The 72,089-nt window shown below is 44.2% G+C and overlaps 1 long non-coding RNA gene across 1 annotated transcript; it reads right to left on the reverse strand.

Annotated features, from left to right (window-relative positions):
- Positions 1-2,196: 2,196 nt before the first annotated feature.
- On the reverse strand, positions 2,197-52,620 carry LOC148184626 (uncharacterized). Its single transcript, XR_015772309.1, has 3 exons — positions 52,541-52,620; positions 52,401-52,446; positions 2,197-2,373 (listed from the first exon to the last, which is right to left on the reverse strand). It is a non-coding gene; the product is annotated as an uncharacterized LOC148184626 (long non-coding RNA).
- Positions 52,621-72,089: the final 19,469 nt, after the last annotated feature.

Genomic DNA, 72,089 nt, shown 5'->3' on the forward strand with positions numbered 1-72,089 from the left:
AGGATCCTTGGACAGAGGGTGCAAACAGAAACCAAAGCTGTAAAGAATGACAGACCTCCCTTAGGGAAAGAACTGTTTTGCAGTACCATGTGCAAGGAAAAGACACCTTTTTTGTCTTTTCAAAAAGTAAAGGGGGTAAGGGAGATGCTGAGCTGAGTCTTTGTTCTACACTTTGGGGTGGGAGGACATAAAACGGGTTTTGGGGCAATTCTCACTGAGCAGGAGATGGCTCTGCAATGAGCTCCATTTCTTCCAGGGTCTGAAGAAATTCATAAAAAGATTACAGGCTTGAAGGGCTGAAGGGCTCTATAACCTGCAGAGGGCAGTGAGTTTGTAGGACCTGTTTTCAGACATCAGTTTCAAGTGGAAAAGAATGTAGTCTCAGATGCTGGTGGATCTCTAAGGGCACTACTTGACACTCAAAAATACCTTTTTTCCTCCTCCCTCCCTCCCTATATTCCCTAATTTCTTCACAGACTCCCAGCCTCTCCTGCTGCTCTCCCTGACAGGCAATGAGCCCAGCTGGGGCCCACGAGTGTGGTGCCAGGGGTCAGAGAGGCTGGTATGAGCTGGCTGTGGCATGGATGAAGCAGCACGTATGCATTGCCGTGCTGAGCCTCATGCCTCGGTTGCACAGCAACCCAGGGACACAGGCCTGGGTCCCAGCCAGCTGCTGGGGCCAGCCCTGCTGACACCTGGTCCTCAACACCCCTCCAAAGGCTGGATGGGAGTGAGCATCTCTGGCTCAAGGAAAGACTCAGCTGATGGTGCCCAACATGAAGCTCAGGGAGTGAACAGCAAATGCTCCAAGTTCTTGGCAGGCCAAAACAGGGTCTGCTAAGTTTATTTATTTATTTTTGGTGGGGAGGAGGGGTATAGGAAGGAGAAGGTTATGATTTAAACATCTATCCTGTTGCCAACCAAAAAAGTCAGTGGGGTGTTAAATTACTATTGACTTTGCAGGCTAGCATTTGCACCCCCCCCCCCCCCCCCCAGCCTTGAAGCTCAGCTCTCCCTGCGGTGTCTCTCACTCAGCCATCAGGGCTGCTATAAAGGGAAGGCAAACCTCACTGGTTGACACTGGAGACATTTTACTCACCCCTGCCCCAGCTGATCCAGCTGGTCTTCAAGAGCTGGGCAGGATGGGGCGCTATGCTACCCCCAGCCCTCCCACCAGACCTGCTGGCTGCCTGAATGTCCTTTTGGTTCAAAGATTTTTGAGAAATTTTTTGCCTGCCTCCCAGCAAGCTCCACAGTGGGTGCTCCAGATCTACTGCTCTACTCTCTTGGTAGAGAGTGCCAAGAGAGAGTGAGGGGAGCACAGATGATCTCTGACCTTCTTTTGAATTTAGCCTGGCTTTGGATAATTTTCCCTGCTATGCCTCCTTAGCTTTTGACCAATGCCAGAGGCCTTCACTATCAGACTACTTTGTGATTTTAAAGGGGTTTGAGGCTTTTAATCTCCTCCACCCTCCTTTCGCAGATGTTTGTGTTTGAGGTATCTGCTCAGCTGGGCTCTTCACAGGGTGAAACAACATGAAAAGTCCTCTGCCATGGCACAGTGTTGCCTTTCATGGAGCTCTCCAGCAGGACTCTTTCCAACAGTTGCAGAGCACACAGGGACCGTGTAAAAAAGAATGTGGTCTCAGATGTCACCCTTGACCGATCTTGAGCTACCCGTGGGGTACAGAGATGAAGTACCCAGCTGAGATCATGTTGCCAAGGGCTCAGTTTCAGGGAGGGGAAAGTGGTGTTGAAGGGGTCTCCTGGCACTAGTATGTGTAGGGGAGCAGAAAAGGTAAAGCAAAGGGACCCTAAAAAAGAGAGAACAAGGGAGTGCAAGAGAGCCATAACAAGCCACACAGAGGCAGCTCACTCCCCTACACTGAGAGGAAGTCATCTGAAACCAAGAGCCCAAGTCTTGTGCTGCAGTCAAGCTAGCTCTGGAAACCATAGTGGGTGGCACTTAATCCTGTGAATAGGCCAACTTGTCCTCAGGGATTTCAAAGCAAAACTCTGTGCACTGTGTGTTAGAAGTCAAGGGAGGCACACAGGTAAAAGGATGGGCACTCTGCAAAATTGGGGCCACACATTAGCAAGGTTTGTGCCAAAGGAAAAATAAGTTAATGAAAAGCAGTGTTACCCTGCAACGACTTGGCTTGCTTAGCCTGTGGGCTCTATTTGATTACGCTTCTCTTTAATAATATCAACCACTTTGCTAATGTCTCTTAAATGAAGTGACCTGCGTGGGTAAGCCATAGCAGGACCATACATGCTGGATCAGGAGGCAACACGGACTGAAGCAAGATCAGGGTGTTCTGGAGTCTGGTTTTTCTTGGGTGTTGAAGCAGTCATGAAGAGACATCCCAAGACCTAAAAATTAGAGTGTGTGGAGTTAGTGAGGAGGCACAATTTGTTCCATGCCTCCTCCAATCAGTGTATCAGTGAGTTCCAGTTGTCCCAGCCCCAAATCACCACTTAGTTGAGTCAAGACACCAGCAACAGCAGATTATCGTCAAGCTTTCATCACCTGGGGCTGAGCATGAGTGTGAGAAATTTCAGCCCAGGGAAAAAAAAATCAACTTGAAATGGTTTCAGAAGGTTGCAGAAGCCAATGAAAATAAGTGATTGAAATAAAAAGGCCACCTCAGCTATTAAAGCAGGCAATGTGTAAGTGCATCCCGGCAAGGAGGAGAGGAATTGCATGGTCTGGTGTGGTCAGTGCAAGATTCCAAAAAGTATCTTATTTTCACAAAAGATCTTACTGAGTAGACCATCAAACAGAGACTTATCCTTGTTCCAGCAGGATATTGAACCAGTGCACTGTGAATCAAAAAGCCATTGAGTTGTCTATTGATTTAATGGGCTCCTTTTTGTCAGCAGCTTTTTTCCTTGCAATTTGTAGCCACAAGAGTGAAGCAGGATGGATTGTAGGCTGTGTCTCCTGTGAGGAGGTAGTGGTGACTTTATGCCCCTCTTGTAGTATCACTGGTGCTTTCCTACCCACCCCTTCCTAAACAGAATGATGACACTAGGATCTGAACAACACTACTGTGAGACAAATCATTTGCAAGTATACAGGACCATAGAGGCCTGTACAGACAGCTCAGCATAGATTTTATAATTTCTGTATTTCCCCAGCTCCTGCTTATCCTTTCATACTACACATCCAGAATATTGCACATCTGCATATTGCAAAAGACCAACTCATGGCAGCCCCTTCTGCTGCATTTATAGGACTATTCATTCCCAGGTTCTAACAGCCTTATTGCACCAGTAAGATATGGTGGCCAGGGCAGGAACTGTGCTTCTTTTAAGCCTGAAGCTGGTATGTTTCCTCAATATTCTCTGGGACTTCTGACAAATTTCTGCTGCCTCTTTGTTTCTCATGAGTAGAAAACCATTTCTACTCCCTCCTTCAAACCATCCCTTTCAATTCCACAACTCATAAATGTCTCACAACTTTTGTCTCTCCTTTCATCACCATCCTCTTCTGTGACATGGTTGACTTCCTCTTTCATGCCTAACCCTGCCTTGCCTCTTGGTATCTGCGTAATCTGCATGGAAAACTCATTGGGGAAAAGGGCTGGTCTTGCTTGCTGCTGGTCTAGCACCAAGTACACCACTTGTGCATTTTAAATAATCAACAGGCATCTGTCAAATACAGATGAGAGTACACCTGCTCCTGAAGGCTGGATCTGCTGCTGCTTCCATGACAGCATGCTCAGCTTCCCATGAAGGATATCCTGGGATATGTGAGGAAATGTGGTAGAGGGATAGCTGGCTGTGCTACAACCATCACTTTGGGGAAACTACCCAGTAAGGGATGGGCTGTAAAGCTGAGTCATGGCTGCAGGGAAAAATTTGAATCCTCTTGCTGCATCTCTCTGTAACTGGTCCAAGATCTTTAGTGGTTATTCTTTTATTACTTTGCTGCATCAGACTAAGGGAAAATGCTAGCTTTGATGAGTTGCCAAGTCCTTGCTGAATTATAACTACTAGAAACACCCGGAAGAGTGATTCTTGAAAGGACAGGAACAGATATAAATATTTGCGTATTATATCCTCAGCAATTTTAGCTGACACTGACAGGGGCCTTCAGCCACAAAGGGTCACATGGCAGTGGAAGGAGACTGTTCTGCTTACAGAGGGTCCGTGTACCCTGTAAACCACAGGGCTGCCCTCTGGGAAGGCAACCTGATTTAAGCAAGAGCTGGGAGCAGGCTGTGGGTCCCTCTTTTCATGGGGCTGTCATGACGATCCTGTGGAGGGACGCTTGCTGGCTGTGATATGGTGATGTGGGGGAGCAGCAAAGGGACTCCCGCAGTGCTCCCAGTCTTTAGGCAGGGGCATGTGCTTCCCTTTTAGGCCCTGCTTATACATCAAACCACAATGTTGCATTCTAAGGGCCAAAGCTGGCCCTTTCCAGTTTCTAATATCTGTCTCAAAGACCAGCCAAGGCAAGACTTGCTCAGCTTTGGGATGCTCTATGTAGCAAGGCTAATACAGGAAGACTGGGTATTCATCTCAATGCAGAGCATTAAAAAACAAAACAAACAAAAAAACCCAATCCAAAACCTCAGCTCCAGATATCTTCCCCTTCCAGAACCATGTTTCCTTACACAACACTGCACAGGGGGGTGACTACTATGAGAATTAACCCAGAAACAGCCGCAGTACCTAATAAGAAGCAGTTTGCTACCACAGTAGGACATCAGTGTGCAGCCTGAGCCTGTGTTTAATGACAGCTGGATGGAAGGTTGGCACAGAAATATGATGGCTGCAGTGGTGTCAGAGGCTGAGCATCCTCACAGGATCAATCTCTTCCTGCCGAGTGAGGTACTTGTGAAGTGCCAGAAATATAATGGACTGGTGTTTTGGTAATGGGCTGTCTCAGCAGAGACACCATTATGTTGATGAAGCTGCAAGAAACCTCTAATTTTGCATCATGCTATGAAAGTCAGGAGAGTTTTTTATGAACCACAAGCTAGACACACATCTCATAACATAATCAGATGTAAGAACACTCCTTAGTGTTTGTGCAGGACTGAAACAAAGCTTCACAGGGCACTTGAATCAGAATGATCAGAATGGTTCTTGCCTTAACCTCGTTGTTACCTCAGGGCTCAGGACTATAAGAGTAATCCAGACACTCAGCATTTCAAATACATGCAAAGAAAGCTTTCCTGAGCTTCAGGCTGCTTTCAGTACTGTCAACCCAACGTGTTCTTTTTGCTAGTGTGTGTCTGCTCAGCAGCCAGAAGAAAAGCAAAATACATTTGAAGGAAGGGAGTGGGGAGAAATGTTATGAAATAAGAGATCAGAGGATCAAGAGCACTTTTAAGGCTCAAACATGCCACACACAAGCTCTGGGCCTGTGGTCAGCCGGAAAACATCAGTTTAAAATTCCACAATGGCCCTGGTATTTAATCCTTCTAATGCAAATTCCCCCCACCCCAGTCCTACATCAGCACTACTACTGTGGTGGCACAACCCGAGCCTTTAAGCCCTTTTGAAGTATGCAAGAGTCCCTGTTTCTCAGCAGGAGGGCTGGGAAGCTATGTCAACAATGTCAAAAATGTTCCTGTGATTACTGTACCTTTCTGAGCAGAAACCAGGAGAGAAAGCAATTAATACCTCCTAATCTGGCTCATAAATAAAACTTGTTCTCAGTGGAAGCGTCATCTCTGTAGCCCCTAATTAGGATGGCTCTTTGTCACCTCACAGCCTTTGACATGGGAGGAAGGAGGCCCATTATCTCCCTCTGCCCAACACCAGGGTTAGATGCACGCTTCTGCAAGTGAAGCCACGTGTCTGAATGCAGTTGTAAGCAATACTGTGTGCCTCTGTGATATCCTCCATGGTTTGATTCTCAAAGCAGTCAGATATCACAGGGCCTGGGCGTTGGGGTCTTGGCCAACCCTTGTGCTGAGCAACTATAATCCAAGATGTACAAAGGGTGAGGCAAGGGGAAGGAGCCAGAAGGCACAGCTGTTGACATATGATGGAGAACTGTAGACCACTCCAAGTCAGACAGAGGGAGAGGCACAGTGTGTATTGGCAGATAGTCCAGCCTTATCAACAGCTAAAGTGCATGCCAAGTATTTCCACCAGCCTCTCCTGTGTAAGCAAAGTGACTTCCTATCAGCATCAGGAGTGAGACCTTGGAAAGCTATGAGCAGTACTTAAAGATCTGTTCTCAGAGGGTGTTCAAGTGTGTCTGCATTGCATGGTCATTCCAGGTCTTTGGCACAAGGGTGCTTTGTCCTTGGGTATCCTGGGGCATCTTCCCAGTGGGTAAGATGAGCCATCAGCTGCAAAGCAGAGGGCAAACCTCCTTCCATGGGTGAGGCATCTCCATTAGAGACCAGACTGAGCTGGAGCAGTGCTCAGATTGTCTCACAACCCTACATGAGAAACGTACATGTAAAGACCACTCGTGTGCCTGGGGAGGGAAATGCATGTGGGTGAATGGGCTGAGAGAACACATCTGACATGAGGAAGAGGTAAGGGAAACATGGAAGTAGTTAATTCTTCTGAAAGTATGGGGAGGCAGGGCATAGCTGGTGAGGTCATAGCAGGTGGTAAATACCTCAAGACAGGACAAAGAGGGAGATAGTGGAATGAACCTGAGACAGCAGGAAGGATGATGGCAGTGGCAGGTGTGCAAGGGAAAGACAGCTAACTGTAGTCCAGGAAAGGCCCATGCATGTAGGAGGTCGTCCTCACCGCCTCTTGCCCATGGTCCAAGTATGTGTGGGATGGAGCTTACACCTCCAAGTTACAGACCGTGGGAGACAACCTTGTTGTCACTTTTTTGTTTGTCAGTAACACCAGAATTAGCCACTGAAGTGTAACCCAGGTCTCAGCTCCCTGTCTGAGATCTGACCCCACCTATTGCTTTCCAGCTCTAGGACCTGCCCTCATACATGGAAGAGAGTCCAGGTGGGAGACGAGCACTTGGAGTTTGCTTTCTCACCATCAAAATACCAAGCCACTTCCATGGACATACATCATCCTTGCTGAACATACTGCACCTTGCAGGGAGAAGCATGTCTTTGCCAGGAACTTGTGCCCACAGGCACACAGCATTTTTGGTGGAACCATGCAGGGGAGCTGTCAGTCCCACCTGCAGCCAAGCACACCTGCTGTCAGGGCAGAACACTTCTGCAGCACTTTTAGATGAGCCTGCAGGAAGCATTGTACCTGTTTAACTTCAGTAACGTGAAAATCCTACCCCTTGAATGATGGAGGGAAAAAACATTTTGGATCCTGTGGAGTGGGGGGTGATATAGGAATTTGTGATTCAGGAATCTGTGATACAGCATTTTTCCCTGCTGTTGACTGTACAAGCCTGCAATGAAGCTAGGCTTACCACTACTGTCCCCATCAGCAATTCTGTTAAGAGGAATTTGAGTTTTTATGGTCACTGATAAGATTAAAGTCTTTGTTGCAGCTGGACGAGGCAGACTCAGCTGCAGGCTGTGTAAAAGCACTCCTGGGAGGGTAGAGTGAAGGTAGTTTTGTTGCCTTCTTTGGGAATTCCCACACTTGCAAATGTTTGGATTTCATCTGAACTGCAGTCTTAACTCTATGCTTGCTGGCGTGTGAAAGACCTAAACCTGTGGTTAAAAAGGACATGAGTCCCTTGGGGTGGGGTTTCCACTACTTTCTTGATGAGCTCTGCTGACATCCAAAGTACCCCTGTACATGTTCTGAAGGACAGGTGCTGAGGGAAAACATCAGGCGCAGTTCCCCTTCCTCCTCCAGGGATGGTTCTCCTCAAACAGGCCTCAGCAAGGGCAAGACGATGAGTACCTTGTGCTCTGCAGTCCTTGCACAGCCTGGGGATGCTCTCAAGGGTCTCCACTCAGGAAGTCTGAGGCTAAATGGGAGGACCCTGGTCTTCCCTCCATTACATGACTGCAGCAGTCATTCTGTTATACTTCCAGAGCTGTAGAAAACATTCCCCAGAAGATCCAAACCAGACCTGCAGCTCCTACCCTTAAACCTCGTTCCCATGTTGAGTCAGCAGCCAGCATGAACTCGGGTTCTTGTTGGTGGTCCTTCCTTTTCCTTGCCAGACCTCTGAGTTACTCTGTGGAGAGAGAATGACTACCTTCAGTCACTGCCGACTCCTCTTCCCACCTGGAGGACCATGCTCCCACATTGGGACCTGGCACCAAGGAGCCCCAGGGCCTCACCGAGGGCGGTGCTGGTGAAGGAGCATTGCTGGCAGCTCTTCTTTGCTGTTTGTTTCCTCTGCTGATAGGTGGAGGTATTGCTGGGTCCAAACTATGGACCTGTTCCCCATGATCCACCCTAATATTTTAAATTTTAAAAAAACCCAAACAACCAACCTCTATTTATCAAATGAGCTATGGCTTTAAGCGTCAGGTGTGCCCTAAAACCTATATTTTCTTCTGTGCTACAAACCTAGTTTGCCTTCTCCTTCTGATTTTCTTTGAAGTGTTATTCAGTGACTGGCCTCTGTCAGGTGCACCCTGAAGGACAGAGCACTAATTCACTTCATCTTTGATGGGAATCATCAGAGCCATAGCCCACCCATGGAGCAGGTATTTTTTTTGCTTGAAAATTCAGGAGAAGGTAATGTCATGACTTAGAGCTGAGAAATACCCAGCTCTGAGGCATGCCTTGGGTGCAGATCATGGACTGTCTGAAAGGGCACAGAGGAAAATGAGAAGTACTCTGTCAAACTGCTGCAGCTTTCTGAAACTCATCAGTTTCATTGTACAAGGGCACCGTGCACACAGGAACCAAATTGGGCAGGCTGAGGTTCCCAGTGCCCTTTCCACTTGTGCCAGGGGTATAAGGTATTCAAGGACACGTGGGAAGCACTGCTTCCATTTTAAGAGAATTATTCATAATGAGCTCAGCCTGCTGCTGCTTTCTCTCTCTGAGGTGCCATCCTGGTCCTGCAAGTTGTCCGTAGGGCACATCCACTTCCACTGTGGTACCTTGTGAAATAGGGCGGCGCTGTCAATCAGGTTTACAGACACCAAGACAGAGGAAATCATGTTTGTCTTTGCAGATCAAGGTCCAAGTGACTTGTCCCAGGTATCACAGGGAGGCAGTAGTATCAAAATGAGAATATCAAGGCTTGTCTGTGCCTGGAGCACTGGCTCCAATCCCCAGTTGTGCCTCCCTGCAGCCGTGGTGGCACCTTCAAGGGGCTGAGGAGTGTACAGAGAGCTGTGGTGCTGCATCCTGCTGAGAGAGGCATGGGGCTGTTCTTGCAGAGTGCTTTGCAGAGTCATCTACATCAGGTGCCAAAAATGAAAGGAACAAATGAAAAGAGATATTGGCAGAATAATGTGTAAGAGCAGGTGCTGTCCTGCGTCAAATAAAGAGGGTTGATGTTGGAAGACTTTGCTCCCGGTCTCCTGGGATCTAGTCCCACTTATGTATGTGACAACAGGGACACAATCCCACAACATTTCAATTTCATGTAATTTTAAATGGATATTCTTGGAAACAACATGCAAAGCAGTGCCATGACTGTGACCTGCACTTTGCCACACAGGTAATTACTCCAGGCTACAAAGCTGGTGCCATCCTGTCAAGGGAGTGCTCTGAGCCCAAGCTGGGTAAGTCACTACACAGAGCACTTCCTATCACTCCAAGAGCTGGCAGTGATGGTGGGAGTGGCAGCTCCTGGGGATGGGGTCACACTACAACACCTGGGGCTTCAGCAATGCCATATTTCAGCAGAGCTGACACCAGCAGAGGTCCCAAAATACCAGTTTTAATTAAAAGCTGTACTTTCTATTATGCTACACAGCTCATATGTGCTGACTACTGCTCTTTCACCTCGCTGGGGCTAAGTCCACACGCTTTAAAACATGTCATGTGTCAGTCAGACAGAGCCCTTGGGGGCTACAGCACTCAGAAGCCAGAGCTGTGTTCAATGAGAGTAATATGTAGGAAACAAATGGAAGAGGACAGAGGGACCATGGGGGTAGTGGGGGAAGATCATGAACGGAAACAAAGAGAATGATGAGATATTGAAGGCAAGAGAGTAAAAAGAAAGAAAAAAAAAAAAGAAAGAGCTCTTCTCCATGGTAGAGAAACACCAGATGCTTTTCTTGGAATCAGTATCATTTTAGGCACAGAACATGCCCAGAGCTCTCCTCCTGTGTCTTGTGAGCATTGGTCCATGTAGAAACACAAGGGGAAGAAAGAAGGATGTCTTATGGTAACGGTGGATGGAAAAAGTAAACGTACAAAAGTTTATAGATTTACATGAAATCTCTCAAGCACTACTGAGTGAAAGTGATCTTCCAGTCTAGACCTTCTCCTGCCTCCTACAGCAATTCACACCAACCTTTCTGAACAGGAGAAGTTCCCATTTTTTTTCTAAATGCTTTGCAATCACTGATCTCCATCTGGAGCCCTCTCTTTACATCCCTCTGACCCTCCTTAGTATCCTGTGCATGACCACTGTGTTTTCTCCAGCAGCTGGCTGGGCTCTGCCTCCTCTTGTGTGTTGGCATGGTGGTCATGCAGGTTGGCACAGGCAAGCACCATGCAGCAGCCAGCACAGCTCTCTGGAACATGGCCGAAGTCTAGCTAGATCCCAAGGCTGGTGATTAAGGGGTGAAGGTCCCTTTCTTGCTCTGTGAATCTAGTCTCTTGGCCTCAGACATGTCTGGCCTCCTGCTGCCTCACTAGAGCTGTGTGAAGGGCTGCTTCGGAGTTGTCTCCATGGGGTTCTCACACCTGCGGTGGCTTGCAAGTGGCACATTCCCTGTGGTCCTCTGGACAGGGCTCACCACTCCAGGGACTGCCAGCCTCCCAGTAGATGGTGGTTCCCTGTCTTGAAGCCAGCAGTTGCGAGCTGGAAGAGGTTGTGGCCACTCACAGAAGGCGTGGCTGCCCTGTGAGAGGGATGGCAGTGAGCCAGGAGATTGGTTGTAACGCAGGATAGCTGGGGTTAGCATCTTGCCCTCCCGCTGGCAAGGGAAGTAGGGCTGTGTCGCCTTATCTCCCATCACCTGTAGATGGCTCCTACATACTCCGGGAGGGCTGGAGCAAAACTGCCTCAGCCCAGCACCCCTAAATAGCTGCCAGTGACACGGCTACAGTGTCCTGCAAGAAGGAGGAAAGGGGAGGAAAATGAGCCCACTATACCCTTCAAAATTATGCTTGGCTCACATGGAAGCAGAAAGGAAAACTTAAGTCCTGCGTCTGCCCTTTCCTCTGACTTCCCACGTCTAGAATGAGTAGATGTTTGGCTTTCCTGTGATGATGTCACAGAAACAGAGTTGTTGGAAATGACCTCACACTTTTGCCCTCCTGCTTGACACGGACATGGGGCTGGGGCACATGACTGTGGGGCTTCAGTTACACAAGATGGGAGCCATTTGCCCTGGTTATATTAAGAACATTTCACAGGCTCCGGCCTCTTGGTTTAGTTCACTCACTGGGATCTGGTGTCAGCAGTTTTGAAAACACTCCTCCCTCCAATAGCAGTGGAAATTCATAGAGTCCCTGTGAGACCATCTCAGCATCCACAGGAGTGCCCAGAGTGCCAGAACAGGCTAAACATAGCACTACTAATTTTGGAGAGGTTAGGTGATCACATAAAAAGAGATGGGGGAGGAGAGTCGGAGAGTCGGTGAAACTAGCAATGTTAGGCAGGGATAAGTGGGAATGGGTGGTTAAAGGGTCTCACTAGTGGAGTCCTGAAAGAAGCAGGGTTATAAAATGTCAGTAGCTGGTTGCAGAAACTCACTTCTCTTGCAGTGCCACCAACAAATCTTTGTAAGGTAGCTCCCATTGCATGCAGAGTATGTCTGCCTCCCATATAGAATAACCAGGAGGGATCCTGTGTTTTAGGTAAATGACCTGGGAAATGCAGTGAATAAAATGATCTCTGCCACAAGAACAAAGATGCAAACTGACTTTTCAAGTGACTAGGAAGTTTCAGGGTGTTTGCACTCAACACCTACTTGCAATGATGCTTCTGCTGGAGTTTGTATGACATCCCACAGCTCTGCTAGGGTGGTGTTCCTCAACTGAGGAAGGACACAGTCATCTGGTTTAGCTTAACCTACTGCTAAAACTGGTTCACACTAAAAATTTTGCACTAAAACAGATGAGGGAGAGCTCCCATCAGCCAGCAGGGAGTGACTGGCAGCCGGGCTGGGTAATAGCTTTGCTCTCTCTCTTTAGGACCACAAAAGGATGTTTTTCTCTGCCCTAGACAAATCAGTCACTCAGCCTAAATAACTTCTGAAGGTCCAGACATATGGTCTGTCATTGGAGATTGCTGTGTGTCAGCTGGACAGAGGAATGGATTCTGTGTGTGAGCACTTCACAGATATGGGGTGGGGGGTGCAGGTTTCACCGCTGCCACAAAATGCGTTTAACTCCTCCTTTGCTGTGGGTGAGGAGCCTGGGCACGGATAGGTACTGTGGCTCAGCTCATGTCTTGGAGCTCATGGAGCTTTTACAATCAGTTGCACTACTGAAAACCACAATTATAGCAAAAGAGCAAATCATCTTTATCAGGTAGACACTGCTCCCTTTTTAAGCCAAAGCTCACTGAATCAGTGGCTAGGGTGTCTATATTTCTGCTGGTGGAAATAGATATGAGGCCATCTGAAACACGAGGGCTCTTCTTACCCATGTCAGCTGGAAATTCACAGCTTTGTGTTTAGTTCCTTAATCCTGCTCCTGGGACAAGTGCAATTTCCCAGCAGTAACTGCAGGGAGATGAGAGGCTCATAAATTGATTGGCCTCTAACTAGCTCAAGTGTTAACTGAGTTCGTGCTCTGGGCAGGTCAGGGACCAGCTTTCCTCAAACAAAAGGGTGAAGGCAGGGGAGAGGGAAGTCCTCCTGAGGAGCTTCCACTCAACAAAATGTTCTTCAATGGCCCCCACTCTCATATGATTTGAGCATTTGGCATGAAGACAAGTAAGGCCTGACAAAGCTCATGCTACAGTATCAGGTGCATGCTTTAGAGACAAAAATAAGTATTGGCTTTATTTCCATGTTCCCTTATCACTAAACCCCTGCCTTCAGCCTGGCATTGGGCACTGAACGGCTCCCTTTGCCAAGACTCTGGATATAAATAAGAAACAATGTTTATGAGACGGACAGTGAGATTATTAAGATGCCACAGGTGGGATAAAATATTGTGAGCTCCTCTGAAATGCTCGTCAAGTGCTAATTTACCCACACCTGCTTGTTCTACACCTCTCGCCACAGACATCTCCCCAGCTCAGCTGGTTGCTACGTGAAGTTTGAAGACTAGGACATGGTGGCTGCTGCCAGCAAGGATGTTATTACTGCAGTGTTAATTGCATTTCTTATGTAACTATAGCAGCCTATAGTCATGTGTCTGGGAGGTCAAGTCACTTTGCAGTAAATTGATGAATTAATGTTAAAGAAGTAATGAGAAGAGCTATCTGAGCTTCTACTCAATTCCCATGCTAACCACATCATCACAGTATCATTATATGCTATGCCTAAGCCATACTCCTCTGTTCCTTCTTGAGAAGAACCCTACTTTCTTGTGAAATTGAGCAGCAAATGCCACTACCTGAAACCACATGTTCAGATCCCCTGAAAATTATGACCTCTGCATCTAAACCCCCTTTATGTGCTTTTTCTAAAACTGCGCTTTAAAAATTGGAGCTATCTTTTGTGTGTCCAAGAAGGCAAAGCTCCAGTAATTTGGTCCTGCAATCAGCTGACGTTTTCCATGTGGTGATTGTCTTACTACTCATTAAAGTTTCTGTCTGAGCGCCCAGAACAGAATGTTACTTTGAATCCTGTTCCTCAAACTGTGACTCACTTATGGGTTCTTATCACTCATCAGGGCTATAGAAGTAAAGGTTAGAAGCAAGAGAAATTTAACAGCTCAGGCCTCAAGTAAGAGTGAGATGGCACAGAACTAACTAAATGTTCCCCAGGTGACACCTTTACATAAGGCTCCACTGACACAAGTCTCATCTCTAGCCAGATTTTTCAAATGTGTCCTGCCAACAGTCTTCCCCTGCTCTTCCAGTGCTGGAGTAAGGACTGGACTTGGGCTAGGAAGTTTACCAAGTGTTTTTGTCGTAGCCTTTACTAGGACATTTATTCCAGCAATATTAATTATCAAACAGTTTTCTCTCGCTCAAAGGAGGGCAGAGTTCTTACTGCTTTCAGGGACAGTTGTAGTCCTGAGGTGAAATAAGCTGAGTCGTTGTATTCCATGGTTGCTTCTCTCAAAGAACCTCCTATCCAAAGCAAGGCTATTACTATCTTTCATTTTCAGAAATGGAGATTTTACAACCTGCAGTTTGGAGTACACTCTCAGAGACTAGGACATCTGCTTCCAATTGGATGTTCTTGAAAGTCTCTTCCCTTAACTTAGACCCCTGGGCTTCCTATAGTTTGTTTTTAAATTTGCCCATTGGTAAATCTTTCCATTCCTCTGTTACATAGAATCATGGGACCATTTTATACCAAGCCTTCCCTAGCAGGAGTAGTGAAGTTCAGGTGAAAACAAGTATCGAACAGATGAGTTTATCTCAACAATTCTGTCTGGCAGAAGTAAGTTGCAGGAACAGCATGAACATTGTTCATCACACAGCTGCATCTCACCTGTACTCAGGTGTCTATGCTCAGGTGTGTGCTAAAATTCATATATCTGCAAGTCTTCCGCTTTTTTTGGTGGCGGCAAGTTTTTGGCACATGAGGAGGCCCATGCCTAGGAGTTTGTACATGTGGCAGCAGAACCTTGCATGTGCTCATCTCAGCTAAATGCCAATGAATCACTTTGATTAAAGCTCTTCTTAACATTTGAGAGCACATTTTCCTGGATATATTAAACTGTGGTCAAACATCATCCACATGCTTTGCAATGGCCTCATTAGAAAGGAGGCAGAAATGATGAAAGCTTTGAGCTAGAGTGAGGGTGTGTCAGGCCTTTGGATCTGGGTGTGTAAACAAGGGTACAACAGATTTTGTGAGTATAAACTCTGCAGACCTATAAGACTAAACTCCTGTGACATATTTATGTTTCCCCATACACAAATCACATTGACTCTCACACTCCCCTATCATGCGGAGTCACCGGACTTCAAACGGAGCGGAGGAGGCAGCTGGATTCACTAAACAACATCTTTGGCACTATGAACGTGTGCCAGATAATAAGGGGAGAATCACAATTAAAATGTCAAACTGTATCACATTTCCATAACAAAGTCAGAGAGGATTTCCCTCTCTGCCTTTCCTTTCTGTTTAACTTGTTTAGGGAGCAGAGGCTGCTCTTTCCATGCTGCGGTTTTCAACCCCTGCAAGATGTACGAGGGACATTGTTCTTGTGATATTTGCTTCCTTCATGAGATAATTTGTTGAACACTTGAGTAAAACTGTGTAACAGAAGGAGCCAAAGTTGTCTCAGAGGAAACTATTAAAAACCTCCTGCTCAGCATGATGCCTGCTTACAAAGAGAGCAAGAGCTCTGCTCTTTGCTCTCTGCTAATAATACCTCCACTTTGGTCTCTGGAACTTGAAGCGCTTTCTGAGCACTCTTACGAGGTATATAAAGCTGATTTGTGTATGAAGCAAATGAAGAAAATTTTCATGTGAAATCCAGTGTTGCATGGGCTCCCTCTCAAGACTATTGCAGATGCTGTCTTTGACCTTTAAACCCTGATTCCAGGCAAAAGATTGAAGCTGTGCTAAAGTTGTCCAAGACTTAGATAAAAATGGAAACTATGGGGAGTTTCAGGTGTTTGGCGGTGATAAGAACCCCTTTAGACCTAAAAATGAATATCTTCCAAGTATCCCTTTTGCCCACATGGAAGTAACACAATGACTTGCCAAATAGGGAGGAACTAGACCCTGAAACAGGAAAGAAAAAAAATCAACATGGACCAAATATCATCTACTTGGAGAAAAAAAGCTTCCCAGGCAGATTTTACTGCAAATACTTAAGTGAGTGACCATTTGTACAATGTCTCAAGGCTATTAGTGTTCTGAGCGTTATCAACTGTTGTTTAATGGTTGCTGTTACATTTGACATGCAACTGAAGACCAAGATGGAAGTTGCTTCCCTTAGCAGCTGGCTCTTGTCCTTTTGAAGAATATCTCAAGTCCTGAGCCAGCCCTTTCTGACCTCCATAAACACATCACTTGCTTTTATATACTGTAATAAAGGAAGCTACACTCTGCTTTGCCTGGCTGTGGCTGCCCTGGCCTTGCACAAGCACATCCAGCAGCTGGGTGTAAGTTTGAACCCTGGGGTTCCTGCAGCAGCACCTTCTGTGAAGGCGAGTGTGGAAACCAATGCTACTGGATAATGTCTGAAGCCACCAAAGCTGCCTCCCAGCTAGGAAGCCCCAAGCAGACAACAGTCCATTTTCGCGGCATCCCAAAGGCTTGCTGAGGAGAGCCACTGATAAGGATTTGGTGCAGTGTTTCTTCCTCATAGAGGAAAACTGGAGGTGGGGTTCAGACCTTTTTGTGGCAGAGGACCATGAAAGCCCTCCATGCATTCCCACCATCGTTACTGGTTTCCTTTCCATCTTCCCTGTGCATATGACCTCTCCATACTTACCCATCTGCTCTGGTTTTCTGCTTATCTCTGAAGAAATTCAGGATCACCCACAACATTTTTATGGGATTTCTCCACAGAGTTCAGTCCTCCGTTACAAGGTATCCCTTTTTTTTTTTTTTCTTTTTCTTTTTCTGTCCGCATTGTTTCTTTATGTAAGGTGTAAAATCATCATATTACAGAATTACATAATTGTCAAAGTTGGAGGGGACCCAGAATGATCATTGAGTCCAGCTCTTACCTGAAATGGTCCATACAGGGATCAAACCCATGACCCTGGCATTATTAGCACCATGCTCTATCTTTCAAAGGGCTCCACAACTACCTGGAAACAGATTGTAACGTGACAGCTTGCATTTTCACCCACCGCCTCCTCCAGCACTTTAACATCAGATTTATCCATGCTGAGGTGATGGAGCCCCTTCCCATCGTCTGTGCATGTTCCTATGCTCAAGTTCAACCAGCTGCCAATGACCACACAGCTGTAGCAGTCCAGGACTCAGCTGGCTTGAAGGAACATGCTTCTTAAGTAGATTCTGATGCCCAAACCAAGCTTTACCTTTCCTCCCCTGCTTGGCTGTGAGGTCCGTGGCCCTTCCAGCTGAAACTACACCTTCCTCCATTCTAAGTCCCTTCAAACTGACATATTTTGCCCAGATTTTCCTGCATCTACCTGCAGCATTCTCAGCTAGGACATCTGTTGCGTTGTGTCCTACAGTATCTCATAAATCATCTCCATTCTGCCAACTAATTGCAGGCTCAAAACCTGGGTTTGCCAGGCTGTGACTTGCCTGGCTTGGGCCTGTGAGCACCACAGAGATATGAGCCACCTCTCTCCCTTGGGAAGCTCCTGCAACATTTAGTAGAAAAACTTAAACCTGCACATGCCCAGAAATTTCTCATGTGGGTGGTGTCTACCGGAGTTGCTGCTCCTTTTGCTAACTTTGACTGTTTCAGAGCTCCTTTCTGTTCTACTCAGCTGTTGCCTGCCTCCAGCTTTTGGCTGTCTCTGGCCAAATACAGTGATTGCTACTGTTTTGAAGCAGACATCTTCTTTCCAAAGTATGTTCAGGTCTGTGCATGGCAAGGGGTAAAGGGAAAGAAGCCAGGGCCAAGCAGCCCCAAATTAAGCACCAGTGGCCCTCTCCCTGCCCAGTCCAGCTGCAGGTTTATTTGCATCTCCAACAGAGTTTTCAGTGTGATGCATTGTGCAAATACGTCTGAAGGAATTGCGCCTGTGCTCCCCACAGGTTTCTCTGCTGAAGATTAGGGCAAAAGGCCAAAACATGCATTTCTGGACCTTATTTTCTATTCCACCTTTCTCCACATTCCAACTTTCATCCTTGCCCTTGCAACAGATAGGCAATTTCTGTTGCATGTCTTCCCACAGCAGTGCCCCACATGCTTGTCCCTCCTTGTTGATACAGAAAGAGCTGCCATTGCATGTCCTCAGGCCTGGTGTCTCCCCAGTTTTCTCATAATATTCCGTCATGGAACCCTGAGCCATATGTACAGTGTGGCCAGTGAAACCATGGCTTTTTTATCATTTTGTTAGTATACCAGACCGGGATAAAGGGCACAGCTGCTGGCTTGACTATCTGGCATATGGGTGATCCCACAAAACCACTGCACCCCAGCCAGGTACAGCAGCTGAAGCTGCCATTTTAACTTTTGCTATATGCAGGTTATTTAGCTTTTGCAAGAATAATTTTTTGTTTGTTTGTGTTTTTTTGTGGTTTTTTGTTGTTGTTTTTTTAAACCAGTTTTGTGTATAGTAGATTTCTTTTCAAAAAAAGTGGAAGAGAAGATGAAGAGAGCAGCTAACGCTGTGAAGTGTTGCTTGCCTCAGCAGTCCCCTTCAGCCGTGGAGGGTGTTTCTGTTCCAAAGGAACCCCTGCTGTTTTTCTCTTCTGCTGCTCTGTGCACCCTCTAGGCAGAGTAGGAGCATAACAATCCCTAGGCTGGCCATCTGAACTGTTAATTTCCAGATGCAGAGCCCAGGTTCCTGTGTGACCCTCCCTCCCAAGTGCCTTCTCAAAAACCTGGACCAAGTGATGTCCTTTCCAAGTCACACACGCAGAGTGGTGACTGTACCCCAATCTCCTGCTGTGGCTCTAAGGAAGGTCCCTCCACATACTAATATGTAATACTTCAGGTCACCGAGCACCCCTCCTGTCCTGAATGCACTTGTCCTTGTGCAGGTGGAGGCTGCTTGCAGTGGAGGAACCAATGCAGGCTCTGTACAAGCCCAATGCTCAGGGTCACAGAAAGAGCCCAGGAAAGGAGGGAACTGCACCCCAGCTGCCCTAGCGCCATGTTAACACTGCTGCCACTGCATGGCTGAAATATTTCCCACCATCTGCACTGCTTTCCTAGAAACAGGGAAGTCACTTCTGGCCCCTCTGTCTGCCAGACATCGATTTTGTTTTTTGCTCACTCTGATTTCTCATGGAGTTTAAACAGAGAAGCACAGCTCTGACTCCCTTCTGGACTGTGCACTGGTATCTCAGGAGACCTCAGTGTGGTTTTGGAAAGAGTCTGTGTGTGCTCATTTGTACCTCTGAGAGAGGGCCAGGGGCTGTCTGCTGCAGGTGAAGTTTCTGAACACAGAAATATATGAGCTTATAATCCCTCTGGGATAAGCCCTGGGAAATGGGGATCAGAGGCAGTGCTGCCAGTCCAACATCCCTAATCTGCAACTTCTTCCAAAGGGTCCTTTTACTTTGCTGGATCATCCTGCAGTGTCAGCTCCAGTTACCAGAGATAGGTGGACTGATGCCAGACAGGGCACTGGTGCTGCCCAGAACTGGCCAAGCCCCACCTTTGTGTCTGGCAAGCAGGAATGGCATCTCCACAGCTGCTGCAGACCTATGGCACCTTGGCTGCACACCTCCTCACAGGAGGTTAGGCAAAGCCTGTCCAAAACACCTCCTGTATCTGGATACACCTAATCTCCAAACCTGAAATCTCCACCCTGGTGTTCAATGTCAGTACTCAAGATGCCTCTTTTTAGGAAAGAAAAAAAAATAAAATGGAAAATAATAAAAGAGAAGCAGAGAGAAAGAATATCCCTCCTGTTTACTTCACTCTTCATCAGGTAACCTTGTGATTCTGTGCTATTTTGGTGCTGACATTCCTAGGAGCTTACTGTAATGAGAAGCAAACACCACAAACTAAAATAACAGCATGAACCTAAGTGTAAGCCTTGGATTCCCACCTAGAGATTGACTCATCTCTGAGGGCTGCTGGATCTGCAGTTCAGTATGACCAGTGGAAAATTAGTGGGGCACCCGGAAGGAAGGGAAGGATGAGTGGGGTCCAAATTGTCCAAAAAGCTGAGATTCCTATGTGCTGGTCCCTCCCAACCTGATGCTCTGTCTGCTGCAAAGCAGATCTCTGTGTTGCCTCTACAGACACAATATCCACTGCAGTTTTTGAATCTTTCCTGTTCTCATGTCTTGTGTGTTGTTTTGTCACACACTGCAGCACTGGCCTCAGTGACATGGTCAGTGCCATGCAGGGGCAGGTTGTGAACATGCTGAGTGTGGGGCAGATCAAATCCACCAAGGAAGGACAGGCAAGTGAGCATGTCATACCAGCCCTGAAGACCTCATGTACCTGAGGAGAGCAGCAGTTCTCACCCAGACACCTGGCCCAGGTCCCTAATAGCATGTGCTAATAGACTGCAGGTCTGTGGGGTGAAGTGCCTCTGTAGGACCAGCTGGCTGGATTGCTAAACCCCCTCCAAAGCCAGATGGAAACCTGTGTGCGGTCTCTTAGACTGAATTGTACCATTTCTGGCTGTTGCTTCGGAAGCTAAAAGCCACAACACAATATTTTCTGTTATAAAACTAAACCATTTTAATTTTCAAAGCCCTGCTGCAGTTTTATGGAAAGGAAGACACATTTCTTTCCTTGTGAAACTTCATGACATTGGACAGGGTACAAAACAGAGGCAGACTTTCTCTTTAATGGCCATCCTGGAGCAGGCTGTGCAGCATCCAGCCTATCACCCAGCAAAGTCTCCTAAAGATCCCGTTATATAATGCAACTCGAGCTGCTGCAGGACTCCGTCTGAATTCACCTGATTAAATTATTAGCCTCATGTCCTGGCAAACATCTCGTGAGGCTGCCTTGCGAGCTTCATAAATCTAATGCTGGGTTTCGGGTGTCAGAGCAGCAGGGAAGTATAGTCCAGCTTAGAGCATTTGCTTTGAAACCGGAAGAGCTCTAAGCCCGTGGGAGTGCAAAACCCCCATGAGGCTGCTGCCTGTCCAACAGCAAAGCTGTATCCAGCCTAAAATCATATCAGCTGCCCCCAGGGGCTGCTGGAACCCCATTCCCTGCACACCAGCTTCTTTCACTTTAAGGACATAGGGAGAAGGGTTGAGATGCAACATGGAAGCTGTCACAGAGGTGTGTGAAGAGCTCCCCTCTGTGCTATTTCCTTCTGACCACCTCCATAGGTGTCCCAAAGGGCTCATGGCATTGAATGCAGGCTGCCTGCTGTGCTCTGGCCAGGCTGCTTCCTCCCTGGCATGGTGATCCCAGCCACCACAATGTCCCTTTTCTCTGCTGGGGACAGAGGTATGGAGCTGCATGGCAGGAGGACTCCACATTCAGCTCGTGCCTTCTGCCAGGCTGCATTCCCCAGAGTACAGTGGGCATTAGAAAATATCTCAAATTAGAAACTGACTTTTGGGTGTGTGCAGTGCCTGGCAAGCTCCCACCTGTGTTCCCTGTCTAACCTTTGGGAAAGGCAGCCTCAGCATGCTACCCCCCTGTCACTCTGTGTCTCTTCAGGCGCCAGCACCAGGTTAACCTGGGCAACTTTATTCTGCTAGGTACAAGTCCACTTTTCCTCTGACCTTGGCCTCCACATCTCTGCAGACACTGTATTGCTGCCTTGGATACCTCATGGATGCTCTGGAGAAGCTCCCAGAGGATCTGCAAGTGCCGAGTGCTCACACTGGCCTTCCCAGTGAGGAAGGGAGCAGACAATGGCAAACAGCACTTCATAGAAGCTTCACAGAAGGAAAATAATTTCTCAGCTCAAAGGCTTCCCTATGAAGCCTGCTCCTGGGGACAACCCTGGGATGTGTTCAAGAGGAACCAAACAGGCTTCATGGGATTACCCAGTTGCCTCCACGGCTCTGCTGGATCACGTGGCACTGCTAGTAGGAGCAGTGATCTAGACGTCTAGAAGAGGCCATAACTTAGCAAAACAGAGTTCTTAGAAGGTGGAGGGAAAATCAGGACAGAGCAGACTTTGCAAAACTCTGTGTATGACTGAGGATGAACTAATATTTACAAAATTCAGCTAAAGTGAAATAACCCATAGAAAGAAGCAGTATTGCCTGATAGAATTGGCATTGCTGTCTCACAAGTGAGAGAAGGCTGCAGTGTGACAGGATATATCCTGGTACATTTTCTCATTTTCCAAGAGATACCTGGAGGTTTGCCTGTGGTTGGCTTTTTATTCATTTCACTTGCTGTAAGTGTGCTCAATGGAGACAAATCTGCTGTTTTGTAAAAGGTTTTCCGGCTCCCAAGCAGCCCAGTGACTGAGTATACAATGCAATCAATGTTACAAGCACTGCTTATGCTACAGTCTGGTGCACTGCCAGGATCCCACACAGATCAACCTGACCCAGCCAGAGAAATCATTGAGAAATAAGAGAGAGGGAGAGGGAGCAAGAAGAAATCCCCAAATCCCCAGAAACACAATGTTAAACCCTCCCACCTGATCTGCAAAGCAAAAGCCAGTCCAGACCAAATATAAACCAAGGCTGTACAGCCAAAACAACCAGACTGCAGAAGGTCAAATAATCTGAAATGTGCATATCGCAGCAGGGCAGACGTGCCTGCAGCCAGCTTGTGGAGGGGAGGAGGAATGATGTCTCCCTGCATGGCCTCATTTGGGATCCTCTGAAACTCTCGTGCTCTTGGAAATCACATGAGTGTCTAGCTGGGAGGGAGACCATAGTCTCCACAGCTGTTGGCTGGCATCTGTGTGCCTGGCAGCTGCCATCCCAGATGCATCACTAGTGCTGTTCCTCCCTGCCCAGACTGGTATGCCGCTGCAATTTGTAGGATGAGTGGTAGGAGTAATGGAAAGGCATCTTTGAAGACTCCAGAAGGCTTATACCTGAGGCAGGAGGGCTAAAGCATTAAAAAACTTTAAAGTTTATTTGTTTTTTCCCCGTCACATAATGTGTCTGATCCCTTTTAATCTTACTAAACTAATAATAAATCCTGCTACAGCAAATGTCTCAGCACTGCCAAAAATGTATTCTCTTACTCTTATTAAAATGCTGTTGTTTACTAGGCTTTACCCATAAGTCCTAGGACAAAGGTGTCCCTTTGCCACACTAGCAGAAGGAAAGGTAAATATATTTCTAATGAAGAAGTGGAACAGTTTTTCTCAGTGTTTAGAGTTGCCACAATTCCTGCTCTGCAAAGATGAGATTGCTCCTCATGATACTGGTTAAAGGGTTAAAGGTGGTGAGATATCCTTTGGTGTCTGTAGGGTCGTATGCTGGAGAGTCCAGCATACTGGTCCCAGCTTCAGCTCAGACTTCAGCAGGACTGTCCCAATAGTGTGGCCACCCATCAGTGCTGTAATTTTGTAATGAAAAGAGACCATCCTCACACCAAGTGTCCCTTGTAGCCCCTTGATGCTCATCCCATGAAGACTGCCATGGGATTATAGTTATTTCAGGCCAGCTGGTGACACTATATTTCAAATACACTTCAGGCTGTAAGGAGTCTACCTTTCTCCAACCCCACTTCTGGCAACCCATCTCTTACAAAAAGCATCTTCATCTGTGTATGGTAATGGTATCTTTGAAGCCATTGACTCCATCACCTCCAGGTACTCCATCAGTTCTGTGCTTCCCACCTGTGTTGTGGATGGGAGTTCACAAGCACTGCAGCAGCCAGACATTGCTCTCTCCTCAGGCAGAGTTTTATCTTATGGTTTTGGATTCCAGTACCATCCTGAAAGGCTTCAGCTGCCCATTGAAAAGGGAGGATTAAGGCTGGAGCTCATAATTTGAATGCCATTCTTTGCCAACCCAGATGAATTTCTCAGCTGTTCTTCACCAGATAATGCACAGCACTTTGATTTCATGAAGAGATGTTTAGCCTATGGTGTTTACAGTCATATGTTATCCTTACCATGACAACACCAAAGGGAGCGTCCCTCATATAATGATAACTCCTGCTTATCTTCCTAGAAACACTGAAGTTTTCCACCTGTTTGTTCCTGGAAACATTCCTACCCAGGGACTGTGTACTTATACAGTACCACAGTAAAAACATGTGTGACTAGAGCACACAGCCTGTGTTCTGCTGTCTTGGCAGGGACCTGATGACTGTCCAGGAGGAAGCAAAGAAATTCATTAAGGATGAATTATATTGCACCTTCTCAGAGGGGACATTGTACAGCTGTCCTACAGGGCTCTGACACAGAAGGCCCTCTCCTCCTACCTTCCCAAATCCCTCTCTCTCCTGCATTCACACAAGACTCAATACATGACAGACCTTCGTTTTCTCATGCCATGAGCATAAATTCCAAGTTAGGAACACTTGTGAGGGACTTAAGGTAGACCTTTAGTGAGTCTATATCCATCAGCTGCTGGAATCCATCACTGTGTAGATGAGCACTTAAAACAACTGAGAAAATTCCTGCTAATTTTGTTGATTTGCCTTAGAGACTGTGTTTACATGGGACGACTGAGTTGTGTTCATGTAGGATGGTGGGCTGAGTTACCAGGGATTCAGATGAGTTCTGGTACAACAATGTGCTGACATGAGTACACTGGCAAACCCTACACCTGGTGTTTGGGTCATGACCTTGCAAAGGCATACTGTCAACATTCCAGAATATTTCCCATTTGTAGGTGTTGAAAATCATGTGCTTGCTCAAGGATCCCTTGTTTTATGTAAAAGTGTGTGTGGGATGGGAATGTGTGCAGGGGAGAAGGCTGCTGTAGCTCAAATTGCAACTGATGAATGCTGAAAGCTGAAGGCAAATACCACTTCTGGTTTGAGGGTAAGTGGGTTATGACTTGTCATTGTAAAGAAAAAAAAAACCAAAAACCCACTCAAAGAGGAAATAAAACATGACCCCAAATATACTCCAGGTGAAAATCCAAAGAGGCGTGAACAGAAGAATAAGAGTTGAAAAAAAAAAAGAGTTTATCTGTACTTGTACAATGGACAGGTAGAGCCCTGCACTTGTTTTGGGACTGCAGTGACTACAGTAACAATAATGTGAAGGAGGGAAAAATAGGTATGCCATATAGAGAAAAGGTGTGAGTAGTAGCACTAGCAGAGGTGCCTTAGCCAACAGGAACTCTTCCAAAGGCATGGCTTAACTCCATGACTTGACTTCATGCTCTTCAAATATTTGCCTTTGAAAATGACAATATTTGTGGGTATTTGCAATTTCTTTGACAGCTCCTACCAGTAGCTTTCCATAGCAAAGCAAACAGGAAATTTAATTTTCTGAGGAAATTTCCATGAAAATGTAGCAGGTAAAAGCTGACTAATGCTACCAGAATTGTTAGCTTTTGAACCATAAAATGACTTTATTTTTCATGCTAAAATTATGGCAAGGGAAAAAAACCTCCTCATCCTTACCCCAGAAGGGCAGCAGTGAGAACAGGCTTACTTCCCCCTTCCCCCAACAGCCAGCCTGGGGAGGCAAACTTTCCAGGAAGAGAGTGTTGAGGTGTTGTGATACAAACTATTTTGTTGATTCAAAAAGATACAGAGGAAGCTGGGAAGTGCTTATTTGCGCTACTTGAGAAGTGTCGAGAACTTCCCAGGGGCCTGACAACTGGTAACTGTAACCAAAATGTTCAAAATTATATTTTGAGATTATTAGGTAGGGGTAAGGAGAAAGATCATAGTGAATGATGATCTAGCTAATGTGTCCTGTGGATTGAATAATTTGAAGAACAAATAGGCAAAGAACAAAACCTTGTGTGTCTCACATATTACAGCTGAAAAAGATGATTCAGTACTAATCCAAGTAAATGCAATCAGAGCAACAAGAAATCTGTAGCCTTTTATGAGCTATTAAACTGATGGATTTAAGAGGATAGGTAGTCAGACAGGGATAGCTTGCAAATGTACATGTGTCCCGGACTCACAAAAACATTGTGCTGGGCTTTTTGGCTTCATGCTGCAGTCTCCTCTCTCCCAGTGATATGTTTTCAGGAGGAAACAGTGTGGACTCACTTCTGGACTAAGGCTGCTTTGCCCTTTCTAATCCCCTAAATTGCCCTTGTCCTGCTGCCTCTAATTTTCCTCACCTGAAAACACACTCAGCAAGGTCATCAAATCCCACATCTACAGTGTGGTTGACTTGGGCAGCCACCTCTGGAGATACTTAGTCCAACCCACCTGCTGACAGCAGGGTCAGCTGGATCAGGTTGCTCAGGGCCATGCCCACTTGTTTCAGACTACTACCATGATGGATAGAAACTCCATAACCTCTTTGGTCAACCCATTTCCAGCTCTCCCTTATTGACAAATCCAAGCCAATTCTTTCCAGCCTTTGGCTAGCAAGCCCACATACTGATAATCACTGCAACAAGGTTGCTCTAATGCCAAACATCTTGCTGGTGCTACAGCAAGAGAAGGCCAATAACCCTCATGCAAATATATGCTAAGAGCCCTGTGTATGCAAAGTGCAGTGAGACGTGCAGATCACCACGCAGTGTGGGAGCCGTGCCCATGCTCGCACTGACGGGGAAAAAGTCCAGTGCTTCCAAAGGGTTAGTACCCTCAAGGTCACCACAGCTCAGGCTGACGTAAGGCCATAACCTTGGCAGGGTGGGAGAGGGGGAGAGCAGCGTTTCCATTTTGTGGAATAAATAATACCCAAGGCTTGCCTGATAAGAGGGGCTGTATCAATAGAGAACTTTATTCAGAAGGTTAATGAATTGATCTGATCATTCCTGAGATCATCTATTGGTTCGGTGCTTGCCCATGAAAGAGAACTGCCCTGGAGCATACGCTGCACATCAGTGAATCAAATGTGCAAAGAAAGACACACGACTGGAGAGAAAAGAAGCCTGAAGCAAAGCCTGACACTGAACAGCTGGACAGCAGCATATAATAATGGAAAGCATGTTGTGAATGCCACATTATCCAAATAAAACAGTGCAGAGGAGATTTAGAAAGAAGAGAGGGACATGTGGTGAGGATGTAAGAGCTACCATCTTATTCTTCCCTGAAATAGGCCATAAATAGTCTTTGGGACCCTTTGTTACAGAAAAATGCTCTGAAGCAGTCTCAGACACAGCAAGAGAACAGAAGCTCAGTACTAGCCTGGAGAAAAATGCCGACAGTTGGAGCACACCCTGCATCTCCTGCAGTAGTGGGGTTTTCCCCAGAATCATCCCTAAACCCTGTGCCTGTGAATGCCAAGGGGAAGCATCTCCCAGTGAAGTGCTGATGGCCACCAGCACTTAGTCTCAGCTCAGCTGCCAGGTGCCTGCCTTGCAAAATTCCCCATCACACTTGTCACTAATTGGTACCTTTGTTAGGAGGCTTATCAAAGAATGGGAAAGCTGGACAGGGTCACAATGGCTGAATTATCTCCTTGCTCCTGGAAGTGACCCTGCTGAGCCGAGGCTGAGGCAACTTGACAGGTCACTGTAGTGGAAGCAAATGCTCGTGTTGTAGCACTGTGGGAGATGAAGAGGACTTAAGGCTCCAGGGCTGCCTGTTCAGCACAATGGGCTGCCAGCACTAAACTTACTGTAATGAAAGCAATAATGGTGCAACCCTGTCTGTGTTAAAAATCCACTTTCATCAGGATTCACTTCAGTTTAGGAGTTGTATCTGTGACCAAAGTGTTCCTTACAAGACTGAACTAGCTCATTAAGATTGAATTGTGCCCGTGGCATTCAAAGGGAAACACTGGCAATGCACATGCAATACATACAGGTTGTGTCACTGTCAGACAGGCTCCATATGTATCTTGAATTATGGTCTAAACCCACTCCAGTCAGGGAATATGTTTCTCTGCTCTACTGTGAGTGTTACATGGGAAAGAAAATGGACCTGCTGCTGTGATGAATTATTGATTCAGATTGCAGATTGCCTGTGGTTTGGCAAGGATGGTTATAGTGTAGTTATTTACTGCTATTATTTATGTACGTGAGGTTAAGACAATGGTTTGCCTGAACTACACAGGAGTCCAATAAACTAGAGGTAGCATGCCTTCACATTGACCTTTTCTTTGGCCTAGACATAGCTTCTGCTGACCACATGGATGCAGGAAAATGCACTTTCAGTGCTGTGCACTCCAGAACTTCAGTGGCCAGTGCTCATTTTTCAGCAGCTCTGACTGTCCATCCTTTGCTTTGGAACCACTGGTGATGGGTGGGTGAGAGGTAGATTGACTACAGCCACATTTCTGTTCATGAGCACTGCATTTAAACCTGAATGGCTGGTTTATTTGCTTGTGTTTAGACCCCTCATATGGAGTTATAGTAGGCACAAATGCCTACTACCTATAGTAGAACAAATGCCTACATTTGTTCAGAGGTTCAGCTCGCCTTTCAGCTGCTGAGATCCATTCTCCTGTTGGACACCAGATCAGACTGTGAGTGTGGGTTCATTCAGTCCTTCTGCCCTGACTCTCAGCCTGAAAGCCCCATTGCTTGGTGTGAAAGCCTCATTGTCTAAGTCATTTATAAAACAGAATGGGCATGGAGAATCCATCCGACGGTATTCTGCTCAACAGCGGCAGATCTGACAAAACCCCTTGGCAGTGTCAGCTGGGGCTAGATAAAAGCACCTGGTAAGCTCATCAGCCAGAGGGTTGCAAGGTCAAGGAGGAGATAATCCCTCTGAGTCATGTCAATGGAACAAGCTTATTTCCAAGATCTTCCATTCAGAGGCAGGGTCAGAGCTCGACCAACACTGTCAAGGAAGAGTATTCCCACTCATCCTTACTTTCCAGTGCCTTCTGCCATCAGATTTTGGCTCACCCATGGAAAGCCCATCAAAACAAGAGAGTATCCCACTCTAAAGACTTTTATCATCTTCACTGGAGATTTCACATGAGAGTGTGCCACATGAAAGCAGGGCTATCACATTCTCTTTGGAGTCATACAGAACCGCATGTCCCACCGCATCTTCCTGCCTTCAGGGCCAGTCTTCCTCTGAGGGCAGGTCTAAGATTTGATAGCTTGTGAAACATAATCAGGACATTTCTATGCTGTTCCTGTCACACAGCCTTGAGTTCAGGGATGCATTGAATTCTGTGCTTGGTTTTCCCTGCTTTGATATCCCATGTTGGGGGTGTTGATTAACACACAGAAAGTAACTGTACCTGCCCTTTGGTTTAAAGTATTACTTATCTCCTCAGCCACTTTAGTCTGTTGATAGCATAGTACTTCTCCTCTGTAAAGTACAACTCTGCCCTGAAGAGTAAAAATGGCTTTTGGTTGCAAAGATTGCATCTGCTTTTCAGAAGGTATAATAAAAACCTTGTGGCAGCATAGTTCAGCAGTTTCATGGAGGGGTGCAACACCTTTTGCATGCCTGTTCAAAAGAACTGGGGAGTGAGCCTGATTAATTACATTCCAAAGTGGCTCTTTGGGGTCTTACTTTGCTGTGGCAAAAGAAGTAGAGGTGGCATTGAGATCTTCTATTGCAGCTGAGTGTATCAAGGGGAAGGAGTTGCTGCCATTTGTGTAAATCTTCAGTTTTCAATCTATTTCTCATTGGGAATCAGAAAGGTATGGGACAGGATGCATTTATATCATCTCTGGAGCTGCAAGATGAAGTGATTTTGAGCTTGGCAGTCTCATTGGAACATAACTTAGATTCAGAGAAAAAAACAAATGTAAATTTTGGAGGATCAGTCTTACCGTTTTCAGTTGACACAAAATGCTCCATGTAATCCAAAATGAAATGCTTTGCTATGGACACATGCAAACAAAAGGCAAAGAGAGGGTGGGTTATGCAACCTCATAAGGGAGGAGGAGTTATTGCCATTGCAGCTTTTTATCTGTTATAGAGGGGGCCATAAGAGACTCCCCATCACTAGTGCAAGGCTAGTTCAGGCTGGAGTCCCTGACTGGAGTACAGCAGCAGCCCTGAGCATGGGGCTCTGACACCTCCTTGCCCAAGAGTCCCAGTCTCTAAAGGATTCTAAGCTGGCTGATCTTTAACTCTCCACTTTTCCTGTTGAAGACATTCTTGTTTAAATATTGATTGGGCTAGAAGAAAGCCTTCCTCACCCTGCTGGACTGGAGTACTGTCCCACAAGATGCACAGATTCCCTCCTTTTGGGAGGGACTATGAGCTTTGTATCGGGAAAAGCCAACAGGAGATTGGGCGCTGAGAGCTACTCATACCCTAGGAAGGTCTGGACAGGACACTCTGTCCTGCCACCCACAGTCACACTCCAGGCACCTGAGAGGCAGGGTTGTGTCTTCCCTTGCTGTGTGGGAGTTTAACTTGACTATTCTACAACTCTTAAGATGAGACATAGAGGTACAATTTGAAGAGCACTACCTCCTCTTTCCTGTTTGTGAAGTTAACTCCTTTTTTTTTCTCTTTTCCTTCCCAGCTAGCATTATCCATGAAACACAATACTAATAATGTGTGAGCAGTTTCAGGACAACTAAAACCACATTTACAGAGTATGTATAATTCTCTGCAAAAGTGATAATTCTTCAGGTCTATGATCACACATTTGCAGAATTAATTCCATATATCTGTGAAGGAATAATTTCAAACCCTCTTTCAAAACAGAGCAGTTGTTGGTTGTAAAAAACTGATCAGAAAAATAGAAGGAGACACAATTGGAAGTGCTTAGAAGCTAATGAAGAAAAGGTTATTTGCATTGGTGCCAGCCTCATTGATATTAACTGAAACACAACTTCATCAGCAAGCTTCTTTCTGATCCTGTTGTATTTGCCAATGGTCTTGCTTATGCAAAGAAGACGTGCTGCCTTCTAAAGAGCTTCCTTTGCCTGTGTTTATTGGCAAGGGTCAACATATCTTCCTGTGGTGTGGGATTCATGATGTGCTCCATGGGGCTGAGTGTGGGACACATACTTGTTAAAGGGCAGGCTCAGTCCTCAAAGAGCTCCCAAGTGAAGTCAGAATCAGCTGCAGCAGGTGATGGAAAGACAAACAGGCAACTCACAGTGGGATACGAGGAAGCAGCTAAGTCAGTGCAGAGACTCTGAACGACTGCCTTTATGAAAGGGTTGGGTATGTGTGAGCCACAAATCATCTTGCTCCTAAGAGAGAACTGAGTGGTGGTAATGGAATATGTCTACCCAGAGAATTACAAAAGTGCAGGAGTTGGGAAGAAGAGCTTTGATATAAGGAGATAATATTGTCAGGGGAATTATACTCAGGTGGGAGCATGAGGAGGGGGAGCAGGAGCACATAGTAATGCAGGTGACTCCAACCAGCACTGCTACTTCACTTTCCAATAATACAAGACCAGGAGTCTCCCTTAATTTTAAGATAGACTTAACAGTATAAAAATAAATACTTTTTCTAGCAATGCATATAGTACTTTCAGAGAGGGCTCTATGTTGCAGGATGGTATTGAGACAAACAGTTTAGACTGAACATGTGATAGACATGGGACTAAATTTATCTTTGTTGTTAGTGTGTCTTAATAAAATGACTAATGGCATCTGCACTTACAGTACACCAGCCATACATATACTTTCAAAGCCCAGGCTGGCCAGGAGGAAATCACATGCACTGTCAGTGCCCAGCTTCAGGGTATGAAATAATCAGACTTGAAAGGGGCAAGTAAGATATCCCTATACTGGAATGGAATTTAGGTGAATTAGGAAGAGTTTTGCACTTGTCCTTCAAGCATCCACTACTGTCAGCTGTAGTTCTAGCGCTGGGCCCTGTGGACAATTTTTCGTAACGCAAGCAGTCTTTTCCTTCACTTGCTCCTCAATAAGCTGATCCTAGGAACTTTCTGCACAGCTTCACCCAAGCGGGTTTCTGACAACATTTTGACAGAAGGCTGATGTAGTTGGCTATTTCATTTCTGTTGAAATCTGATGGACAGGGTGGGCTTTGTTAGATTTCTGCTGTAAAAGGAGATTTCTTAGGGCATGGACCAAGGACATATTGTTTCTTCTGATGAACAAGTTGCCAGCAGCCAAACAAAACATTACAAAACTAAACAGGACAGAGTGTGTGCTGCACTTCAAGAGGCTGTTCTTGTTTTGACAAGAATCTAAAGCAAATGTTAACACAGAGGACAAATCAGAGAGAACAAAATGTCGTCTCTCTAGACCAGTAAGAAATCAAGTCAGCCTGATGGACACCTCTACATGCAAGACCTGCCTTTCATCTTAGGTTCTTGAGGAGAAGACATTGCTCTCTGAGCTTCTTGGTAGGAGAATTCCTCTCCTTAGTCCATGGCTGTTGATCATACAAGTCAGAAATGGACCTCATTAAATGGAAGATATCACCCTCTCTTCAAATCTGGCTGTCTGCTCTGGGTTTGTTTCTCTTCCTTGGCATCTCATTCCCACTGGCCAAGTCACTTGTAGCTTATCTGGCCCCACTCACTCTAATGCTTCTAGACACATGAAGGAAACCATGTGTGCATCACCGAAGTGCTGGCTGTCATTTTACCAGGGAACAGGGAACTACTTGGTTCTTTCTGTTGTTATAGAAGGTCTCAAGAAGTATTAGATGCCTGTGGTCTGTCATAGACCAACCACACTGGAATCAGCAAGATACACAAGTGACTATTAAAAGGGACATTTTCAAGTTCTGCTCTGCATTACCCCTGCCAGTGGTGGAGAGGTGGGTGGACCTGCCTTCAGCCTGGGTCCTATCTGGAGCTTCTGCCTGTGCCCATCCTGCCCTCAGCTCTTCCCCCTAACTGATGTACCAGATCTGCCAGTGGTGAGGGCCTCAGGAGACCATTTCATGCTATTCTGGGCATACTCACACTTAGATAACTATGCTACAGAGAAAAGGTGTTAGAAGTCAGCGGCCATTGCTTCCCAGGTTGAGTGACATGGACATAGCAGCAGGTGATATTCACAGATCAGAAGGTGGCCAGAGTCCAGCCCATCTATTGGCTTCATTTACATTGGGATTACAGGAGGGGATGGTGGAAAAGGACTGAAGGAAAGACAGCTCACAATGTCCTCCGTGGTAATGACAAGCTAGTCACCAGTCAGTTATCAGGATCTATCTCCACAAATTTGCCATCAGCCAGACTCCAGAACAGTGTTTTCAGCTCTGACCCTGATGTTTCTAAGGTGTGGACAGTGCTCAAGATGGGAAAATAGCAAAAAGGCGAGTGTGTGTACAGCTATAATCAAGAATAAAAAGAGAAAATACTGAACATGGCTTTCATCATGGATGGGATTTACTGCCTGCCCCCATCCTTCAGGACACAGACGTGCAGTCTTCCCTGAAGATACTTTTCACCTAGAGAGGAAAAAAACCCAGATAGGCTGATATTTTTTCTAGTGCTGAGAGCTTCACAATGTAATATTTTTTTTGCAGAATATAAACTTCAACAAAGCCAAGTCTGAAAGATAGGAAGGTGATTCGTGCATTATAAAGATGAGAGGAAGTGGTGAGCAGTCTGAAAATAATACAGAGTTAGAGAGGCTGCTTTTGGAAGATTACTGAAGAAATAAAATAGTTTTAATGGCTTGATAAATTTCACTGACCTTCCAGTGGAGACAAAACTGTCTTTTTATCTTTTATTTGATTTTGTACACAGATGAGCCTTTTCGGCTATTATTTTGGCTCTTGGAAAGGCATTGCAAACCTAGCTGTGATGACAGACATTTGAACTCAAAATGATCTTTTCCTGAGATACGAGTCCTAAGCTTCATGAAATGATTGACTTCACAACACAATGCATCATAAGAATACTGGTCTGTGTCCAGAAACTGGCCTGCTGGCTTCCCCTCTCTTATTGTGCAGCCTTTCTCTATCCTGCTACCTGCTTTCTTCACACTACACTGGCTGCTTTTATTATTTCATTGATAAGAGTTTCATCTAACTGTACTTTTGGAGCTCTCCCTACTTACAGCTGTTGTGCTGAGTTTAATTGCAATGCCTCAGACAGCGCATGATAGGAAAAGGGCCAGAAGGGCTGTTCCCATTTGACAATTCCAATCCCTTGCTATTACAGGCAAGTGCGTCCTGTCATATCTTTCATAAATACAATAAGCTCCATCATCAAAAAGCTTTTAAAGTAACCTTTTTAGCAGGTAGTCTTGCTGGAAGCTTGTTCTTGCACCTCTGCTCCTCCCCCTTGGGTGTTCTGATTATTTACATGTCTCTCAATGCGCATTGCTTTGTTTTCACAAAGATGGATAAAAGGATGGCTTCTTAAAACCCCTCCTTTTATAACTTTGACACGTAGTTAATTCTTTGTTGGTGGTGATTAATCCCCTGGCAGAGCATTCAGAGCCTGGTAATTTACAGAGTAATTTGGAGCAATCAAAGCTGATGTTGATTTAGTCCCAATATCAAATCAATGCCAAGGTACATGACTTCTGATCTGCTTTCTAATATATCAATAAAGGCTACAGGATGAAATGCATTCTGGCATTTGAACAAAACTTAGCAACTACCTCAGCATTGTGGTATGTCACCACAGAGAGCTGAATTTCATCTGCAAAGAGCACATTCTGATGTGTGTAACACTGCCTTGGGCTTTCAAAGACCATTTCCAAGCATTGTAGAGCCAGGCTTTCTCTGGAGTTAGAGAAACATATGCTGCATGTGCTAATGCACCATAAATCAGTGCCAGCTAATTCTCCATGGCTTTTCATGTCAGGGGCAGTTTCTAGAAAGCAGGTAAGAGAGAAGAATTTGCCTATAATCAAGGAAGGTGTAAGACACAAACTGTGAAACAGCTCCAAAAGCTTAGAATTTGCCTAACTTGTTTATACTTTTAGGCTTTGAAAGCGCCCGGACCTCAGGCCACCATAACCTGAAATTCTTCTAACTTTCTAGGGAACAACACTGATGGGATATCCACATTGACTTAGCATTTCAAATGTGCTCAATTTAGTGGACTGTTTCTAATTAAGCAACAGAAAATTAACCAATAAAAAAAATGCAACCAACCACAAATCAATCTCATTGATATTATGTGTCTGGGAGGTATACATCGTATGCTGTCATCTTCCAGCTTGCTGTTAAGTCAGTACCTGAACCAGAGGCACTGGAAGCATATGATGTTTTTGTAACAATCTACTCAAATAGAGTAATGCTCTTGGTCTCACTGTGAAGAAGGACGCATGGGAACTCACCAAGAAAACACTCCCCTTTGTAATGAACATTTTCAATCAGTGTTCATTACAGGAGCTTTTGGACTGATGAATAACTGGAAGAAATGAGAGACACAGTATCTTCTTCCACACACAGGATGAGAAGGGATTCCCTGTCCTGGTTGTGGGGAAGAACACACTTCCTCCTGCAAAGTGGTCTGTCACTGCAAAGGAATTCAGACTTAACTAGATGCATGCACTTAGAAAAGAAAAAATTCAGACAGAGGAAGGATCATAAAAAAAAGTCAGTCAACATAGTCCAGGATTTTATTTGAATGACATCAACAATAGAAGATACCAAAACTGGCACATTTTTGTGGACAGAACTAACATTTCCAGAAGAAATTCATGTTAGACTTTGGGGGATTATGTCAGCTAAAAATTTTTTTGTTTTGTTTTCAGTTGTTGAAAGACAAATGCAATTGCATTTTTTAGGAAATGCGTACTGAAAATTGCAACCCAACACTGGAAAACTTTTCTTTGCAATCAACCAACCACAGCTTTTCTTCAGGTTTCTCAAAAAACAACAACTTAAAAACCTTTTAAGTAAAAGATTTAGTACAGACTTTTCAAGACTAGACTTGCAGAAACAGTTGAGGATGCAATTTATGTGGCTGTCCTCAAAGTCTGAGAGCTCTTCAGACAACTGCAGTTGAGTGGTCACTACAGGGTCACAATATCTGAGATCCTTTGCAGGTCATGCAGAATCCCTTGTAGAGGATCTTAAGTTACAGCACAAAAGATACTTACTCCTGCATTAGAGGAAGTTTATATTACTAAGTCAACAGAAAAATAGAAGCACAGAATGACTAGAAATTCTCAATGGGTCAAAAATAAAATGAACAAGCAGATCTATCCTAGATACACTCCATAACAGTGTTTATGCAGGCAGCAGTGATATACTGCATTCTTTAGGATGTAAGAACCCCAAATTCATGTGTGCAAGTGCTGCTGCCAGTGTGAGACTGACTTCTGTTCATCTTTCCTTCCTACAGTCTGCAGCATGGTTCTCTGTGTTGTTCAGGGACCAGAAGTTTCTGTTCAGCAGAGGACTTGCATATGAGTATTACTGGAGATTAGCAATAAGTATGGACCCTGGTATTTCCATGAACACTAATGGATACGAGCACATCTCTGAAATGAAAGAGATGCTTTGCAGAAATGGGGTTGCAGAACTCAGCATGACAGAGGAACCACACTGACACAAACCCCTGGATATTGGTGCCTGGAACTTGCTACCTGGAACTCAAGCACAACCAGAGCTGCTGCTCTGCCAGCCATGTAGGTATGATGGAAGATCCATTCAAGCACTGTTCAAGCCTCACAAATTTCATCTGGCAGTTCAAAGAAAGGAGATGCTCTTCCACAGTCCATGAATATTTCTTGTTTCTGTGCCAGATGCTGAGGAATTGCATGGTCATTTCCTCAAAGTCTAGCATAATGTCCATGTCATTTCTATATCGTGGGATCAGTGCTAAGCCTCAGACAAGACAGACTGACTTCTCTTCTTGCTGCTGCATGGGATCTTGTTAAATAAGGTTCTAGGGTTTTTCTGTGTGTGGAAAGAGGCCTTTAAAATCTATTCTGATCATATTTAAAGTGAATGTCTGCCAGTGGCATTTTTGAGGAAGTAAAACCAACATTAGCTATGAAGAGTTGTAGAAACCCTCCTCTTTTTTGTTGCTGTTCCCCTCTTCTCTCCTTCCTCATGACAGAGAGAGAGGACTGTAGATTAATGATCCATTGACGATTTTACTGAAGGTCTCTCCACCCATTCATAAGCACTATCTGTATCACTTCTGAGGTTTTTGTACTAAAACCCTTAGCATTTCAACTATCTAAGCCTGGTGGTTTGTTTTTTGGTTTGTTTGTTTTGTTGTTGTTGTTGTTTTATTTATTTTTTTCCAGCTGTAAACTCTTGGAGTCACTGATTGTCTATTTCTCTCTGTGTGTTTATGCAGTGCCAAAAACAATAGGGTTGTTCTTGATTAGGCACCACCATAATTACAAGAGTATGGACAACCTGCTCTCACCTGAACTTTGATGTGATGATTTGTAAAATATCTGCTGGTGATCCCTCTATAATGTGAAATGACACACTCCTCTGACATCAGAAGCTAGGACATCTTTATCTGAAAAAATTCATTTGCATGATAACATCTGCACACTGTGTCCTTTGCAGAGGGAGAAGTGTGTTTATGAGTGCCAGTGAGGAGCTGGCTCACAGGTATGAATATGAATAGGTTGTTCCACACAGGTAACTCAACGCTGATGTTGTCAGGGCTGGTAACCTTGGGTACTGATGATAGTAATCAAGTCTGTATTGCACATGTAATCCTGGGTACCAAGGTCATCCATATTAACTTGCACCATCACCAAGAATGGGTTTTCAATGATTATGGGGTCATTTGCCACAGTTAGAGGGGTCCAGTCAAAGGAAGATATAAGACTAAAGATATCTCAGAGGGCTTGAATCACCATGAGATGCTCTAGGAGTATTTGCTGCAGAAAAATGTCATAAATCTGAAGGCTATTACCTAGCTATATTTGACAAAACTCTCCTTTAGAATGAAACTATCAGTTACAAAGGGCACCTGCAGTAGACAGTGAAGGATCTCAGGTGATTCTGTTTTGGGGAAGCAGGTGACACATCAGTCAATGGTCCCTCATTGTCACTGATATCTCTCATTCTGCTAAGAATCAGTCCTGATTTGTCTCTCCTCAGATGACACAGTGGCTAGATTTAGATGGTGAGTACACATCTTATCTATCATAAGGCCTATAAATAGTTGTCATGTCCATGTACAGTATCTCGCTGGACTATTTACAGAATTACCCAGAGCCCCTTGAAGCCAATGAAGAGGATGCCATTTATATTACAGGGGTTTGGATCAGGCCATTAAAAAGTCCTCACTTCTAGGGTATGCGATCACACTCTCCTAGGCCTACAACTATGTGAATGGTGAACCACAGTTAGTAATAGGTTTCCAATAGGACCTACTACATTTTTATAGCTATTTTCTTGGTAAATGGTCTCAATGGGAGAGAGGAGAGAACACAGAATGTAAGCAAACAAGGACAAGATTTGGAAGGAGTCCATCTTCTGCTTTGATACATTTTCCTGCTTATGATAAGGGAAAGATTTGAGGGAAGCACAAATAGGAGAGGGCAAGGTGAGAGCAGGTTAGGAGAATATGTGGTGGGAGGCACCAAACTCTGTGGCTTGAAGTCTGTTGTACGCATTGAGATATACTGGGTAAGTCTATTTCCTTTGCTTAGTATTTGTCATTGTCTCCTACCTTGAGATGGGAACAGCAAGTCCTGAGAGGGCATCTGCCCTTAATGCTTCTGCACTGCACATGTACCAGCAGAATCCGGCTGTGTAAACTTCCTCCAACAAAGCTCTTGCAGCAGGTAACATTTTGTTTTCTACAGCAACAGGGAGAAGGGACAGAAAAAGCATCCCAGCTTGGAGGATTGGGTGATAGGCTGCTATACCACTCCTCTTCCAGCCCTGCTGCACTCATATACTCTAATTTAACCAGCCAGTGAAGCCAGCATTGTGCCTGAACTGTGACTACAGACCCTACTAACACAGTAAGATCCTTGTGTTCGATGCTATAAAAACAGAGTGGAAGGATGGCCCCAGATCCAAGAAAATTGAAGTCCAAATACATATAAAAGACAGCAGTTCAGAGAGAATGTGTAAAAAATTAGACTTTTCTTGCAAGCACACTAGACAGTAGCTCTCCCCTTAATCCAGCACCCCATAGGCAAGGTGGGGGTTTGTATTGTTGATATGAAGGAGGGGTTAAGGAATATTTTCCCTGCTCATCTTGCCATGCATCAATGAAAAACAGAGATGACCAACCTGCAAAAATCTTCATCCCTCTGTAACTCAGTGTTTTGAAGGAAATGGGGACACCTTTCATAATCCAGCCTTAGTAGGCAGGAAGGAGGCAGCTGATAATGAGGAAATGGGTATCAGTGCCATGGGACCCCTCAGCATGGAACTGCAGGCAGGCACAAGGGGCTGATGGGCTCTTATTAGTTGGAGCAGGGAGCTGGGGAGAACCCCTGTGTCATTCTTGTCCCTCTCAGGATGCAGGAAGATAAGTCCAAGGTGGGTAAAGAGACCCCCACCTCCTTCCTGCAGGCAGCATGTGCATCCAGGTGGAAATGCCTCTGCACGTGTGTGTGGACTCAACTCCATCAGGTCCAGCCCCATGCCTGTGCCTTGCCTGGTCTCTAAACTCTGTGCTTGGAGAGAGGGAGAGAGGGAGTAGGAAAGGGTATCAAGTGAAGTGGGGATGACTAAGGCTGAGGAGAAAAGAACAGCAGTGATGGGGAAGGAAAAACATAAATTTTCACTTCAAATGGTTGCAAGAGGTGGTTGACAAAACCCAAGATGAACAGGGGAGAGCTAGAACCAGCTGCAGGTGGAGAAAATGGATGCAACACGGTGAACAGCCTGCCTCTCCAGGCAGAGGCAAAAGCTGGCAGCAAGTAAAAATCCTGAAAGGTAGTGCAAGAGGTCAAGAAAACAGGCTAGGAAGGAGGAGCAGAGGGAAGGGATGCAGGTGGTGCTGGCTGCTGTGGAGAAGATTGTATGAACTTCTACCCTCAGGCCTGGAAAACCTGCCAGAATCTGAATTGGTTTGTGCCCTGAAGCAAGAGGGTTCTTTTTCTGTTGCAATCTTAGCTAGACTTACTGCAGATATTATTATTCATACAAGTATCTAACAAAAGATACAGTGTGGAACAGCTGGAGCAGAACTCTGGAAGGTGAATTATATTAGTGTTTTTGTTGAGGACTTGGCGGAGTTTAGGTCTTTTCATGCTCATCTGTCATGAGACAAAATGGATGACAGAAAAGTGAACAAATATAAATATATGAACTGGTCGGAGGCTGTGCCTCAGCACTTGGGAGAAGGCAAGTAGCTGGACAAACTCCTTGTTACTTGTGTCCTCATTTATCCCTGTCCATGGAGAGAAGACCTCATTCCCTTTTACCAGAATCTTGACTCATCCATAATTTTTTTTGTGCCAAAAAGTGGTTGAAGATACCTAGTGTCTATGAGTGGTACTTTTCAGAAAGTGGGAGACAGCCCAAACAAACTCCTTGGATAAAACAAAGTCAGTCCTGAGGCAGAGTACTCAGCAATTGTTCTGGAGAACACGACCTTTTGGTTTGTGTGAACTATGAGGTCAGAGTCTTTGCTGACCTTCCTGAATCCCTGAAACCAAAGGGGAGAAGTGAATGACTTACTACTACAGAACACTTAGTTAATTTCCTTTAATAATGCAGAAGTTACTTGTTTGTTGGCCAAATGAAAAGAAAGAAAAAACTATCCCCAAATGTTTTGGTTTGGATAGAAACAAATCTCTTGTTTTGCTTCTTTGCTTTGTTGCTGAAACATTTTTAAAATTTAGTCCTTTTGTCGCTAGAGGACACGAAATGATTCCCACGAACACCTCTCTGTGTCAGAACAGAAAAAACAGTGCCTTTTTTCTCTGACTCCAGTATTTATAGATTCTCGACACTGACCAGGGATTGGATAATTAAGTTACCACCTTCCCAAGCACACCAGTCATGAGAAACATCCATCAAAAGACGTTTCTTAGAAGGAATGTGATAAACAACTTATGTTTATGGAACTTTGATGGGAAAGTAACTAAAACTATGAAAACATTATCAGAAGGCTTCAGAATCCAGGGCGACACCTTTCACTGGAAATCTTTAAGTCAACTGGAAGTACAGTATGGAGATGAGTGAGCACCATCTTAAGCTGACAACTTGGCCACTTCCCAGATCTGGGCTTGCACCCCCAAGTGGCTCTCTAGGACTTCTGCTGATGGGGCTCAATTTTGCAAAATTAATGAGTTCCTCCCTGGATCAGAGCTTATATGTCAGGTGACTCCCCTTCCCATCCCAGCATGTTCTAACCATTGAACCAGAAAAGTAGGCCCTTGCTATATTAGCAAAACGTGTACTGCTCTAGCAAGAGGTAAAACAGAAAAGCCAGCTTGGATACCCTTTAGCTCTGTGGCTGCTTGACAAGGGAGAGACCCCAGTTCACCATTACCTGGTCCTATAGAACATTCTGTTTCCTTAGCAGTTATTCACTGGAAAGGTTTCACTACTACAGAGGCTGCAGAAGGATCGTTTGTGTCCTCCATGCTGCTATCTGCCTTTAGGCTTTCATTGTGTTACTTTTGCATCCACAGTCCAGAGTTTCTCTGATCTTACGCAACTCTCAGAGACTCTTCTTGAAACCCAAGCCCCAGAGGAAGATGTAGTGATAAGGTTAAGAGGGCTCTTTTCTTTTAATTTCAGCTTCTCCTCCCCACATTGCTTTGCTCTTGGCTGACATGAGGTTGATCAGTGTGAAGGAAGGAAACACAGCTAGGGTAGTCACCAAATCCAGCTTCAACTACATGGCAATTGTTCCTCACCAAATTGTCATGAAAGAGAGCTTTTCCTCTGACACCATCAAGAGTTTAGTTCATGGATCACCAGGTGTAGTTGCAACCTCAAGTTTTGCTCTGCCCCATTCCAGCTACAAACAATCCTGCCTTTCATGGCTGTGCCACAGTAATACACAAGACAGAACCTCCAGGTACAGCTGATCCGGTAGCGAGGGTCTAAGTCACCATGTGTACTGCCCACAGAAACCTGTCTCTGCATAGTATAGCAATCAGGGGAAGGTGGAAAACAAACAAACAGACAAAAATACTGCTTCATAGTGTCTAAAGGAGACAGTTTAAGGAGAAACCTAACTGTATAAACCTGTCAAAGCAGTTAAATCACCTGGTGGTTTATTAAAATGGATAGAGGTGTAAATAAGTGGATAGTGGCATAGAGCAGATAAAGGTGGTTTAATTTTAATGACTTTTAGACTTTAGGCCTTTTGACTACTGTTGCCTTTACCAAACATGCTGTGAGGAATTTAGAACTCAACCCTGGAAAATTTATCTAATTCATGTGTATTAACAAAATAAAACATTAACCACAGGCTTTGGGGTTCTTCCTGAATAGCTTATCTTCCCCTCCCTTTCCTGTTTAGTATTGGCAAATGCAACAGTGCTTGCTACAGAAGTTGGATACCTAATGCCACACAACACCTTGACAGGTTTAATTTCAGGTGCTTGATGAACTCATGTATGGCAAGATTTACTGTGCTTAATTGTCTTGTCTTTCTATACAGAGGTGGAAAAGAATAGCAGTGCTCAGATGACTCTGGAAACCAGTAACAAGACAGAGAATCTCTCACCACTGAGTTACAAGACCATGTGTGAGTTAGGTTTCATGTGTGGTTTCATGGCCACCCTGAGCCCATCCAAGTCTGGATTTTGCCAAACTGTAGAATTGCTTTGCCCTGTCCATAATTTCCCGTCTTTTCCTTTGTGCCACTTTGTGCCAGCTGTAGGGCTCATGCATCTGGGAAATGAAGCACATCAGGCTAAGCCAGATAAATGCTGGCAGAAAACAGCAAAAAAGAGGAAGGATTCCCTCATCCAAATTACTGCTCTGACTGCTAAATGACTGGATAACCAAGGAGCACAGGTGGTGAGGTGGGAACACATGATGCAGGGCTGAGTCATTCCTTTCAGGTGTGGAACAATTGCTTAAGCCAATGATGAAAACAGAGGGAAAATAAAGAAATACCTTTTTCATGTAGGAATTTAAAGAATGCCCATTTGTCATCATTACAATGTCTGATGTCTTTGCAATAATTACTGCAAAGCTAAAGTAATAATAATAATAATAATAATAATAATAATAATAATAATAATAATAATAATAATAATAATAATAATAATAATAATTAATACTACTACTACTAATAATAATAATAAAGGGGCTCATCTCTGCTCATATATCCAGCTAGTTTGAACTAGTTTGCAGATTCCCCTGATCAGTGGAGAGAGAAGCTTCCAAAATGCGTGTATTTCATACAAACATGGGTGCTTGAGGGATCTGAGACATCTGGAGATCAAAAAATCATAGAATGGTTTGGATTGGAAAGGACCTTAAAGATCATCTAATCTAACCCCTTTGCCATGGACAAGGATACTTTGCACTAGATCAGGTTGCTCAAAGCCATGTTCAGCTTGACCATGATCACTTCTAGCGATGTGGCATCCACAGCTTCTCTGGGCGATTGGTTTCCGTGTTTCACCATTCTCATCATAGAGAAAAGAGGAGGCTTGGATGGACCTTTTCACTCTCTACAGCTACCTGAGAGGTTGCAGTGAGGTAGGGGTTGGTTTCTTCTGCCATCTCAGGTGGAAGGACAGAAGAAATGGCCTTAAGTTGTGCCGGGTTGGTTCAAATTAGATATTAGAATATATTTTTTCACTGAAAGAGCAGTTAGGCATTGGAATAAGTTGCTCAGGGAGGTGTAGATGAAGTGTTCAAGAGGTGTCTGGATTGAGGTGGCACTTGGGGATAATGATTTAGAGGTGATAGTGGTGGTGCTGGATTGATGGTTGAACAACATGATCTTGAAGGTCTCTTACAACCTCGATGATTCTGTGATTCTGTGAATTTACCATCCATTTTTAAACTGCCACCCTTTTTTCTCTCACTACAGGCCCTGGTAAAAAGTCTTACATGCTTCCTCTAAATAATGAAAGGCAACATTAAGGTCTTCCAAGGGCTGGCTCTTCTGCAGGTTGAATAATCCTACCTTTCTCAGCTTTCTAGGACAATTGCTCTAGCACCTTGATCAGTTTTGTGCCCCTCCCTTGCATCTGCCCTAACAATTTAGGTACTTGTTACTATAAATTCCAGCTCTACCTCCAGGACATCTGCTTTTCACATCCCATCTTGTTCTTGACTAGAGATTGGTTCAGAAATGTTTACTCTCTGGGGACCAGGCTGAACAGTGCAGGCATCCTCCACATTGATGTATTCCTGGTGTATGCTCATACCCTTCAATCTCTCCTCCCCTCCTGCACTGCCACTGCACCTGTCCAGGCCCAACATTTTTCAGTCAGCTTTGGCTCAGACTTGTAAGGCCAGCAGCAGGTTCACAGTTGTAGGGTCTATCACACCCTGGTCATCACCACAACACAAATATGAGATCATAAAAGGCAGCTTTGCTGTTTCCTGCTTTTTGTCTGCAGCAGAATAAGCAGGGACAAGTGCTGGACATGAGGCACCCCTGATCACCTTTCTGATTACTGCCGGGTCAAACCAGTCAGAAATGTATCCTCCCAGAGGGCAAATAATTTGGGAGGCTAGAGGGAAGAGACACTATTACAGGAATATTTTTTTTACAGACGTTTTCCCTCCGGAAGTCCTTTTCTACTATCTTAGGGCAAGGTCTAAAAATGTTTAACTTTAAAGATCTGGTTTGGAGATTTTGATCATAAAGACTTAATTAAATGAGGTGTGTGGGGAGTTTAATATTACATCTTTGCTGATGGCTGGCTGATTGCTTTACTTTCCTTTGATCAACTGTGTGAGTGGAGGGTCATCCCATCCACTGCTGGCCTACAGTATCCGTTATCACCCCTCGGTCCTATTTGTCTTGTGTGTGTATGCAGAAGGCCTGCTTTTGATGAACTGTGAAAAGAAAGATGAACTGTTGTAATGAAAACAATCCCTCCCCAAGATTCTCTTTAGACAACATTCAATTGGTTTGACCTTGTCCCCTCTCATGGAGGATGGTAATGATTCCTGCAGATGGCTAGGTCATTCCTTGGACACTTGGGAGCAAGGAAGCTGGATTCTCCATCTGTGTTAGCTCTCCAGCTATGCAGGCTGCAGCTGGGGAAAGCAAGCACAGCATGGGTAGACATACCTGAGGTAGCTTCTTGGAATCCTCAGAGATGTTCTGGGATGGCTGTTTATACTTGAGGAACCTCACCTAGGCTTGTTTTGCTCACAGCACACACATGCATTGGCTAGGCACAGAGAGATGGATCTCCTGGGTCTCCAGTTTCTTCTCTGAACCAAAGGCCTGGCTTGAGAGAAGCCATTCAAGACATCAGTCCAGCTTTCCTTTCCCATCTTCCTTGAAATAACCAGCAAATACTAGTAAATGGGTGCTAGCTGAGCTAGTGGTCTCCTCTTTAAACCCCTCTTTCTCCCAAAAAGGTAGTCTTCTCTGGTTATGTTACATTTGGAAAAGTGACATAAAAGCTGATGATGAACACAGCCTTCATGTTCATCATCATAGCTTTAGGGAAATGAAATCCCTGCACCTGCCCTGGGGAGGTGTGCCTGTCCCTCTGTCAGATGAAAAGGTGACTGTGTGGGAATTGGTTGCCCATTTGTCTTCACAGGAGGAGAACACAAAGGCTTTCCATTACTTTTACTGCTTAATAAGAGACAGTGGAAAGAAACAGCTCTGTGTATTAGAAAGATTTAACAATATTTGGAAACTAAACTTGTTACTTTATACTTAGAGGCGTCAGAGGGCACATGAACTCTAGTAATAACACTTAGCAATGGCCTGTGCATGGCCTGAATATTTGATGAGCATAAGCAAGGAAAAGATAAATAGGGAAAAAAGAGCACATGAGAGTGATGGGGCTTGTCCCATGTCACATACTCAGACCTCAAAACCAGAGACCAAATAAACCCAGTTGTCCTGTTCGTGAAACCACCAAATCTACTTTGGTGGGCCTTGAAATACTTGATTTTAGATGAGGTCAGCCTCCACTTCTACCTGAATAGACTGAAGATATCATGACACATCAAGGTCTTGCAGCCTCATAAATTTGTCCACAAATTCTACAGCAGCACTGTCAAACTCACTTTAAGGCAGTTTATCTTTTTTAACAGTGCACTTATCCCATCCTTCCGTGGCTGCTCCAAAAGGAGGTACAGCTACTTTAATGACTGAAGTCTTGCCTATGGAAATAGTCACAAATAAAGGGTATGCCTACTGTCCTAATCCTTCTGGTTTCTTCATACTTCCTCTACTTCAGGAGTTTCACAAAAATACAGACACTGTGTATCGCAGTTATAAGATACCCTGACACTTGAGCGCAGGCCAAACACTGACTGTTCTTGCTTTGTCATGCTTCAGTGAAGGAAAAATGACACCCTTTCTCCAGGAAATAGCACAGATACCAGCATCTTGGTACCTACAATCAGAAGCCTTTTAACAGATGCTGCAATCTGCAACTCAGAGTGGTAGGAATGGGATTTTCTGCCTACCTCTGCATCAAAGGATTATGTAGGCATGATTCATTTAATCAGTTTAATCATGTTTCCTTCCATTTTGGGTGCCTTAGATATTACTGCCTGGGCTGGCCTCATTTTCTCTTGACCTCTGCCAGAGGCACAAGAAAATTTGATCTCCCAGAGGACTACAGCCCTGCCATTTACCTAAAGTCAAGGGCTTCACAGAGGGGCATTCTGATTTGACTGGTCTCTGTGGGATATGAGAGCAGCCAGAAGACTTTGTTCTTGTACCAGGCCCACAGCTTACTCCATAGTGCATTAAGTGCTGCAATCCACCACAATTGTACTGGCTGAAGAGTTCTTCCTGCTGAGGTGTGCAGATTTAGCTACATTAATTCAGGCAGAATTCCTCAATAACCTTAAAGCTGTTGTTTAGTCTCAGCGAGATCTGCAGTACTACGTGTGCAGCTGGCAGGAGTGGCAGTCGAAGAAAGATCTGGCTTGGGATTCCCCTGCAGAATATTTTCCAGACAAAGAACCTTACCCAAACACCATTGCATAAGAAAAGAGGAGGTTCCTCTGACTGGCATCTGAAGCAGTGCCATGAGGCTAAAACCCTGATCCGGATACATGAGGCAGCTGCCTGGGTCGCAGCAGTTTGTGATGCGTGTGACAACATGCACTGGGAGATTACTTGCTCCAGTAACTTGGGCTGGGTCTTCAGGACCCAAAGTAAATATACAAGCCACAGTGCTGTACAAAGATTTAATACCCTCTGTACATAAAACACCTTTCATTCAGCAGTATTTTAGAGCATTATTACATCCTGCATACATGGAGAAGAGGGTAAAGCTGAACTCAGTCACCTTTGCCCCAAGCAACAATGGGAGGAACAACCAGGTGTTCATACAGAGCCTGCACCTCAGCTGCACCAGATGAACCCTGTTCTAGCCCCAGCCCTGCCCCATGTGCATGGTTCCTGGCCATCTGGGATCCAGGCTATCCATGCTCCCAGAGACATCTTGGGCACACACAGTGTGACTTGTAGTCATATCTGTTGTGTTAGGGAGTAAACGCACAGGAAGTAGGTGTCTGGGTCTCACAGGGAGAAATACTCCCAAATATAAACATAACTGAATGATTTGACACCCTGTCAAAGACCTCTCCAGATACAAAATAGCAAAAAAACCTAAATACTGAACATGATCAGAAAAATTATTTTACTTATTTCATTGGACAGCACATGAAGGTTGCAATCCCGCTGTCCAGGACACACACCACTCTGTCCTGCTAAGTATTTCTAAAGTATCTGATGGCATTGTTATCCCAGCCCTGACTTGGTACCAGCACTAGACTAGTCAGAAGGACAACTTTCTCCTCCCTCAATGCATGCCAGCAACTATGCTCAGAAGCCACATGCACATCCCATGTACTGGGCTACTGAAAGCACGGGTCCTCCAAGCACTTTCCAGGTGTCTGAGGAGAGGGGTGGAAGTAGAAAACTTCTATCTTGGGAGTGTTATTCTACCAGACCTGTATGTTTTCAGATGTGCAAGGGGTTGGGGGGGTGGGGGGAGAGGGAGGGTGTTAATAAAAAAACCTGATGCACAGTTATTATTTCCTAATTTTCAAGAAGTTCACTATATAAACCAAAACCTCCATCCATCTGCAATAGAAAGTTTCTCCCTGAAGAAAAGTTACCTTTTATGTCCAATGATAGAACCAAGGTTGTGCATAATTTATATGAAGCTTGCTAACCATCTAAAAAGAGTTAGATTAAGACATGGATATTCTTCTGCAAGTATTTTTGAAAGTATTTCCATTTTTTCCCATGGTCTTCATCTTCATCATTAATTCTAGATTTTTCAATTGCCATTTCCCTTAATCAGCATGATCAGTTTTTCAAAGGCAACAATAAAAAAGACTTTTCTTCTTGAAAGAAAATTTTTAATTTGAAGTTAAGGATTTAATATTCCTATTTTTTCAAGAAGAGAAAGATTAATTTAAAAATCTGAGCAACTAGCAAATCCATGGAAAAACAAGCACTTTTGAAACATACGGAAATTCAGCGGAATTGCTGACCTTCAAAACTGCACAGACTAAAGAGATAAATATCCACCCATTTCTAGTTTTTGGTGAAATTAGCAATTGTATGCTTCTGCACTCCCAGATGAATGTCAAATCTTGCACCTCATCATCATCTATCATTCTTCCTGCTTAGCAATGTGTCTGTTGCAGATGAAGTGGAAGGTCAAAGGAGCTCACAGGCCCTTGGCTGGTGTGTGAGTCTCAAATCTAAATTCCAGAAGAGTCACAAAAGAGGACAAAAGGACAAGAAGTGCAACAGAAAGGAACTGAACTCACAAATAGGGGAGAGTTGCTCTCTATGAGTATGTCTGAGATGACTTTTCCTTCTAAACTACCCAATGATAATCATGCTGGCTTAGCTGCATGGAAGAATTCTGCCCAGCAGTCCCTGGCTCATAGCAGAAAAGATGAACTCCAACCTCTTCAGGAGCAACATCATGGGCAGCCACAGCCTGGGGAGCTCTAAGCTACCACTGCCATCCTAACTGCCCCCTCCTCCTGTGCTGGCCATGACTGGGCACTCCTCCGCTCAAAGGCTGGCTGCATAATGTTCTCTCATTAAAAATGGACAGGATTAAAGAAAAGGAAAGGCTAAAAATGCAGGCCAAATGAACCTGCTGAAAAGGCAGCTTCTTTGTCGGGCCCTAAACCTCTGCTCACCTCATGGTGTTTAAATCTCTGAGGGTGTGCTCAATGCTATTTTACCCAGGTCTAATATATCCATGGCGGGGTGTCCTTGGCTTTTTCTTTTTATTTAATCTTTGACTTTACAGTGCTGGGACTTGGTTCCCCATGAAACCAGAGAAGGAGGGATTGTTGTGTGCTGCTTGTTGTGTGTGTCAGGTTTTGCTTTTGTTTTTATTCCTTTTATTGAGTTGCATAAAGAAACTCAGCAACTCTTGGCTGCTTGGTGTCTGTCTGATTGAGTTTGCTCGGGCACCAAGGTGTACTTCACTGCAAGGCCACCACACCGGTCACCACTGGAGAAATGGCAAGGGCAGCTGGGGAGAATTGCTTATTTTTACATTAGCTGAGACCTGGCTTTCATGGTTGTTTTCATCTGTAACTCTCTTGAAGAGGAGACCATGTGGTGTTTTGGGGATATTCTTCTGGACAATTTTAGGATGGAAAACTAATCGCTTCTCCCATCAGATAACAGTCTGTAAAACCAGATGTGGCCTGGTCACAAAACACCTACTAGAGAACTAAGAATCACCCTTGTGACTTTTTGCATCCATAGCAGAAATGACACAAAACCAAGCTGGAAGAAATTTTTAAAGGTTATCTTGCCCTTCCACCAGCCTCCAGATAGGATCATTTGTGCTGAAGGCAATGAAATAGTTACCTCAGCTGCTGCTAAAGCCTTTCCAAAAGAGCACTTGCAGATAGCAAACCATTGCAGTGGTGCACAAGTCTCGCAGCTGGAAAATTACTTTTAACGTCTCACCTTAATTCCCTTTGTTTCACTTTAAGCCTATTAATTCCTTTACTGTCCCCAGAAGACATGAAGAACAGCTTATCCTTCCTCCTTGCAGTAGTCTTTCACATATTTGAAGGGTGTTAGCACATCTACCCGTCTTCAATTCCCCAGACTAAACATACCCAACTGTCAGTCTTTCCTCATAGCTCATGTTTTCTAGCCTTCTGATCACTCTTATTCCTGCCTGCTGGACTCTCTCCAGTTGGTCAACATAATTCATGAAGCTTGGTGCTCACAAGTAGATGTAGTTTGATTCAACAGGTTACTTCAGGCCAAAGAAGGAGAGTAGTTTCAAAGCTGGGAGATCCTGACTGTGAATGACCTGGTCACTCTAGTTGTGGCAGTTCTGCAAAACTTGGCTCTGAGTCAGACTGGCAGTCTCACAGAGAAGCAACACATTTGCAGGTATCAGCATCTCAAATTCATCTTGGAACCTAATGGGCAGTTGTAGAAAGGAAAGCAAAAAAAATCCCAACATAAAAAATCCCACCGCTAGAAATGCCATAGAGGACTCACTGCCTGATATTCTTTGTGATAAATGCACAGTTAATTTTATTTTTTCTTCAGTTTCTGGATAGATTTATGATGAGTTCTTCTGAAGAGCATGCAAAGAACAAAACAGTGTATTAGCAATGTATTCAGGGACAAGTAATATTGTCCTGTTGTCCCAGAAAAGGAAATTCTTCATTTTCATGTCCCAAAGCTTACTCTCTGGGTGAGGGAATATGCTAGTGCGCCTATACAGCCTTTGCCAAAATTCCAGAGCAAACCCCAAACTCACCTCTAAACTGAGAACAGCACAACACCTGAAGGAAGGTGAACTCTCCCCTGAAATCATGGCATATTGCCCTCTGAGCAGACAAGACACTGATACAGTTGTTCTGCTCCTGATCCTGCCATTAGCTCAGTGGCCAGCACTGGGATCCTTGCAGCTTGTTTCATTGCATGCTGTGGACGTGCCCCAAGGAGCTTGTTGGGTTTGTGAGAAAGATTCTCACTCCCAGAGTTATTTTTCAAGGCAGCAGGGTTTCTGTCTGGTTTCATTGTCATGTTGCAAACTTTTTTCCTCTGGAAATTGCTCTTTTCAAACTCTAACCTTAACATCCCTCAAAGAGGGCCCTTTTTGAGCCAAAATCCTTAGATTTTGTCAAGTGAAGATAATGGAAGACATGTTAAAACAGCAACACTGCTGCACCTCAGGCAAGGCTCAGCTCCATTCTTTTCTGGGGAACTGCTCAAATACATATTGGATAGGATTTTAGCCAAGATTTTTTCAGTTAATATTTGCAAAATTTAATCATAACAGCCCAGATGCCACATTGCCTTAATCCCATTGAATTGTTCCTTAGTCTGCAGCAAGCGCCTCCGGTTTCAATTAGACCATTTATGGTTACAGGCACTTTTGAATAAGAAGGGATCAAAACCTGATTCTGGAAACCTGGTTGTAGAATCCATTCATCCAAACCAAGGTTTCATTTCAGTTGTCCAGTCCACAGCATATTATAAAAAGGGAAGCTTTAAATAAACACTGTATTGGATCATTGTAACAAAAGACTGTGAAGACCAAACTTCTTGAGAGAGAAGAGTGTAGGCTGGCTCTTTGCAAAAAAATCTCCCTGAAAACTACCTCTTTAAACGGGAGATCAAACCTGGAAAACAAGCTATACCTACCCCAGGAGGCAGGCTTGCCTCCTGAGCACCAGATAATAATAAATGATGTGTCTGTAATCCTTAGCAGAGATGCAATGGCATTTTCTTTGACATCAAATGCTAAAGAGGCAGAGAATAGTTCTGTAAAGTGCTTTTTCCAGTGCAGGGTGAAAGATCTTTCACCAGAGAGAGGATGATCTCTGGGGATGGTTGTTAGTATCTTTTCATTCCACATTAGCATGAAGAATCCAGCTGTGTTTATGTACATAATACTGAATACTTTCAGGAAAAAAAAGACCTTCAACTACAGCTAAAGTGAGTCAATAAAAAAGACATATGCAGAAAGGGGGAGAAACTGAATAGGAATAAGCTTGGAATCAAGGGATAACTATACCTTTTTATAATGAGTATTTTAAATTCAGCCTGAAAATTCCTTTCAAATGCAAGGGAAAAGAGGGATAATCCCAAATCTTTCTAGAGGGCAGCCACAGTGATATTTGGAGAACACTCCTAACAGCAGCAGCACAGCACAGGGTGGTTAGGGAAAATCAGGATCCATTTACTTCCAGTGGAAGGAAATTAATTCCCGCAGAACAGAATTGACTCAGTTATAACTTGAACAGATGACTCTGTATCACTCTTCCACAAATACCAAATGCCATCCAGAATGACCTTCCATTCAACCAAACAGTTTGGGCTCAATCCTGTACCCCACCAAAGGATTAAAAGGTTAAACTTAAACTTACAGCAGGACATTTTAATTCTCTCTATGAATACCACCTTTAAAAAAGTGTAGCATGTTTTTTTCCCTGGTTATTTCCTAAGGCCACATGTTGGCTCAGCAATGTTGTGTTTCATTGAAACACCTGCTCTTTGCAGGCTCGGCAGACCTAAGGACAAGTTAATTAGGTAACTTACCCAAAGGTCACATGGTGAGTAAAGTAGGATTAGCACTCAAGTTCCTCCTGGCAACTAGTCCTGTGCTGTGACAATTAGAAAAGGTTAACCATCCTCTTTTAGCTTTTGTTTTCCATTTTCCAGAATGGTGCAGCACGTAAGCAAGGTTGGGCTGTGTTACATTGCCTCTGCAGTATTTTGGAAAAAAACCCCACAAAACAAACAGAGAACTCACCCCAAAAAGGCCTTTGAAAAGTTGTCATATCTAGTGGGATATGGTGCTAGAAAGGGAATGGAGAAAAACAGTGGATTAAGCTAAGCACATTGAATATGCATCCTGGAAAATGCCCCACTCCCTCTCTAATCCCCACTCACAGCCCTTGTGTGCCCGTTGCTCTGTGACACTCTGTCATGCTGCTGCTTGCCTCCTGCTCAGAAGGTTCCCTGGCTCCCCCTGCCCCTCTGCCCTGCAGGCAAATGTGAGCTGCCAAATATTAGTGAGGGTGTCACATGTCTGTGCACCACAGTGTCATTTTTCACCTAAGCTGGACTGGTCTGTCCATGCCATGTTTCAGCAGATATGCCTGGGAACACAGGGCATCAGTTTTCCATGCATGCTGGTCCTCAACCACAGCCCACTGGTGTCTTCTCCAGCCTGTCCTCACCCTGCCTTGCCTACAGCCCTATACCTTGATACTTGTAGCCTATGAAAGGGAAACTGTGCTGCAAAGGAGCACAGGCCTCTGTCCATCCTTGCCCTGGGAGTAGCTTGTGGTGTCCTGGACTGCCAAACAGCCTGTAGCTCAGCTTGGGTCTGCATGGACTGACACCTGATCTCCCACAAAATGACTGCTCCCTCTCAATTAGCTCTCAATGAGTACCGGGGCACAGACAGATTTCCATCTTCATTTGGGGGCAGCTGTGAAGGGATAGAGTGCTGATCTTCCTTCTTTGGAGCAATTTTGTGCTACTTTTGGCAGGAAAGCAAAAGTAATTTAAAAGACTTCTGGTCATGCCAGGGCACACAGTCCTCCAACCCCACTTTGGCAGAATCCAGGTAACAATACCATCACAAAGAGGTTCTGGAGGTCATATTTCAGGAACACTGGCTGTGGCCTCTTCTTCAGCAGCATTAATAAAGAGCAAATGCGAATGTGTCTTGGAGAGTAGTGATGGATTTTGGCTCTGGCTTGGGATGAAGTGTGTGCCCCCTGATGACACATACTTGCATGCTCTGCGCACTTAGCTCCCAAAGTTACCCCTACGGGACTCTTCCCACTGTCCTAAGTAGCATCCTTGGAGAAACAGGATTTGGCTGTTTCCAAGCAAGGGCAGCAGGTTCCTTCTGGGGAAAGTGGATATCCTGAGTCCTTCTCCAATTCCTTGAGTGCTGCATCTCCCTCCTCCTCTGGGTGGTGATTATATGCGAAAATCAGCTCCTTATCATATTGCTGAAGTTTGCTGAACACATTTCACCTATAACCTTCAGCAGCAGTGACATGGGGTGGTTGCTCACCTGCCACAGTATCAAAAAGCAATGCCACACCAGGCAGAATACATGGGAGCCTTCCCCTGCTATAAATACAACCTTTGGGGAAGGGTTTGAAGTGGAGAAAAACCCATTCATATGGCATTGTGCAATGGCTAACTGTTATTTCTCTGCTTGCCAACAGCTTTAGATTCAGATGTCTTTGTCATATGAGGGTTTACTAGACCATTCATCAGAAGTAGCAATTTCAGCATCAGCCAGGGACTATGTCCAAAGATACTAGTTGTTCAGGATAGGTGTAACTAAAATTCACAGCCATTGAGGGTAATAGCAATAGCAAGATCTGCTTCTAGGCTTCAAGAAGGATGACTTGACTTTAAAAACTCAACTCATATTTACTGTGGGTTAGAAAAAGCACCTGTTTAAACTCGGCAGATCTGCCTAACTATGGGCATGTTTTGGGCACTGACCTGTTACTAGAAAGGGTGGGGTTTTGCAGTCATTAAGAACAATCAGCAACAGAAACAAATACAATGAATAAAACCCAGCATTTTCTTTAACCTGAGGTAGGAAGGAAGGTGAAGATCATGACTAAAACAAACCTGTAATAAACGCACTCTCATTCCCAGTTGCTGGCCTTCTGACATGTCATCCACTAAGAGGCAAGAACCTCAAGATATAGCAATTATTTCTGTTCCTAAAGAGCGCCCTAGCACTTAATGGTATCTGTTGACCCTGAACTGGCCAAAGGGTCCAGAGCAAGACATCGTAATTGAAGTAGAACATTCCCATAGAGAAAAAAATTGTACAATTCCCTCTGAGATTAAAACCTTGATTAAAAGCCTGAGAAGAAGGAAGAAACTCTGCAAGATTTCAACAACAAGAGGCTTAGATGTTTTGCGACCTCCTTCTCACTTCTTGCAGAAAGGACTGTCAGAGAAAGCATTTCTGCTCATCTGAACTTCAGGTCTCCTCCAGCCAGCTCCTGGGCCAGTCCGGTCCTCTCACAGGTACTTTCAGCATTGTCCTTATTTTTCCCACTCATAAAAGCTTTCATAAACTGCTGTGCAAGCAGGACATATTTCTGATCAATGTGTCTATCTTCCTTTCTCTGGAAGCAACTATCTTTGTTGCTTTCCTATCTTAAAACAAGCAACTGGGGCTACTCGCTCACCTTCATCTCTGAGGACATCACTGAGGCTGTGAAACCTTGGCTGGCTGCCCATTCCCAGGGTCAGCCCTGGCAAATGTAATTCTCATTGGCTGCATGTATTAGCATTGTCTATCTCAGCAGCCCAGAGGGTTGGAATGCCAATTTATGTGCAACTACTGAAACAGGCAGTGGCACCCTCCACAGTCAGTAGGCTCAGAAAATATTCCTGGTACCTGCAATGGTATCAATCAATCACCAAAAAGCTAAATGGAAAAAGCATTTGGATATGAAACAAGCTGCGTAGAATCTACAGCGTCTTGACTCTGTGCCAAACACTTAATACCTTTGGAGAGCTCCTGTGTTATGGGACTCCCTGAGTCACATAGAGCCCTTGCTCTGTCACAGCCATGTATGGCCACTTGAGACTCAGTAATGTGACATTAAAGGTCACCAGCACTACAGAAAATACTTTAGTATCCAGTTTTTTTTTAAAAGATCAAATCTATCAAAACTAGTGGCATTTTCTCTACATCAAAGACAATTTACTGACATTCATTGAAGCACATCTCTTTAAGTCCTAGAGAAAAGAATGAGCTTCATAAAATAATAAATATCTTTGCATTTCATCTCTTGATGCCTCTATCTATGGAAGTATTTATACAGCCCCCATAGCTAGTCTCTGGGTATTTACCTCATCTGATTAGAGTATAGATTTACTAAAGACACATGATTTGTCTTCATTACCAACTTAATTTCCTTAAAACAGCTTTCTGAAGGAGAGACAAACCTGTTGATGCAGTTAGTCATAGAATATTTTACTGCAACAAGGGCTTTTTTCCCAGTTTAGCAGGATGTTGATTGGTTAGTACTGTGTAATTTAAGAGTTCTCTCTCAAGATATGACAGCAAAACCAATCAAAATACCAGGAGCCCAAGACTTGACTGTATTTCAGAACTTTTGCAGTTAAGCAGAAGAGTTCATACGCCTGAGTTTTTGTCTCTGTTGAATTCCCCATGGTGCAGGAACATCAACAAGACAGGAGTGTATTACTTGCTCTTACAATCCTCTTTTCAGAGAGGTTGGACTAATGTCCATGACACAATCTATGGTCTACTTCAGCCATTCCCAGCTGCCAAAAGGAGGCTTTTGCTGACATGACGACCAACCCTGAAGGTTCTCTGAGCATTGGGATGCATTTGTGACTGCCCCAGGGGTCATGGGCAGTGCAAAGGTAACTTCAGAGATAACCATGGGGGAAAGCAGAACCTCTTCTTCTCACTGAGCTTTGGAGCAAAGAGCTACCTGTATTTCAGGCTGTGGCAATCCCTTGCATAAGAGCCTTGCCCATCATCAGTGTGCCCAGTTTTTCTTCACAAGCTGAGTTGCAGAGCAAAGGGGATAGATTCACCAAGATGAGGGTGGTGAGCTGGAGAAGCCAGTCCCTGCTCCCCGGTGTCTGGGGTGACCTCATCTGGGGACTGGTGGTCCATGCTTACATGGACCCAGGCACAATCCTCATTGGGTCACTGTGTCACCTTCCCAGAGAGGGGAGCAGCCTCCAGGGAGGGGCTGGCTGCAGGGAAATCTGAGGAGATCCCACCACAGCCAGAGGAGCCTGGGGAGAGTGGCTTTTATCCCCTCTTATCAGTGCAGCAGAGGTTACTCCTGCTGGGAACTTGGCAGCTTGACAGCCAGCAGCCTGAGGCCTGGCTGATGAGGGCAGAAGGGATTAGCATAGAAAATCTCTTTTGGGAAGATGTTCCCTGGAACTGGGAGCATATCATCATGTCACTGTAGACCAATCAGTCAGCACCAGGCTGTCACAGGCTGATTACTCTCCTGCCACTGGAGTACAGCCCTTGCCTGGGCCTGGGCAGGCCTCCCATCTCTCTGTGCTACAGGATGCCCTGTTGGTGCTACAGGATGCCAGAGCTGACAGCCTGGGAGCTCACTGTCACTCCAGCATCCCTCACTCCTCCAGCTTCCTCCCAGCTGACATCCCAGTATGGATGTCCAGGTGTGATGTCCCCATCCCCATGCTGCAAATGCAGACTTTGGGCTGCACTGTTGAGCCTCCCCTCATACCTGTTCCCTGCCACTGGATGAGAAAAAAGAGGGCAAGCACCGAGCCCCACTACTAGCTAAATGTGGCAGTCAGTGATTTTGCAAAAGGAGAGGAAGCTGTTACCTTCCTGAGAAGGAAGGGCCTTTCTTTCTTTCAAAAGAAAACCTGTACAATAAATAATTACTGAGGATTACTGGGAAAACCTTGTACACTGGAGCGTGGAAGCCAGCAGCACTGCAAAACCTCACCTCACCTTGCAATGCCACTGTCTGCCTTGTTTTCCAAAACAATAAACCTGCACTTTCAGATCAACCCGAATACCAGGATGCCCCAGCCATTGACTTGGAGATGTCACTCACAGTCAGAGGACCTCACATTTTCTTTTTGCAGTGTTTTCATCCCATGGAAAGCTGGGCTGCCAGAACCAGACACAAAACCTCCCAAAGCAACCCCTTTCAGGCTGTGACTTATCATAGCCCCAAGCTCCCGAACCATTCTCAGGGAGCTTTCACTGCAGATGCACCTGGGCCACAGCCAAGCTGGCATGAAGTCTGCATGAATCTTGAGACATTTTATGACCTTAATAATGTTCATCTGAAATAAGTGGGGCTGTTTACAGCCCAGGCCCAACCTACTTAAAAGAATTTCTTACTAGTGCACCAAGTACATAAATCCTCTCACCTCTCTGTCATTGACCTTTCTGTGGGAGGAGAAGTGATGCAAAGGCATGTGGATAGCAGAGTACTCTTATGTGTAACTGTGCCGGCACCATATCCATTTCGAGCTTCTGCCCTTGTTCTTAGAGGACAAGTTGCAGTAATAATATAGCCCAGTGAACTTTTCCATCATGAGATCACGATTTCTTCTATGGGAGATGCAGTAGCATGTTAGCTGACCAATAACCATTTTCTCACTGTAGCAACATAATGTTGCAAAGTTTTCTGCAGTGAAAAAGCAGTGACCAAACTTTTAAACAGAGATTCACTTCCACTTTTACACCTGCAAAAAGGAACTTCAGTCTTGCATGTAAGAGAAACTACATTTTTATATACTGGATTTTTATATGCCTGATTTATGCTTCCCCTCAGACATCTCTGAAGGCCAAATACTTGGACTGACAACCATGAAAAAATTGGAAGAACAGGGACAAAAAGCAAATGCTAATTTTGCTACTGAGCACCCTGAAAGGGAGATTTATACTTTTGAAAATGCCTAAAAAGAAAACTCATGATGTTGTGATTAAAGCTCAATATATTGTAACCAGGACAGGGCATCACTGTTGATTTATACTGATGTAATATAATCATACTTATTTTAATAGTTTCAAAGGGAAGAAGTTCATAGAGAAGAGAAATGAATGACTCACGTTTTTGTCATTTCAAAACAATACAAACTGCAGAATTTATTGCTGTATAATCAAATTTTTATTAACATCAAATGTAATCAGATAACAAAGTCTATCTCCCAAGTATTTTCTCAAAACAGTCTGCCCAGTTTTTTCCCTCAGTTTTGTGCCACTCAGATCCTAGACTGCATGAGAGTGGTTCATGGTAAGAAAATTGAACTCTACAAAGAGAGATTTAAGAAATTCTATCAAAGGGACAGCTAAAAGACAATTTGATTTGGGTTAAAAAGTGTCTGCACAAGGAAGTATCTAGATAGAGAGGTTCTTTACACTGAACTATGGAAACTGAAGTTTTCACATTTTTTGAAATTTCCACATTGTTTGAAAAAACAAGAGCAGAAATAAGCCTCTAGCTGTGAGGGTGTTAGCAGTGCAGTAGATTCTCATGAGACTTCCAGATTATCTGTTTTTTGAGGTCTTTCGCCAAGAATGGAATTTTTTTCTAAAAAAGATGTCTGGTTCAATCATTTGTGGGGGTAAAAAAGAAAAGAATGATCATATGAAATGCAACTGCCCATGACTTGGCTAGGGCAGATCCCCTCTTTAGGCATTCACAGAACTGTTCCCAGGGCCCCGACACATTGTGGTTGACCGCAGCTCCCTTTTCTCCATGACCTGTCTCAAAACAGATCTAGATCACTGTCTTTGCTTGCTGTGCTGTGGAGATGAAACCTCAGACACAACTGTTTTGTGTTCTAGCCACGACTTTCAAAGAACTCCATTCTTCAGGACCACAGGTTCCTGTGAAATCTGGTGCTTCTTTGTAAGTGTTTAGAGCATGTCACTGATGTTTTGAAAACGTAGGTTGAGATAGGATTCAGTAACAGCTGAGCTCTTTACTCAGTACCAGAAGTACACAGAAGATAAAATTAAAATAAAAAGCTCTGCACAGATTTCTGCACTTGAATATCCTCTCTCTGGTGGGGTAATATTAAATTTGAATCAGTTCCTCTGCTAGCTCTGCTGATAATCCAGACTTCCTCCCTGTATGAAATCACACTGGATCCTTCCCTTTTTCTCCACAAAGATTATTCTAGGTCCTTGGAAAAACCCCACAAGAGTCTTAATTTTTTTAATCCCCTCTGTTCTTTGCTCTGTCCTATTTTCATTCTCTAGTCCTTCTCTTTGTAGATAGGGGCTGCGTTCTCACCAACGTCATTAGCATATCAATTGTTTGCCCAGAGGACGGTCATTATGACTCTGTACCTCCCTGTTATTACTCGTTGCCCTTAGACTTGTGCTAAAGGCCTTGTCAGCAAAGACGGAAACAGAAAACATTGCAGGATAGAGCAATGACCAGAGCAATAACATCACATTAACCAGTGTCTGTAGACTGTGCAAAGACAAACTTCCCAAACAAACAAACTGCAGGATGCAAGACACCATCAAGTTCCCTTTCAGCCCAGGAACTAGAAATCCCAAGACATTTACTCCCAGACCTCCCTTCTTCAGAAATTAATCAGCTGTGAGCAAGGTAACCCTGCATAACCCATTCACAGGACTATCGATGCTTACTGTCAGGGGGATTTGCATTAGAGAACATACGTGGGACAGATGTGGCTGAGAGGCCAACTTTTCAAATGTCAGAGGACTTCTGAAAAATAGGCTTATTGAGGTGTTAGAAAAGGAATAATAATAACAATTCACTTATATTGAGCATATATGCATTTATATAATTTATTATAAATAAACAAATTAAAAAAAAATATGTCTCAATATCTGTTCCAAGAACAGTGACATGACTGTAGTCTTGGGAAGCCAAAACACACATGGAGCACCTTCACCACTTGATTTTTCAAGGTGTTAAAATCCTCTGTGGCTAAAATGTACCTTTGAAGTAATTGGTTCAAACTCAGTCACCCACAGTTGTGGGTGCCTTGAGATAACTGCAAGTCTGGGGTGCACAGAGATCCCATGGACAGCATCGAGGTCATGCACACAAACATATTTACATTCACTCCTACCACTTGTTGAGAGGCTGGAAATTCCTGGTGAGTTATCTAAGAGGGGAAAATAAGATAAATGTCACTTCTGAGATAGAAATTTTCTCTGAAAACACACATAAATTCAGGAAAGGGGACAGTTTAAAACTGCTGTCTGCTTATCTTCCTGTCTTATGTTCTTCCTCTCCCATATCTCCAGGAAATTAAAAATACTGGGCTGCAGTACTAAGGACAATACCAAGGGAGACTTTGTGTTACTGTGGTGCAGCCAGGAGGGTCTGTAGGCCTTTCTAAGCAGGTGCACTGACGGCAGAGGTCAGCACCAGAGCAGTGCTGCACAGAAGGTCTCAGAAGGGCACCAGCTGGCCTAGGCAATCTGCCTGTCTTACCCTGGCTGGAGACAGTCCTTCAGCAGAAGGAGACTCCAGGCTTTGCCACACCACTGGCTCTACGCAGAGATCATATAGCTGAAATGTAGCCATAGGAAAGTTGCAGGGAATGGAGCATGAGCTGATATGGTGAATGTGCTCACTCACCAGCAGAGACTCCAACTATGCCTTTCCTGGGAGGTAGGATGTGATGCAGGAAGTTCCTGCTGTACCAGCCCAAGGCAGCCAACACTGAAGGAAGAGACTGGGGTAAGAGGTGCTGCTGGTATACTGAATTATCAGCACAGAGGCAATCTGACAGGAATGATCAGGACTTCCAAGGGGACATGGTGGGAATGCCACCAGCTGCCAGAAAGGACAACCAAAAGAGAGTAGTAATTTCTTCCCCATGGTTAGCGTTTGCCTTTTCACCAAGGGACAGGGCATGGGACTGCTCATGCTGCAGGGTTGATGATGTAGCTATGGAAGACTGGAGATTAGGAGACAGCTGGGGTGTCAGATCAAAGAGCAGCTTGCCTCTCCAGGGGAGACCTCTGGATGTGTGCAGACATGGACTCCACTATGGAAGCTACTAGGCTTGCAGGGAGAGCCAAAGGAGATCTCCCTGGGACTGAAGCCCACTGTTTTCAGTTTGGTCATGGCACATTTGTTTGCAAAGAAGTATTCAGTCAGCCACAAGTCACAAGGTTCAACCTGCTTGGACTGTGTTTCAGAAACTTTATACAAACAAGCACCAAATCATGAGATAAGGGAAAAAAAAAAAATCCTGAAAAAATACTCTGAGACATGTAGAAGATGGCCAAACTCTCATAAATGAATGTGTGAGCCAGGTTCTTCACAGTCATGTTGAAAATCAGTCTTCAGCTTACTATAGGGCTACTGGAACCCACTGCTGGCTAAAGGATTCAGTGCAGGGCATGGACCAGCCTGCTGGGACCCATGTTGCCCATGGGTGCAGGATCCAAGTCCTGGTCAGCACTCTACTTGAGTCTGTGTGTCCCCAGCCTGCAGATTAGTGGGATTGGCCTATGTGTGAGCCAGACTATGACCAATGCAGGCAATCAGATGTTTGGAGATGGAGTGTGATCTTGATCCTACAGATGCCCCCTTAGCAGTGAAATCAGATGACCTGTTTATAAAGAAGCAGTGCAGATAAGACACACATCTTTCTTGCGAAAGAAATGGTAACCTGCCGAGGGGGAGTGCATGGCCTGACATGCATAGAGGGTGATAGGAGCCAGTAGGAAACCTGGATCCTCTTCTCAGATCAATCACTGACTCATGGGCATGTTGGATAGGACACTTGTCTATAGACCAGCTGTGTATTTTGAATATTATTATTTAAAATAAATATTTACCATCTATCCAGGCACTTGCTACTGACTTTTGAAACTATCACTAGTTGGTAATCTTTACTTCTTCATGAACCCATCTTGGCTCTTCCGTGAATGAGCTCTTCCTCGGGTATACCTAGGTTTCTTCTTAAGAGTGTTGGTGAGATTTGGCTGTCAGTTTTCACAGCTCCAGTCTCTTTTTCCAAGGTCTATTCCCTCTGGTTGGAAAATCAAAGACTCTGAGGATTAGAGTAGACAGCTGACAAATAGAGTAACTATTGCAGAAAGCAAGAAAAGACAGAGCTGGAAGAAAGATTTCTTACTGATTGTCACCATGCAGACTCTGTCTTTCTAATGATGGGCTGCACTTTCCATCCCTATCAGTTAGTTAACCTTCCTGGATGCTGACTATAAGGTGACATTACCAGAATAAAAAAATAAAATCAGACATATGAATGTGATGTCTAGGTAATTCAAAGCACATAACTAACTTCCTTAGAGAAGGTTGCAGTTCAAACAGCTTTCACTGAGACGTGACATATGATCACACCTCAATGAATTGTTTTCTAAAATTACAATGGTAAATAAAATATAAAATTCACACCAAAAATAACAGAAAAAAAGAAAAAAAGAAAGAGAGCAATATAACAAGTATCAGTATGCTTTTATTTGCAGAGGACATTATCACATCCAACATGTAGGATGCTAGCAAGTTTGCTGATGATGCCAAACTGGGAGATGCTGTTGACTCTTGAGGGACAGAAGGTCTTGCAGAGTGATCTTGATAGATTGGAGCAGTGGGCTATGATTAATGGGATGAAATATAACAAGTTGAAATGCTGGGGTAATGCTGAGCACAAGTATAAATTGGGAGAGGAGTGGCTTGAGAGAGCAATCTGGGGGTGCTGGCCAACAGTAGGCTCAGTGTGAGCCATCAGTGAGCCCTGGCACCCAAGAAGGCACCACATCCTTGTCGCTCTAGATTAGGAATGGCTAAGAAGCACGACACGGACTCTCTTGTGAGTTGAACAGAAGAGTGAGGTTTATTACCTCAGATCTTCTTTTATAGACCGATACGCAAAAGTCCAGAAAGGTAAAACTCTTATTGGTCAATGAACTAACACATCACCATCACTGGTCAGTGGCGTACACCACCCCTCGACCTTCTCTTGCAAGAAAACAAGAAACTTACAAACAACACCTGCAAGGCTGTCTTCTATCTCTGAGGATTGTTTCAATTTCCTCGTTATGATTTCCCAGCCCACTTTCTCAAGCGAGACTGAGAAAATTATGTGGCCTGCTTTTCTACAGGCACTGTTCTTCCTGCCTTCTGCTCACATTTAGCATCCATACATTCTGGGATGTATCAAACACAGCACAACCAGCAGGTTAAAAGAGGTGATTATCCTGCTGTCTGCTGTTCTTACCTTGAGCACTGTATGCAGTTCTGGGCCTCACAGGTGAAGAAGAATGTGAAGGTCCTTGGATCCAGATAAGGGCAATAAAACTGGCAAAAGGGCTGTAGGGAATGTGCTATGAGGACTTGTCTAGTTTGGAGAAAAGAAATCTGAGGGGTGATGTCATTGGTCTCTACAGCTCCCTGAAAAGGGAAATTGGAAAGGGAGGTGCTGAGCTTTTCTCCTTGGGATCCAGGGATAGGACATATGGAAGTGGTTCAAAATTACATTAGGCGAGGTTTAGACTGAATATTAAGAAGCATTTTTTTACTGAGAGAATTTTCAAATACTGAACAAGCTTTCAGACAGGTGATCAATGCCATTTAAGAAGCATTTGAGCAATGCCCTTAACATGATTTACCTTCTTTAGCACTGAATTAGTCAGGCACTTGAACTACATGATCATACATGTCCCTTTCAACTGAAATAGTCTACTCCCTTGTTCCCTAATATTATGACTAATGTCCTTATTGAAGTCAAAATCAGGGCTTTAAGTACTGTTTAGAAGACAAATGTCTGGTTGCTTCCCTGGTAGGAAGCTCCCTGGGAACATTCCAGACAGCAGGTATTTCTTCAGATATTTGGATCTGAAGAAACTGAAGCTTACATCCTCTGGAAGAAGGCAAGAAGAAAACTGAAACACAGATACTCTTCCTTTCTCATTCCTGTCATCCTTGTTCCCTTAACTCCAGGCTCAAGCCCCAGCTGTGTCACATGCAGGGTACATAGTATTTATAGTTGACTGCTGTTATGGCATCCAGTAATAGCATCAAACCTGTGAGCTGTGTGTGAAGACTTGAGGTACTTCTGCTGTTGCTGTTTGCACCAGCATGGGTCAGGAAATGATTTTTCTGGGATGTGATGGTTTCAAATTTGGGTTTACGAGGTGTCAAAGGTGTCAGTAGCGTGACCAGTCACAGTACACCCTGCTGATAACGTTCATCCCTAATGCCTGGCGGTGTCTCTTCTTGCTTGTAGAGCTTTAGGGCAATTCTTCACAAACGAGTGGGTGAATAGTGATCCCTGGCAGAGAGGAAGCAAAGGAACAAAGCAGCAGAGGGGGCAGGACAGGGATGCTATCAGCAGACAGACAAAATGATACTCTATTGACTAGGGAAACACCCTGCTGTGGCTAAGATAAAGTGGATATCTATAAATAATGTCACTGAGCTATGTTTCAGGTTCCTGGCTGTCACTTGAATCTTTATGAGGAAGGTGAAAACTACAGTCTCCATTGACATACGGTTGTGTTCCATTGGATGTCTTTTTACTGCATAAGGACCCATGGCCATAACTGCACTTATATTAATTTTGCTACAAAAGATCTTTCTGAAATCAATTTACCATGTAAATCTTCAGTGAGTGTGGTAACTGTACCTGCAAATAAAGAGTTTGAGTTTGTAACGCTACCCTATTTTGTTTGCTCACATCTCCCTTAGTCAGAAAACTTTAGCTGTTTGTGATGTATGAGGAGTTCACACAGCACCTGGTGAGTATATGAACTGCTGTCATTCCTGGACATCTCTGGCACACTACACAGCCAGTGCTCAGCTTAGACCACACCAACATAGCTCTGAGGCAGCTGCAGGCCACTTCTTGTGGGCTCTCTCACAACACCTAAAACAGTAGCAAAGCTGGTGTTTTGTTTGGTTTTTTTGTGAGAAAATCTCTGAAAGAAGTGGGGCCATGAAATCACAGTCTTTGCAAAGTATCCAAAATCTGCTGGTAGCATACAGCATCAGTCATAGATTGTCTTTGCAGTGAACCAGACTCCCACAAAGGCAGTTGTTCTGTTTCCATTGTCCAACACTGAAAAAAAAAGAAGAAAAGAACCATTAAAAGAATGTGATGTGCACAAGAGGCAGGGCATGTTGAATTAATTTTTAAGGTATTGGCCATATGGTCATTTCCATCCCAGAAAACTTGTGTTCAGCAGGATCCCAAATGCGTGCACAGAGAAAATGAATGATAAATGAGCATCTGCTTGCTTAAAACCCAGTGTTTGACATAGTTTGTTTTCTTAAGAAATTAAAACACATCTTGGCAGTCTCCATCCCATTCCAGAAGGGGACTAGTATCTCTTCCTTTCACTTTGATTAAATGTTTGCTTTGATAAATACTTAGCAACATGATTTTTTAAAAAGTTAACTCATTCACAGAAGAGACTTGACTAATGGAGGAGGATGGAGGAGGATTTATACTTTAGGGGGCCTCTGTCATTTCTTTACTCTTTGTCCAGGCAGTCAAGGAGGCTTATGAGTTTCAAAAAAGATTTCTCCTCTGGTTTTATATCATCCTAATGGACAACTGAAATGTCCACTAGTACTGCCAAGAAATTGCCCATTAATCTCTGAAGTGGTGCAGGTGTGGCTCTTAACACAAAGGATATCCTGTTTAAGAAGGCTGGAATTGCCACTAATATACCAAATGGCTGCCACACATTTCAAACTTTGTCCTTTAGCTCCTCAGTGTGCATGGCCTGTTGTTGTGTGCCTTTCAGAGTCTCCCCACAGGTAGGCTCCCATAAGCAATAATTAAGACCAAAAAAAGTTAATCACACTGCATTCCCAAGGGTTTCTAACATAACATGAAAAGCCTACTGGAATGCACTAATGTTTTTTCTATTTTAAAAGGAAACTGATTATTTGGCCCAGCCCAGCAATATGAAAATTCAGTGGAAAAGAAAGAATTTTGTGAATAAACAGTGGTAAGTATTTCATTTGGCATCAACAAGCAGAACCCCAGAGAAGCAGCCATTTTGCTGAAATATGGTATTTATGCTACTTTGACATTACACTTTGTTTAAATACATTAAGATATTTTAACCACATCTGTAAGAGGCTGAAATGCTTGCTTGTTCAGCCCATCCGCCAAATGTGTGGCCTCGTGTGTAATTTCAGAGGGAGGTCAGAGGAAAAGTCGCCATGTGTGCTGCCTAGCTGGATAGCTCTCATTTGGATGCCTGAGAACCAGAGAAATGGTGCAAAGACTTCTGCTGCCTTCAGGAAGCCCCAGTTTGGTCCTTGGATGCCATAGCTCAGTATGAAACGCTAGTGAAACACATCAGCATTTACATTGAATCCACTTCTGACTTTTTCTCACCATAAAATAAAAAGAGATCTGATAGTCTGCTAAGAGATCCTCACTTTGAAAATATTTGTTTCTATCCGTCCTACTCCATCTGGGCATGGTATTGCTTTAAAAAGCAGGATGGATTTTAACAGGAGGGAAGTCTATGTACTAGGTTATTATCTATATCAAGAAAAATTAGTCCTAACATGCCAGGGTGCATTACAAAAATTGACTATTGAAATGGACAGGATAAATTTTGCTTATGCAAAACATTCTAATAATTTTTTCCACCCAGACACGTAAAAAAGAAGTCTGAACTCTGCACTGTAACTTGCTGTATAAATAATATAATAGTGCTACCAGCAGGGTTACATTCCCCTTGTTCAGGGAAAGCCAACTCAACATGAGCTGTGTACTGCAATAAAGGACTGAGAGAAGGCTTACAACCATGAAACTTCTCTCAGCTGTGGCCTGCTTTTAAGGCTTGTATCCTTAGAGAATTGCTAAACAGGCAACAAAAAGGAGAAGAGCAGCACAGGAGTTCAGTAAGACAGCTGCCTTCGCAGGAAGGTCTTCCAGTATGCCATGTAGCTGGACTGTGAAGAGGTCCAAGAAAACGTGTTTGACAGTGTATTATAACAGCCTCAGCAACACCCACACAGGAAAACAGGAACTTCATAAGCTGGACAGGTGCGATTGCAAGGCTTTGCTTCCATCTCCTGCTCAGGTGGGCTGGGATGTGTGAGCAGGACTCATGCTAACCTCTGCTGCAGGCTGAGCTTAACCCTTACTGGATCAACAAAAGTCATCCAAACTCAATGCTGAGTGAAAGCAAAATGTGATGCATGGAAAACACCGTGCATCCTGCAGTATGTTCCCAGCATCCTCTGAAGAACTTGTATTCCATGGAAAGCACAGCCTAAAAAATGAGGATACAGGCAGAATCAGGTATGTAGCAAAAGCAAGAAAAACCAGAGATGTTCTGTGCATTGCCCACTTCACAGACTTTCCTAACTTTCTCACCGGTTTCCTTTTCTAGCTGGAAACTTCTCATGCTTAGTTACCAGCTGAAGCCACATAGCAAAACATATGCGTAATTCATTCGTGCATATAGAGCTAATTACATGCTCCACTGGTTGGCTAAAGGAATTCACACATCCCACCAGCCAAATAGTTTTGGACCAAGGAGCTGAAAAACTAAGGAGTTGGTATTACCCTAGCTAAAATTTTCAGCAAAAGCATGACTAAGAGAGGAAAAAACACACATCCAGGAAAAGTTTGAATGCCCCTTAGAAATGAACCATCTGAACAAATTTGTTACAGATGATGTCCATATGGTATTTTGCAGGCAGGTGTGAACTTGCTCTGTCTGCATTCAGAGCTGACCGAGCACAAGGAAGTCTTGGACAAGTGCAGTCATTAACTTTGGTTGTGCATGCTGTTAACACAGCCACACAGATCTTCAACTGGGGCACAGGGAGACCTTCTTTATGCCTGCCTGTTTAGCAGATATTCATACAGGAACATCCACCATTCACCTCTGACACTTTTTTGCAGAAAGAATGGGGCTTTGTTTAAGAGCCGCCGACTATTCACTGCCAGAGAGACCAAGAAGGAATTCAGACACAATCCTATTGCATGCAGCCCTCTGATTGTTTGTGTAAATGGTCAATAATTGCATAAAGTCACAGCTAAGTGACTAGGCTAAGACTTTTTCAGAAACCCAAAGGTCTAAAAGTCAGCTACTAAATCCATATGCAGGCACTTCAAAAAGGCAGCTTGGTTTCCAGAGCAGCCATGCCTCCCAGCTCTTCTCAGAACTAGTTTAGATGTGCAGCCTTAGTGAAAACCACCTTTTGGGTGTATGGCAATGGGTGTCAGGTGGTCTGCAGTAGACACAAGCATTGGCACATGTTGGTGACATGCTGGTGTGATGTGAGTGGTACCTATAAGATGTCAGCCTAGGGGAGCCATATGAAGGAATTTATATTCCAGCCTTGTTGCTCTGTGTCTGGCTGCCAGATTCTGACTTGGGTTTTGTCTCTTGTCTCCTCCTCCCCCACCCTCCATTTTAATTCCTTTCCATTGCTTTCACCCTGCTGTGGTCTTTGACCCGCTCTCATCCCTCCTGGTTTCTTCCTTGAGAACATGCGCTTGCAGGGAGAGGAAGACAGAGTGAAACATTAGACTGCATGTTACGATGATTAAAAGGCATGTTAGAAAACCAAGGCTGTCATTTTAATCTCTCGCTAATGTTCATTGGCATGTCTTTGAGATAGGGTACTGTGCTGACAATAGTGATGGACAGGGTGTGAGATTGGCCCCTTGAACCCAGGGGCCTCCCAGGAATAGATCATGTCTAGACCTGGTTTGCATCAAGGGCCAAACCGGATAAGCTGATTAGCCAATTAGAAATAGTTCAGCCAGTGGAGTAGAGGGACCAAAGAGAGCTGAAACTGGAGGTCATGTGAATATCACAATCGATTAATAACCCCATGGTGATGTGGAAGCTGGGAGGGGTTGGCACTGAAGTGGGAGGAGAAGCCACAAGTACAAAACCAGAAGATGAACAGATGATGTTTAGTATGTGTTTGTGGTTTTCCTCACTAGAACCTGACCAAGAAGAATGATTAGACATCAAACCAAAATGTGGAGAACGTGGTATTTGATCTCCCACCAAAATATTTCTAGCATGCCCTTTAAATGTCACAGGAAAAAGTCTCATTTTAGAGGTTTCACTTCCTGTCTTTACCAGCATATTTCTTTTCATTCCCTCTATTACTGTCAGTTCCTACTATATATGGATACTACTAACACTAAATATGGTTTTCATCGCAAAACTCCCAGAATTTTCCTTCGTGGGCACCATTAGTCAGGGATAATATGAATCATAGGAATTTTAAATTACTTACTTGGAACATAATTGAAAGCCAAACAGAAGCAATGCAGAAGTGATAACTTTAAATAAAGGCAAACCTAAACTCCATTTAGAATGACAACATCCTGAATCACCAGTATCCTAAATCACCTTTAATTGAGTGAGGCCTCACTCAATTAAAGGTGATCAGGCTACTGCTTGCTCTCTTGATTCCCAAGATCATGACCTTTCCAGTGGTGTGCCTCTCTGGCAGAGTAGTGTTACCCCTCCTTGTTGCCTTCCACACTGGGTAACGGGTAAGAAAAGATGGTCCCTCACCACCAGGGGATGTGCTCCTCTGCATCCTGTGCTGACCCCCTGCTTGTTCAGTCCACCTGGAGACAGGAAGGTGGGAGAAGGCTGAAATGAGGGGCTTGTGTGCTTACACACAGGTGGAAGCACATGCTGATATGCTGCTCTGTGTCTCACTCCTGCCCTGATCCCCACTCACATCAGCATTTCAGGGGCAGAGGGGAAAGCTGCAGTCTGCCCTAGAGAACTGCAGCTCAGTGGGTGTCTTCCACCCAGGCATACCTGAGGCATTGAGGAGCTGTCAAGCAAGACATTGTAAGACATCCCCAAGTGACAGAGAACAACAGGCTCCTCGTGCAGTGGGAATACCCATTTTGAGCATGTAGGAACAATGTCTGATTATTTTTGAAGGGGAGCATGCCCCAAAGTTGCTTAGATTCAAGACTGAGGCTTTCTTGTTAAAAATATTGCTTTATCTCTGGTCTAGGCCACAGCTATGCATTCAGCAAGCCAGACCTTTCGGGGTGGATGTCCAAATCTTTCTGTATCAACAATTCTTATTAGTTGAAGATCCATGTCTATAGACTTTCCAGGGTAGAGATCTCTTTTCAAGAAAATGCTTTCCACTTTTCTGACCAGCAGGGAAGTTTTTTAGTAATTCCTGATCTGCATTTTTCCTGTTGCATTTATGTCTTTCTGCTCTCAGGCTGGGAGAACAGGCAATCTCCTTCTTCTCTCTAGGAGCTTGATTTATCTCAATGCTAACTTCTGCAATTCCCGTTTTTCCAGACTTCTGCACTACTATGTTGGTCCTGTCCTGCCTTCCTCCAAATACCCTGTATGTTTTCATAAAGGCAGTGCCCAAAACAGGACCATATACTGCCCCTGAGGCCCTGCCAGTGCTAAGTGGATTGTTATCATCTAAGATCTATTTCCATTTATATATCCCAGGATAAAATTTGACATTTTCACGGAAGAATAATACAGTTGGCTCATTTGACAACTTCTGTGATCTGCCAGAATTCTTCCCAGTCTTTTTTTGTGCGAACTTTCTAAAAATTGTCATTATGGGCTTATGCTGATGATTATTCCTGTCTAAGTGTATGTATTGCGTGGATTCTTATTGAATTGCATTCTATTTAATTTTTTTTAAGACAATTTCTCCAGTTCAGCAAGATAATTTTGAATTCTAATCCTGTCCTCTACCAGACTCACAAGTAATCCCTGCCTGGTGTCATCTGCAAATTTAATAAACATTCTCAATATTCCATCATGAGGTTATTAGCAAAAATATTCAACACTAATTCCAGATGGTCTCTTACATTTCTGGGCAACACAGAATGTGTTGAAGTATTTCCATGCCTGACAATTCTTTCCACTTGTGTTATTGCTGAGAACTTTGGGTCTGGGCTGTGTGGTCACCAAGGTGAGGAAAAACTCTTGCATGCAGATGAAGTGAGCATTCCTGCTGGCATGGCACGCTACATCCCCATCCAGCTTCAGGAATGGAAAAAGCTGTGTGTCTTTCTAGTCCATAGGAAATAGATCAAATTCTATTTAGTAAGATAGGCACTTTCCCCTTCATCTTCACTTATTCCTAGTGATGTATTTATGTCATCATTATTGAAATCTCATTCTTGAACTGAGACAGATGTAATTGTAAGGCAACTGCTTTTAATTTAGAGAAAGAATCACTATTCATTATTCCTGAGAGCAAATGCTGTGTTGAAAGACTTCAGAGTAGTGTCCTAAGCACCAGTACTCACAAAAAGAATAAAATAATGTTTGACCCTCAAAAAAACTCTCATTTTTTACCTATGGCACGATGTTTCAGGGAAAGGTATTTACAGGGAGTAAATACCACAAAACCAGTATATGCTCACACAGACACCACAGCAAACTAGAGGAAGACTTTAAAGTGAAGAAGGAAAATGCTTTTTGTCACAATGCCACAGAAGAAACAAGAGAATAATGCATCAGTTGGCAGAGTAATGAAAGCAGCATGGTAAAATCAGCATTTAATAAACATCCTCTTTATTCTAACTGTGAGTTTTAATATAGGATTAAGATTACAGCTTTGCTAAAATCACAGACACATGGTCAGATCAGTCATATGACTGGAATGCTGACAGGAAAGGATGCTGCTTGTTCAAGAAGTATGGACAGCAGAGACATGAAAGAGGTGTCACTTTGTGAGCCTTGTAAGTATAAGCTTGTTCAGAAATCCAGAAGACAGATGGAGTTAGCCTTGCTGGACTTAGGCAAAGACAGAAATAGGACACCATTGTCAGAGTTCATTGGAGTCTATTAAAGGGCATCCATTCATGAATATTAGGTATATGAGGCTCTTTGAAAGTAACTAACAGAGATGTCTGAAGCACAGGTCTTGTGGGAAATGGAAGATTTTAGCTACATTTAGAGACATTTGTCAAACAAATATAATTCAGC

The sequence above is a fragment of the Pseudopodoces humilis genome, chromosome 3, assembly GCF_049639895.1.
Source record: "Pseudopodoces humilis isolate 2021_Gansu_Grassland_sample_001 chromosome 3, ASM4963989v1, whole genome shotgun sequence".
In the NCBI taxonomy this organism is placed as follows: domain Eukaryota; kingdom Metazoa; phylum Chordata; class Aves; order Passeriformes; family Paridae; genus Pseudopodoces; species Pseudopodoces humilis.